Source organism: the organism of the source record quoted next, unplaced genomic scaffold (assembly GCF_019419815.1).
Source record: "Pyrus x bretschneideri cultivar Hongxiangsu unplaced genomic scaffold, Pyrus_bretschneideri_v1 Contig19, whole genome shotgun sequence".
Taxonomy (NCBI): Eukaryota; Viridiplantae; Streptophyta; class Magnoliopsida; order Rosales; family Rosaceae; genus Pyrus; species Pyrus x bretschneideri.
The window spans coordinates 7,248,029-7,308,962 of NW_025999490.1; the positions used below are offsets into that span (position 1 = coordinate 7,248,029).

General features: G+C 38.2%; 5 protein-coding genes and 2 pseudogenes across 16 annotated transcripts; 6 read left to right on the forward strand and 1 right to left on the reverse strand.

Annotated features, from left to right (window-relative positions):
• The first annotated feature begins 13,312 nt into the window (after window positions 1–13,312).
• Window positions 13,313–15,949, forward strand: LOC103952652 (WEB family protein At1g12150-like). The gene is given in 3 exon segments (XM_048582472.1): window positions 13,313–13,996; window positions 14,147–15,020; window positions 15,023–15,949. Coding segments are annotated over 3 exon segments (1,872 nt in total). The 5' UTR covers window positions 13,313–13,705; the 3' UTR covers window positions 15,730–15,949.
• A 133-nt stretch (window positions 15,950–16,082) lies between these two features.
• Window positions 16,083–19,434, reverse strand: LOC103953545 (phosphatidylinositol/phosphatidylcholine transfer protein SFH1). Of its 2 annotated transcripts, none has more exons than XM_048582473.1 (11): window positions 19,275–19,434; window positions 19,128–19,156; window positions 18,568–18,651; window positions 18,394–18,447; window positions 18,192–18,269; window positions 18,002–18,055; window positions 17,804–17,863; window positions 17,640–17,735; window positions 17,262–17,363; window positions 17,031–17,090; window positions 16,083–16,741 (listed from the first exon to the last, which is right to left on the reverse strand). In XM_048582473.1, the coding sequence occupies exons 1-11, from the start codon at window positions 19,327–19,329 to the stop codon at window positions 16,424–16,426; spliced, it is 990 nt and encodes a 329-aa protein (XP_048438430.1). In that variant the 5' UTR covers window positions 19,330–19,434; the 3' UTR covers window positions 16,083–16,423. The 2 variants fall into 2 exon arrangements, with proteins under 2 accessions (XP_048438430.1, XP_009363928.1); XM_009365653.2 differs by having other exon boundaries at window positions 17,031–17,111; window positions 19,275–19,433.
• Window positions 19,435–26,551: 7,117 nt separating this feature from the next.
• On the forward strand, window positions 26,552–33,391 carry LOC103951778 (U-box domain-containing protein 35). 11 transcript variants are annotated; one of them, XM_048582478.1, is made up of 15 exons: window positions 26,552–26,867; window positions 26,983–27,115; window positions 27,463–27,553; window positions 27,646–27,777; window positions 27,950–28,014; window positions 28,255–28,366; window positions 28,997–29,056; window positions 29,722–29,797; window positions 30,268–30,354; window positions 30,750–30,889; window positions 31,029–31,192; window positions 31,289–31,851; window positions 32,392–32,510; window positions 32,643–32,758; window positions 32,858–33,391. In XM_048582478.1, the coding sequence occupies exons 12-15, from the start codon at window positions 31,374–31,376 to the stop codon at window positions 33,144–33,146; spliced, it is 1,002 nt and encodes a 333-aa protein (XP_048438435.1). In that variant the 5' UTR covers window positions 26,552–26,867; window positions 26,983–27,115; window positions 27,463–27,553; window positions 27,646–27,777; window positions 27,950–28,014; window positions 28,255–28,366; window positions 28,997–29,056; window positions 29,722–29,797; window positions 30,268–30,354; window positions 30,750–30,889; window positions 31,029–31,192; window positions 31,289–31,373; the 3' UTR covers window positions 33,147–33,391. The 11 variants fall into 11 exon arrangements, with proteins under 11 accessions (XP_048438435.1, XP_048438434.1, XP_048438432.1 ...); XM_048582477.1 differs by having other exon boundaries at window positions 27,463–27,536; XM_048582475.1 differs by having other exon boundaries at window positions 27,463–27,514.
• A 4,059-nt stretch (window positions 33,392–37,450) lies between these two features.
• LOC103950899 (farnesyl pyrophosphate synthase) lies at window positions 37,451–41,598 on the forward strand. The gene is made up of 12 exons (XM_009362501.3): window positions 37,451–37,733; window positions 38,077–38,101; window positions 38,193–38,308; window positions 38,444–38,530; window positions 38,626–38,742; window positions 38,823–38,911; window positions 39,623–39,674; window positions 40,436–40,531; window positions 40,625–40,669; window positions 40,759–40,848; window positions 41,113–41,184; window positions 41,276–41,598. The coding sequence occupies exons 1-12, from the start codon at window positions 37,623–37,625 to the stop codon at window positions 41,402–41,404; spliced, it is 1,029 nt and encodes a 342-aa protein (XP_009360776.1). The 5' UTR covers window positions 37,451–37,622; the 3' UTR covers window positions 41,405–41,598.
• A 26-nt stretch (window positions 41,599–41,624) lies between these two features.
• LOC103949374 (C2 and GRAM domain-containing protein At1g03370-like) lies at window positions 41,625–49,075 on the forward strand. Its single transcript, XM_009360792.3, has 10 exons — window positions 41,625–41,753; window positions 43,106–43,880; window positions 44,231–45,463; window positions 45,826–46,008; window positions 46,188–46,471; window positions 46,598–46,714; window positions 46,877–47,139; window positions 47,443–47,608; window positions 47,869–48,141; window positions 48,260–49,075. Exons 2-10 carry the CDS (start codon window positions 43,532–43,534, stop codon window positions 48,446–48,448), a joined length of 3,057 nt encoding a protein of 1,018 aa, XP_009359067.1. The 5' UTR covers window positions 41,625–41,753; window positions 43,106–43,531; the 3' UTR covers window positions 48,449–49,075.
• Window positions 48,497–51,480, forward strand: LOC103943776 (annotated as a pseudogene).
• Window positions 51,481–51,649: 169 nt separating this feature from the next.
• LOC103943768 lies at window positions 51,650–53,939 on the forward strand (annotated as a pseudogene).
• Window positions 53,940–60,934: the final 6,995 nt, after the last annotated feature.

Below are 60,934 nucleotides of genomic sequence, written 5' to 3' on the forward strand. Positions count from 1 at the left end.
CTATTTAATTCAAATATCTTTAAATTTAGGTTTTAAATCGTTGATCACAAGTGTTTAAATATGTACGATAATAGATTTTGCATGAAAAAATATATTTTGAAGAATGTGAGTTTGATAGTTTGTTGTTATGGTAAGAGAACTAAAGCAAACATAAGCAAAAAACAAAAAACTAAAAAACTAAAAAGAAAAAATTGAAAAGAGTGGTTCGGTATGAAGCTAGCGATTCATTCTTGCTAACACCCTAGCGACAGTTCTTGCGGACAATCGGTATCAAAGTACTGATCGTATCCTTTCCTAGATTTTGCATGAAAAAATATATTTTGAAGAATATGAGTTTGATAGTTTGTTGTTATGGTAAGAGAACTAAAACAAACATAAGCAAAAAACAAAAGCTAAAAAACTAAAAAGAAAAAATTGAAAAGAATGGTTCGGTATTAAGCTAGCGATTCATTCTCGGAACTGTTGCTAAAACCCTAGCGACATTTTAATGAAAAATCGGTATCAAAGTACCGATCGTATCCATTCCTATTTCATTTATTTATTGGAAGTGTTATTGGCACTCCAAAAATCTCATTTTACACTCCTCACAAGCGTATTTTTCTTTCTAAATATAGAAAGTTTAGATGTAGATTGATAATTCTTTTCCATGAGCATTAACGAAAATTTATAAGGCATTTGGAAGCGGATTTACAATTTATTGAGCAACAAATGTATATTTAGTAGATTATTTGTGTCGAAAATTAAAAAAATAAGTGAAAAATATAGTTGTTAGGCCCACAACATTGTTAAAATTGGGTTCCACCCTCAAGAATACAACAAAAAGAATTACTATAATTTTTAAACATCACGGTGAGGTGAATGTAAAAATAAATAGTTTGAATGACAATTTATGTACAAATTTGTAAAAACTGACCAAAAACAATAAATGTTAACACATATTTTTTGGTCAAAAATGCAAATTTTTTATTTTCTCAAAAAAATTTCCGGGACCATTAAGGAAAATTTTATAAGGCATTTGAAAGCGTATTTACAATTTATTGAGCAACAAATGGATATTTAGTAGACTATTTAAGTCGAAAACTGAAAAAATAAGTGAAAAATATAGTAGCGAGTCCTAAAACATTGTTAAAATGGGGTTCCACCCTCAAGAATATAACAAGAAGTACTACTATAATTTTCAAACTTCACGATTAGGCGAAGGTGAAAATAAATAGTTTGAACGACGATTTATGTACGAATTTGTAAAAATCGACTAAAAACTGTGAGTGTTAACCCATGTTTTTTGTAAAAAAATCAAAATATTTTATTTTTGTGAAATATTTTTCGTGAGCATTAAGGAAAATTTTATAAGGTAGTTGACATCGGATTTATGATTTATTGAGCAACAAATGGATATTTAGTAGACTATTTAAGACAAAAACAAAAAAAATGAATGAAAAATATAGTAGCGATGCCTAAAACATTGTTAAAATTAGGTTCCTCCCTCTAGAATATTAACATAAAGTATTACTTTATTTTTCAAACTTCATAGTGGGGTGAAAGTGAAAATAAATAGTTTGAACGACGATTTATGTACGAATTTGTAAAAATCGACTAAAAACTATGAGTGTTAACCCACCTTTTTTTGTCAAAAATGCAAATTTTTTATTTTTGCAAAATATTTTCTGTGAGCATTAAACAAAATTTATAAGGCATTTGGAAATGGTTTTACGACTTATTGAGCAACAACTGTATATTTAGTAAACTATTTAAATCAAAAACAAAAAAAAAGAGTGAAAAATATAGTAGTAAGGCCCAAAACATTGTTAAAATGGGGTTCCACCATCAAGAATATAACAAAAAGTATTACTATAATTTTCAAATTTCATGGTAAGGCGAAGGTGAAAATAAATAGTACTAAGGACAATTTATGTACGAATTTGTAGAAACTAACTAAAAACCATGAGTATTAGCCCACGTTTTTTTGTCAAAAGCGCAAATTTTTTTTTTGCAAAATATTTTCCGTGAACATTAAGAAAAATTTTATAAGGCATTTGGAAGCGAATTTACGATTTATTGAGCAACAAATGTATATTTAGTAGACTATTTATGTTGAAAACTAAAAAAATAAGTGAAAAATATAGTAGTGAGCCCAAAATATTGTTAAAATGGGGTTCCTGTGACAGCCCGTCCTGGATTTTTCATATCGTATGGGTGAAATGACGGTTTTGCCCTTAGTGATTTTGTTTCGTTGTGTGGTCGTTTTGGGGATTTGGTTGGCTGCATTTGGACCACACACACACCCCCACACTTTCAATCTCATCTTCTGCCTGTCCCGAGTCTCTCTTTCTTTCTCTCTCTTTCTCTCTTTTCTTCACCATACGTACGGACAAGAACAAAGTGCTCGATAACGTGGTAGATCGAGGAAGAAAACTATATATTTGTGCTCGTGAGGTTCTTAGGAGTTTAACCATACCCATTTCAGGTAAGGATACCTTCGTTTTCACGTCGAACTCGAGATCCCCGATTTGGCCACTGTTCATGCACACGTAAATTCATGTGTTTTTGGGAATTTCAGGCTTATAGGAAGCTTGGTGAGGTCCTTAGGAGTCTCGGGGTGGTTCGTTTAAAGGTTTTGGACATCGGGATCGTGAGTTGCAGGTTTGGCCGGATTTGGTGGAGTTTTTCCGGCGAGATTCCGCTGGTTTTAGTGCTTGAAAGTGGTAAGGTTTTGTTCCCTTAGTTGTAAGCTTCATTTTGGAACCAATTTCGTGAAATTTGGGTGAAAAACGAGTGAGATATGAAGTTTGGAAAATTTCCCGGTTTTCCGGCAACGGCGACGGCACCGGAGGTTGGCCGGAGAAGACGACGGAATATTCCATCAGTTTGGACAGAATATTCCTAACGGCGTTAGGTTAACTTTAACGAAATCTGTCAAAGTTAACGGAATATTCTTGACGGCGTTAACTGACGCCGTCAGTGTGCCAGGCACGTGCTTGCACGTGGGCGACGCGTGGGGGCGCGCCTGGCGTTGGAAAATTATTTTAAAAATATGGGGATGTTCGTGAGGTTGAGTAGATCACGTTGGTGTATTCATACACCCCATTTGAGCATTGTATGATAAGTTATTACCTAGTTTGGGTTATGTGCATTAAATTAACGTTTTTATAGTTGTTTCGCATATAGGTGAGACCTATCTTAAGGATGAGCGCAGTCACTCGAGGCAAGGGGGTTACGACCCTTCTACATACTAGTGAGTGGGCTTTTGGTTTTTCGTATATACCTATATACTTGTGATTTTCCCAGAAAACGAAATTAAACGTTTATATGTTTTAAATGCCATGCTTTGCGTTTGCCTAATTAATTATGCATTAGTAGTTGCATATATATACATGTTTGGTGCTGCAGACGCACAGGTAAGTGTCAGGTAAGTTGTAGTTTACGTTTATGTTTAGTAGTGATTTAAGATGCATAGAAAGCTCATAACCTGCACCTCTGGTGTTAGTGCTCCCGCCCAAAGTAGGGCACAGTCCTTTACGTGATATTCACCTCCCGCACCACACGCTCATCTTGGATCCAAGTTAGGTGCACAAGTCCTATCGTACAGACCACTATAGGTGGTTCTGACTCGTAGATGACCCGCGATTATTCGCCCAATCTTCACGTGATCGTAGTACTAAAGCGTACTTATTTACACCCGGTTTTGTCATACAGACCACTTTAGGTGGTTTCGACTCGTGTGCAGGTATAGTTAGTGAGTTGTGGACTTGAGCTCTAGATTCAGCCGTACAGGTCACGTTAGGTGACTTCGGCTGACATATTATATGGCATTGATTAACATTACCTGAGTACTTGCATTTTGTTTAGAGGCATTCGACATGACATATTTCTAAGCATGTTTTATATATATGTGTATATTCTATTTTCTGGGAAACTATACAGGTTTTACGGCGAGGGGTTATAACTTTTGATATTGAAATGATTTTGAAAAACTTTGTTTTTGCCCACTTACACTTTCTGTTTTGCGCCCCTCCAGGTTTTAGTTTGGATAGCTCTGTTGGTGGCTCTCGAGGGATTCACGGCATATTTGACAGATTATCACCAGTGTAGGACCACCTCTGGGTGTGTTTATTTAGTGTTTGTTCTCCCGGACTGCACTAGCTCTTCCGTGCTCTGAATATTGTTTTTCACACTTACGCTTGCACTTGTATGTTATCTACTTAGTGTATAGCTTGGTTTTTATTTATTCGTACTTTTATTATTATTCGAAGCTTCCGCATTGTGCACATGGTTACGTCACCTTCACGTGACGGCCAACATGCCCTGACCTCGGTCGAGGTGTGTCAGTTTGGTATCAGAGCATAGGTTTGGCAATCCTGTACTTTTGTGAGTATTCTAATTGTTTTGGTGTCTTCTATCAGAATTATGCCGCCTCGTAGGGAACCACGTTGCTCTGCTGAGCCTAGTTTCCCCGATGTAGCTCAACTGGGGGAAGTTATCGCCACCGCTATTCAGTCGGCGCTCCGCCCTCCCCAGAGGACTCCTTTGGAGACTATGTACAATCTGAAGCTTGATAAGTTCGAGGGCCACGAGGGTTTTGCGGGAGTGGAGCGGTGGCTAGAACATATTGAAAAGACCTTTTGTGTTCTGCATAATCAGGGGAATCTCCCTGTTGAGAAGTGGGTTGAGACGACATCTTGGTTTTTGGGTAAGGATTCGGCATCCTGGTGGGAGCAGGAGGTTCGTCGTTTGTCCCCAGAGGAGAGGACTGATTGGGAGGTGTTCAGAGAACTGTTCAGGAGAAGGTTTGTGCCTTCCGAGTATATAGACCGCAAAAAGCAGAAATTCACTGAGTTGAGGCAGGGGAAGTTGACGGCAAACGAGTATTATCGGAGGTTTACTGATTTGTCCCGTTATCATCTAGATATTGCTGCCAATCCGGCAGAGATGTTTCGTCGTTTCTGTTTGGGTACTAAGAAGAAGTGGCGTTCTATGGCGACCACTACCCCTTGTGACACCTACCAAAAGTTCTATGAGATTCTGTTGAGGATTCCGAGAACATGCCCAGCGAGAGTAAGGAGGAAGAAAAAGATGGCAACCAGAGGAAAGATGACAAGGGCAAAGGTCAGGCATCTCTCGAACCTTGCAAGACCCAGAGCTTTAAGCTGGGTGGAACCAGTTGTAGTTCTTCTAGCGGTGGTTTTAGTGCCATTGGTCAGGGTCGTGGTGGTAGATTTGCTGGGGGTGTTAAAGGCCAAAGGCAAGGTGATGCTGGTTGAGGAAGAGCTCCAGTTTGCCGCAGATATAATAATCGACATTTTGGAGAGTGTAGGCGAGGCAACGGTGGTTGCTTCAGTTGTGGGCAGATGGGACATCGGGTTGCAAATTGTCCCCAGAGTTAGCAGAGGCCCCAGCAGACTTTCTTGCCACCACCTACACTAATCCAGCAGGTTCCTAGTCCTGGTAGTTATGGGCATACGGGTCGTGGTGGTGCCTATTACTATCAGGGCGATGTTGTTCCTTATGCCTCATGACAGTATCTATATCCCCAGGATCCGTATTCTCAGAGTTGTTATCCCCAGTATTCTGGTGGCTATATGTCGCATCCTCCAGTTCCAGCAGGTGGGTCTCAGTGGTACCAAGAAGGACAGCCTCAGCAGGGGGAGATTGCTGCTAGTAGTGCGGGGTCGTCGAGACAGTCTGGTCAGCCTAGTCAGGGGCGTAATGCACAGAATCGTGGGGGCCAGACGAGTAGATGTCGTGGTGGACGGCAGCAGACCCAGGGGCGTATTCACAATATCTCTCTGCAGGATGCTCAAAATAATCCAGACTTGATCATGGGTACGTTAAATATCCTTGGTTATTTTGCTAGAGTATTAATTGACTGTGGTGCTACACATTCTGTGATTTCTCATACCTTTGCTCAAGTGACGCAACCTCACCCTACACCTCTAGGGTATGATTTAGAGTTTGCTATGCCTAGAGGGGAGAGATGTATTGTTGATTGTGTGTACCCAGGATATCAAGTGATGGTGGAGGATGTTGTTATGCCAGCTGATTTTATCTCGTTGGATATTGTTGACTTTGATGTGATTTTGGGCACGGATTGGTTACATTTCAATCGTGCCACTATTGATTATTACGGGAAAATAGTTACCTTTCATCGTCCTGGATTACCTGTGGTTACTTTTGTGGGCGAGCGGAGTGGGGTGAGACATGGTGTTATTTCTGCCGTGCGAGCGAAAAGGTTGTTATCGAAAGGTTTCCAAGGATACTTAGCTCATGTGGTGTTGAATGATGCTGCTCCTAGTAGTGTGGAGGATGTAAAGGTAGTCAGGCATTTTCCTGATGTTTTCCCTGATGATTTACCTGGTTTGCCGCCAGACCAAGACGTGGAGTTCACCATTGATTTGCTTCTAGGTACTAATCCTATATCCTTTGACTCCTTATCGTATGGCTCCTGCTGAGTTGAGGGAATTGAAAGTTCAGTTGCAGGAATTAGTGGATAAGGGTTTTATTCAGCCTAGTACTTCACCTTGGGGAGCTCCAGTGTTGTTTGTGAGAAAGAAAGATGGAACTTTGAGGCTATGTATTGATTACCGCAATTGAATCGGGTAACAATTAAAAACCATTATCCATTGCCGCGTATTGATGATTTGTTTGATCAGCTTTGAGGTGCTTGTGTATTCTCTAAGATCGACTTGAGGTCTGGATATTATCAGCTGAAGATTAGTAGGGAGGATGTCCCTAAGGCTGTTTTCCTGACTCGTTATAGTCATTACGAGTTTCTGGTTATGCCATTTGGATTGACGAATGCGCCAGTTGCTTTTATGGATTTGATGAACCGAGTATTCCAGCCATATTTGGATAGATATGTTATTGTCTTCATTGACGATATTCTAGTATACTCTAAGTCTAAATCGGAGCATGTTCGACATCTTACTTTGGTGTTGAAAAGGTTGAGGGAACACCAACTGTATGCTAAGTTTAGCAAGTGTTAGTTCTGGTTAGATCAAGTAGCATTTTTGGGGCACGTCATTTCTGCTTAAGGTATTTTGGTGGATCCTCAAAAGGTGGCAGCTGTGCAGAAGTGGGAGCAACCGTTAACCGTCACTGAGGTGAGGAGTTTCCTTGGTTTAGCAGGGTATTATCGACGGTTTGTGAATGATTTTTCTGTGATTGCTTTACGACTGACGAGGTTAACGAGGAAAGATGTTAAATTTGAGTGGGATGATAATTATGAGCAGAGTTTCCAGCAGTTGAAGTATTGTCTCACTCATGCACCTGTTTTGGCACTCCCGGACGATAGTGGTGATTTCGAGGTTTATAGTGATGCTTCCTTGAATGGTCTGGGATGTGTGTTGATGTAGCATGGTAGGGTGATTGCTTACGCTTCACGACAATTAAAGCCTCATGAGTTGAATTACCCTACACATGATTTAGAGTTAGCAGCCATCATATTTGCGTTGAAGTTGTGGAGGCATTATCTTTATGGAGAAAAATGAAAGATTTTTACAGATCATAAGAGTCTTCAGTATCTTTTCACACAGAGGGATCTTAATCTTCGTCAGCGGAGGTGGTTGGAACTACTTAGTGATTATGACTGCACGATTGATTATCACCCTGGTCGTGCAAATGTGGTAGCTGATGCAATTAGCAGGAAGTCTCAGGGCCGTATCAATGCGTTGTATGCTAGTCGCGTTCCTCTTCTGGCAGACTTAAGATCCACGGAGTGAGGTTAGAGACAGAAGATCAAGAGGTGGCTTTACTTGCTAATTTTCAAGTTAGGCCAATTTTAGTTGATCGTGTGCTTGAAGCTCAGATAGCTGATGAGGAGACTCAAGAAATAATCCAAGCAAGGAATCAGGGGAAGAGAAAAGACCTCAAAGTTCGTGAATCGGATGGCATACTTATGCAGGAGGGTAGGATGTTTGTGCCTAATAATTTGGATTTAAAGAAAGCAATTCTCGATGAAGCACATATCTCGGCTCATGCTATGCATCCAGGAGCTACTAAAATGTATCATACCATTCGACCATTTTATTATTGGCCGAGTATAAAGAGGGAGATAGCTGAGTATATGAGTAGGTGTGCTGTTTGCCAGCAAGTTAAAGCTGAAAGGAAGAAGCCGTGTGGGTTGTTGCAGCCACTTCCCGTTCTATAGTGGAAATAGGAAAACATTACTATGGATTTTGTGTACAAGCTTCCGCGTACACATAATGGTTTTGACGGCATTTGGGTGATTGTTGATCGGCTTACTAAGTCAGCACATTTCATTCCAGTGAAGGAAAAGTATTCTTTGGGCCGATTAGCTAAGTTGTTTATCTCAAAGATCGTGAAGTACCATGGTGTTCTTGTGAGTATTGCCTCGGATTGTGACCCAAGATTTACTTCTAAATTTTGGGTGGCTTTTCAGGAAGCTTTGGGTACGAGGTTACTTTATAGTACAACTTATCATCCTCAGACAGACGAACAGTCAGAGAGAACCATTTAGACGTTGGAGGATATGTTAAGATCTTCGGTGCTACAGTTTGGCGATGCTTGGCACAAGCGATTGGATTTAATGGAATTTGCCTATAACAACAACTTTCATTCGAGTATCGGCATGGCACCATTTGAGGCGTTGTATGGTAGATCTTGTCGTACCCCCTTGTGTTGGTCAGAGGTCGGAGAAAGAGTTTTGGTGGGCCCGAAGATTGTTGAGGAGACTACTCAAAATGTTCAGGTAATTAAGTCTAACCTGAAGGCAGCCCAGGATCGATAAAAGAGCTTAGCGGATTGGCATGCTACGGACAGAGTGTATGAGGTTGGCGATTGGGTGTTTCTGAAGCTTTCACCGTGGAGAGGTGTTGTACGGTTTGGAAAGAAAGGTAAACTGAGTCCCAAGTATATCGGACCGTACATGATCACCGAGCGAGTTGGTGAGGTAGCTTACAGGCTTGAGTTGCCTTCTGAGCTGGCAAAAGTGCATAATGTTTTCCACGTGTCTATGCTTCGACATTATGTTGCGGATCCGTCTCATATGATACCTCCTCAACCCTTGGAAATTAATCTAGATTTAACTTATGATAAGGAACCAATGACGATTCTGGATTGGAAGGAAAAGGTTCTGAGGAACAAGACTGTGAATTTGGTGAAAGTTTTGTGGAAGAATCATTCAGCGGAGGAGGCTACTTGGGAGACTGAAGATCGGATGAGAGATTTGTATCCCCGGTTATTCTTTGATTATTAGTGGTTGCTGTGAGGGGTTGTTATGAATTTCGGGACGAAATTTTTTTAAGGTGGGTAGGTTGTGACAACCCGTCCCGGATTTTTCGTACCGTAGGGGTGAAATGACGGTTTTGCCCCTAGTGATTTTGTTTCGTTGTGTGGTCGTTTTGGGGATTTGGTTGGCTGCATTTGGACCACACACACACCCTCACACTTTCAATCTCATCTTCTGTCTATCCTGAGTCTCTCTCTCTCTCTCTTTCTCTCTTCTCTTCACCATACGTACGGACAAGAACAACGTGCTCGATAACGTGGTAGATCGAGGAAGAAAACTATATATTTATGCTCGTGAGGGTTCTTAGGAGTTCAACCATACCCATTTCAGGTAAGGATACCTTCGTTTTCACGTCGAACTCGAGATCCCCGATTTGGCCACTGTTCATGCACACGTAAATTCATGTGTTTTTGGGAATTTCAGGCTTATAGGAAGCTTGGTGAGGTCCTTAGGAGTCTCAGGGTGGTTCGTTTGAAGGTTTTGGACGTCGGGATCGTGAGTTGCAGGTTTGGCCGAATTTGGTGGAGTTTTTCTAGCGAGATTCTGTTAGTTTTAGTGCTTGAAAATGGTAAGGTTTTGTTCCTCTAGTTGTAAGCTTCATTTTGGTACCAATTTCGTGAAATTTGGGTGAAAAACGAGTGAGATATGAAGTTTGAAAAATTTCCCGATTTTCCGGCGACGGCGACGGCGCCGGAGGTTGGCCGGAGAAGACGACGGAATATTCCTAACGGCGTTAGGTTAACTTTAACGGAATTTGTCAAAGTTAATGAAATATTCCTGACGGCATTAACTGACGCCGTTAGTATGCCAGGCACGTGCCTGCGTGTGGGCGGCGCGTGTGGCCGTGCCTTGGTCGGCGCGTGGGGGCGCGTTCGGCGTCGGAAAATTATTTTTAAAATATGGGGATGTTCGTGAGGTTGAGTAGATCATGTTGGTGTATTCATACACCCCATTTGAGCATTGTATGAGAAGTTATTACCTAGTTTGGGTTATGTGCATTAAATTAACGTTTTTATAGTTGTTTCGCATATAGGTGAGACCTATCCCGAGGACGAGCGCAGTCACTCAAGGTAAGGGGGTTACGACCCTTCTACATACCAGTGAGTGGGCTTTTGGTTTTCCGTATATACCTATATACTTGTGATTTTCCCAGAAAATGAAATTACACGTTTATATGTTTTAAATGCCATGCTTTGCGTTTGCCTAATTAATTATGCATTAGTAGTTGCATATTTATACATGTTTGGTGCTGTAGACGCACAGGTAAGTGACAGGTAAGTTGTGGTTTACGTTTATGTTTAGTAGTGATTTAAGATGCATAGCGAGCTCATAACCTGCACCCCTGGTGTTAGTGCTCCCGCCCAAAGTGGGGCACAGTCCTTCACGTGATGTTCACCTCCCGCACCACACGCTCATCTTGGATCCAAGTTAAGTGCACAGTCCTGTCGTACAGACCACTATAGGTGGTTCTGACTCATAGGTGACCCGCGATTATTCGCCCAATCTTCACGTGATCGTAGCACTAAAGCGTACTTATTTACACTCAGTTTTGTCATATAGACCACTTTAGGTGGTTCCGACTCGTGTGCAGGTATAGTTAGTGAGTTGTGGACTTGAGCTCTAGATTCAGTCGTACAGGTAACGTTAGATGACTTCGGCTGACAGATTATATGGCATTGATTAACATTACCTGAGTACTTGCATTTTGTTTAGAGGCATTCGACATGGCATATTTCTGAGCATGTTTTATATATATGTGTATATTCTATTTTCTGGGAAACTATACAGGTTTTATGGCAAAGGGTTAGAACTTTTGATATTGAAATGATTTTGAAAAACTTTGTTTTTGCCCACTCACACTTTCTATTTTGCGCCCCTCCAGGTTCTAGTTTGGATAGCTCTGTTGGTGGCTCTCGAGGGATTCACGGCATATCTGACAGATTATCACCAGTGTAGGACCACCTATGGGTGTGTTTATTTAGTGTTTGTTCTCCCAGATTACACTAGCTATTCCGTGCTCTGAATATTGTTTCTCACACTTACGCTTGCACTTGTATGTTATCTACTTAGTGTATAGCTTGGTTTTTTATTTATTCGTACTTTTATTATTATTCTAAGCTTCCGCACTATGCACATGGTTACGTCACCTTCACGTGACGGCCAGCATGCCCTGACCTCGGTCGGGGTGTGTCAATTCCGCCCTCAACAATATTAACGGAAAGTATTACTTTAATTTCAAACTTCACAGTGAGGCGAAGGTGAAAATAAAGAGTTTGAACGATGATTTATGTACGAATTTGTAAAAACTGACAAAAAAGCATGAGTGTTAACCCACTTTTTTGTTAAAAATGCAAATTTTTTATTTTCATGAAACATTTTCCATGAGCATTAAGAAAAATTATCATAAGGCATTTAGAAGCGGATTTACGATTTATTGTGCATATTTAGTAGACTATTTAAGTCGAAAACTAAAAAAATGAGTGAAAAGTGTAGTAGGGAGGCCCAAAACATTGTTAAAATGGGGTTCCACCCTCAAGAATATAACAAAAAGTATTACTATAATTTTTCAAACTTCACGGTGAGGCGAAGGTGAATAGTCTGAACGACGATTTATGTACAAATTTGTAAAAACCGACAAAAAACTGTGAGTGTTAACCCTTTTTTATGCAAATATTATATTTTCGTGAAACATTTTCCGTGAGCAAATAGATTGAACGGTGATTTATATACGAATTTGCAAACCGATTGAAAACCGAGAGTTACCCACGTTTTTTTGTGAAAATGCAAATTTTTTATTTTCGTGAAATATTTTCCATGGGCATTAAGGAGAACTTTATAAGGTGTTTCAAAATAGTTTTATGATTTATTGATGTACGAATTTGTCAAACCGACTAAAAACCGTGAGTGGTAACCCACGTTTTTTTGTGAAAAATGCAAATGGTTTATTTTTGCGAAATATTTTCCGTGAGCATAAGGGAGAACTTAATATGGTGTTTTGAAGCGGTTTTAATATTTATTGAGCAACACACTTAGTAGAATATTTAAGCCAAAAACTGGAAAAATAAGTTAAAAATACAATAGTGAGGACCAAAACATTGTCAAATGGGATTCCACCCTCAAAAATCCCAACGGAAAGTCTTCCTTTAATTTTCAAAATTTCACAGTGAGGCAAAGGTGAAAATAAATAGGTTGAACGATAATTTATGCATGAATTTGCAAAATTGACTAAAAACCATGAGTTAACTAACTAACACCCACGTTTTTTTTTTTTTATCAAAAATGCAAATTTTTATTTTTGCGAAATATTTTCTGTGAGAATTAAGGAAAACTTTATAAAGTATTTGAAAGTAGATTTACGCTTTATTGACAAAAAAAATGTATATTTAGAAGAATATTTAAGCCGAAAACTCAAGAAATAAGTGAAAAATATAGTAATGAGACCCAAAACATTGTCATATTATAGAACTTTTGAAAGCGGTATTATTATTTTGAAATCTCAATGAACGTACGTATAAAAAACTTTGAATTAAATCATTCGAAAAAAAAAATCTTTGAATTAATAACGATGAGTGGCATAGCTGGATAGTGATCTGGAGTTCCAGATTTATTTTTCGTCGGATTTGGATCCATCCAGATTCAAGTTGTGAGGATCCTCATATTCTAATCGTTTATCGTACATTATGCGATAAAAAATTATTTTGAATCTATTTATTTAAAATTAAACACAATAGTATCGAATGAAAACTGACCTTACGATATAATTATGAACGACCATGATAAGAGGTTCCTTATAATCCCCACAAGAGGATCCGGAGAATATCCTCTTCCATCATTTTTGCCGAAGAAAGAAGGTAAAGCACCGCACGGGCTGGTCAACGGTCAAGTATGTCATCTGCGTGACTAATAACGTTAGCCTGGCAGGTGGCAGGTGGCAGGCAAGGCAATTCTGTAATTCCCAAAATGTTAGCGGTTGGCATTGTCCGTTGAGCTCCGCGTGTTTCGGTTTGGTTCCCGCTAAAATAGCAGAAAAAGTAAATTTGTACAAACGGTAATCAACATATCCATTCCTCCTCCTCTTTCGGCTCTCTTCATCTCTGCGCTTGTTCTGGGTTCCAACGGCCACCGTCTGCCATTTCCTCTTTCCCTTTTCTTTTTCTTTGATAATTATACATTTTGTTTCAAAATTTTATTTTTAATCTCTGGGTTTGCCATTTAACCCATTTGATTTGATTCTTTTTACTTTTGAATTCTTAAGTGACGTCTTGTATTGAATGATCCTCCTCCTCTGACTTCAACTCTTTCCATCTCAATCATCTTTTTTGGTTGCAGGTACGTGCTTTCACGTTTCCAATATTATTATAATTCTATTCAGACGAAATAATTTGTTCAAAATATTTGATATATATATATATATATGTGTGTGTGTGTGTGTGTGTATTGTTGTGACTCGTACATCCATACATGCATGCGTGTTGCGCGCAGAAGAAACCAAAAATGGCGAATGTCCGTATAAAGGATCAGCAGAAGGCTCCCGGCTCCCCGAGGGCGGAGGTGGGAGAGGTTGACACCCGAGCACCCTTCCAATCTGTCAAAGCTGCTGTTAGTTTGTTTGGCCAAGTCGTTTCTAGAGGAGGAAAATCTTCCAATGCCAATGCCAATTCCGATTCCAATTCCAGTGCCAGCCCCAAAGCCAATGCTAATGCCAACGCCAATGCCAATGCCAATGCCGTCAAGAAAAAGCTTTCGCCAGAGGTACAATATTCAATCAATATATCCCTTCAACGCCAATGCCACTGCAAAATGCTAACGTCTTGCGAAGAGAACAGCCTTTCTATTTTTGTATTGCGTATATCATCTCTTCTGAATGATTTGATATTTAACTAGGGATTTCTTGTTTGTCAGACTAATGCACTGGACAAGGAGACGCAACTTCTGTTGGCACAGAAAGAACTAAACAAGATTAAGCAACAATTAGGGAGTGCAGAAACTACCAAAGCTAGAGCACTCTCTGAGCTTGATAAGGCCAAGAGAACACTGCAGGATCTGAACACCAAGCTCAAAACTGTAACAGACTCCAAGCGATCAGCAATTAAAGACGCCGAAGATGTAAAGAATCGGGCTAAGAAACTAGAAGAGGTCAAATCCAGAGAAACCATTGAAGGTAATGCTTGGAAACGGGAATTGGACCACGAAAGAAATGAATACACAGCCACTGTGACCGAACTCGATGCAGCAAAGCAAGAGCTTACCAAAATCCGACAGGACTTTGACGCCGCCTTTGAAGCAAAACTGGCTGCATTCCAACAGGCGGCGGAAGCTCAGCGGTCGGCAAACGTTAACTCAGACAGGGTTAACGAGCTGTCGAAGGAGGTTTCAGCCATGCAGGGATCCATTGAACAGCTCAAACTTGCCGCCCTGCAAGCCCAACAGGAGCAGGCAAAAGCCGTGTCTGAAAAAGAGGCCCACCTTCGATCCTACCGAAGCGCGAAGCAAGAAGCAGAAGACAAATTGCTATCTTTGAAGAATGAGGTTGATCCTGAACTGGCCAAAGAACTAGAGGCAAAGCTTGAAGAAACAACATCAGAGATTGAAATTATACAAGAAGAGATGAAGAAAGCGCACGCGTGCGAAATGGACTCCGTGAGAGTGGTAACTATGGAGCTCAATGAAGCCACAAAGATGCTGCAGGAAGTGGCATACGAAGAGAGCTCTCTCCGAAGCTTTGTGAGTTCCCTTAGGCTGGAATTGGAAGATGTGAAGAGGGAACAGGCTGAATTGAGGACAAAGAAATGGAAATGGAAGCAATCACTACTAAACTAACTGATCAAATACAGAAAACCAAGGACGAGGCAGAGGCACATCGTAATGCACCTCCTAGTCCTCATGAATATGATGCACATCACAGTTCAACTGCTGAGAAGCTTTCATCTGAAACTGAAAGCACTAGGCTGGAAGCAGAAAAGATGAAGGAAAGTGCTAATCAACATAAACGAGAAGGTGAAGATAGCAGAGTTGCAGCAGAGAAAGCAGAAAAGAAATTGAAGATTGCCCTCGAAGAAGCTAAAGATGCACGAGAAGCAGAAAAAAGAGTCCTCGGGGAGCTGAAGTTCTTATCTGGGGGAACACAGGAAGAAGGTACGTCTTCAAACTCAGAGACCGGTGCTGCCAAGATCAGACTATCGGAGGAGGAGTTTGAATCTTTGAGAAGGAAAGTCGAGGAATGTGAAAAATTGACTGAGATGAAAGAGGCAGAAAGCATAAACCAAGTGGAAGCACTCAACGTACGAAAAAGTGAAGTAGATAAAAAGCTGGAGGCCAATTTAAAAGCCATAGAGGAAATCAAGACTGCAACAGACATGGCATTGAACAAAGCAGAGATGGCAGAGTCGGCAAAATCAGCAGTTGAGGGAGAACTTCGCAAGCGGCATCAAGAAGAACAAATGGTGCTAGACGAGTCATCAGTATCGTTCCCCGTTCAGTTCTAGCAGGATTCAAGAGAAGATCACAATGGCAGACAAGTCGGATGGGAATGGGATCTCTCGTAGTCCTCTAGAGAGAAACACCAACTTCCAATCCAACAGGTCCCATTTTGGTGTATTGATTGTATTCAGGAAAACTTGTTTGTAAGTCTCAGTGATTCAAAAACAGGGAAACATGTAAATCTCCCGTTTTCTTATCTCAATACTCAAAACAATATTTTCTGCTTTTACTGGCTCTTCAGGGCAAAATTTAACAAGTCAGCATGCAGACTTTAACCAACTGATCTGCAGACGTGTCGTCGCTACAGAAATAGCACCAGCACCAGAAACTGACATGTCAAAAAAAAATTAGAAATCGCTGAAGGTTAAAACACGTTAATCTGTGCAATTACCATATCGGTTGGAACTGTGCAACTAAAGATGACAATTTTCCTGCTGCACTACTACAACGCATATTAGGCTACTCGTAGGTCTGAACTAATTATCCAGTGGCAGCCCCATATGTCAAATTACATCCACTGTATTAGCTCTGCGATTGTTAAGTTCGCGTAGATAATGTCAGCAGTCACCATTACAACCAATCATTTCACATGATTGCAACTCTAGGATCAGTAATGCAAAGACTCCTTGTCCACCAGCTTTAGAGTGAGCACAAAGCCATAAGATTCATCACAAGTTTGCACGGCACCAAACTCTGGTTTCAGTCGCCATTGATTTTTAGGCCATCTAAAGACTCAGATAGCCCATTCTGATTACCAAACTTGTTAAACTCAGATACAATCGTTTTAGCAATATGAGTTCTTTCTGCAGCCGCCTCAGGTACATCCACATGAAAAGAACCATGTCTGATTGGTTGAACGGATTCCTTCATCAGAGACTGCTGCCTGATGTGGGTGTAGAGTTGTTGATGAAAGTGGTGGTCCAAGGAGAAGCAATTGTCAGCTCCATTCTGTGAATTTCGAGATGATCCTGAACCTTCTCCTTCACAGAAATGTGGAAGGGATGCATAATCCATTATCTAAACAAACATCAAATCCAACTACAAGATTAGTCCATTTAAATACAAGAAGCAAAATTGGCTATATGTCCATCACATGGGTTTGCCTTCGCATCCAGTTTCAACAAGTACATTGACTTACAAAGAGGAAACATGTTCATGCACAGTGAAAATACTAAGGATATTAAATTAACTATTAGAAAGGTAGTTTAACGTGACTGAAAAAAAAAGAGATGATTTTGAGTAATATGAGAAGAACTCATAAGCATTCAAATTTGCAATACATCAAGCATTATAGGGAACACATTACCTCCAACAGTTCATCCCTACCACAACCAGACAACACTTGCACTTTTTTCCTTGTCCTCTCCTGCAAAAGTGGTTTGACAACCTGACAGGCCAAGAATTATACGACTCCAATTCCAAAAGGGCATCTAAAATATATAAAAGGGCTCATGCAACAACCTCAATTGTACTTATGCAGGAAACAAAAGATTTAAGATTACATTATATCACAAAGATTAACAATGTGAAGACTAACCTTCCAACAAGCTGAGAATATATAAGGGGCATTTACAATGTAGTATGTATTTGTCTTCTCCGGGTAGTTCAAATCATCAATGGTTGATATAGTTGTCAGTAACTGCACGGACATGTAAAATATAAGGTAGTGAACTGTAGAACTCATGTAGATGCTTACAAAGTAGAATCGTCGCAGTCATGCATTACAAGAGATTTATAATCATCCTAGTTTATATTTTTTTCACATATTTATAAAAATAATTCCTCGCTAAGGAACATTGGACAAACCTTAAAAAAATAGTGATTTGTACTTGTCATAGGAAAGAACAAGATGAGTTTAAACTGTAATGAAAACAAACAAAAAGAAAGAACATCATTACTATCAAGTTATATGTACCTTTATTTGGCTTAGTGCCGAGAGCTTCAAACCAGTCATATCTAAAACCTTGATGCAAGTGGTAATAGGCTTACCATACTTCTTCGATGCAGAAGGCTACAGCCAAACACACAGGTCAGAAGGATGATTCAAGAAACCTTAGAGATTCAAGATCTGGTACTCACCAAAATTACACGATCTCGATATTCATTAATTTGAATGTGTGACTGCACATAGTAGTGAACCTGTAATCAAGATGAAAAATATTTCTCAAAGATTGTCAAGACTGAAGGACCCTCAGCACCAAGTTAAAATGGCTGAAGTAGGTAACATTGTTGTCAATTGTAGGACAAGATGGTCTTTCATTTTCATCTAATACTTACCGATGCTTTGTCAAATGTACTTAGCCCAACACCAATGGCAAAGACGGGCAAGCCCTGAAGAGCAAAGGAGAATGAATAAACATTTCAAAGGCTTATAGCACACACAAATTACACGAGAAAAACCATTCGTAGAAGAGACATGACAGTGTAAACGCCACAAAAGAGATAAGTTTTAAGAAAGAATGAGCACCTCTCTTGAGTAACCCGAAAGACCTATGAGCTGTGAATCTCGCACTCCTCTGTATAGTTCAGTTGGAACTATGGGCTTCTGCAACAGAGGAATAAGATTCAGGCAATGTCAGCAGCAGTAGGCCACCATGGTTATACATTAGATTGGTAATTTGGCAATCAGTGGCAAACATCAGACAAGTAGGAGCAAAGGATAAACTTACGGCTAATATATTGTCAATATCATTTTGTACCCTCCAGTTTAAACAATCGACCAACTGGAACATCAGAAACATACCATTTGATTTCATCAATAAAAACAAAAGCAAAACAAGTGAGCCGACAATGGATATGACATCATTAGGTGAAATGTGGAGGCGATGGGGATGCAGTGTTACCATTTTATGGGCTTTGGCAACATTGGAATCCCTTGCTTTGAGAAAGCGGCCGAAAGTCTCAACTAGATAGCCTTGATGAACATTCTATAAACCAAGAAACAATTACAACGATCATCCATACAAGACAAGAAATTTATAAAGACTCAAGTGTCTGTCTTGTCCCCTACTTGATGTTCATGTTATTAAAATCAAAGAATTAGATTTTTTCAGTTTAAACTCCAGTAACATGATTTGAGTGGCAGCAAATGCCAAATGGGCAATTGGAAATTGGAAATTACCCAGAAGAAAGAAAGAAAGATGAAAGATTACATTAAGCAATGGGATGATGAGATGGGATTGATTCTAGTAGTGTTGGGTTGATTAATCATCACATGATTCACAAGATGGTAGTGTATACTACTAGTCTACTAGTTCGATTAGCATTAGCATTAGCATTAGCAGCACCCCAAACCCAAAAGGTTTAAAAAGCACGTCAATTAAAATAAAATAAATTAAGTAAAAAGAAAGAAAGTAGAGAAGAGAAGAAGGAGAAGAAAGTTGGGAGCGAGGAAAATGCGAACCTGAAACGTTCTCTTGAGAGGCTCATCAACTGCATTTCCCCAGATTCCACCAATAAAAAAAACAGTAGAAATATCAGAAACAGTGAAAATATAAAATATAAAATGCCAAAAGGTAAGAAATAGGAAAGAGAGAGAGAGGAAGCACACCTTGGTCAATCAGAGCTTGGAACTGCTTGATCGCTTCCTGAGAAACGATCCCCATTTCTCTTCTTCTGCTGCTGCTGCTGCGCCTGTGTCTCTATCTCTAACTCTCTAAGGAGGATCCGAGTGAGCCTCTGTTTTCTTCTGTTGCTGCTGAGTACTGGTTTGGTACTGACATCATTTTATAAAAAATAGATATAAAAAAATTGAGTTTAAAAAGATGTTTGATAAACATTTTAAAATAGTTTATTTTCACAATTTTAGATGAAAAAATACTAAAAAAAATAACAAAAATAAACTTATTCTTACATCACAATAGAAACAGTTTTTTTTCAAAACACAACAATACTAAATCAGCCTTAAATCAAGTTATTGTAACCAAAGGGAAAGACAAAAGAAAAAGAAAAAGAAACCAAAAAGATATTTATTATTATAATTCTAAAATTCATTCTTTAATAATTTTAGGTTAAAAATTTAATCAAAAATGTTGAGTAAAAAACTTATTTTTGAATTAAAACTTAAAACTAAATTTTTTTTTTATGTAGATAATATTATTTCTTAAAAGTAAAAATAAAAAATAAGTTTTAACCTTAAAATTGGAGATAATCTTACTAAAAATATGGTCTAAATGTTGTCTCATCACCTTATTTTAATACAATATCTTCTTCTTATATTTCTATATATATTTAAAGTGCAAAAATAACTTTGTTATAATCGTTAAAGTCACAATAGGTATGTACGAGACTTGGGCCTTCGACGACTATTTGCATGAGCCCAGTGAAGTACGTGTCCAATCCTTAATTACCGTTTTCTTTGAGGAAGCTTCCTGGCACTTTACATTTTACGCGTGAAGTTTAATAATTTTCATGGAAAAAGAAAAGCATGTTTGACTATGGTTAATTAATAACGTTTTAACGAACGACTCATGCAGCCTGCCATATTGAATCAACCCAATGTGGCATAAGTTCATTTTTAAAAAAATTCAATATATAAATACATTAAATCCAACAATTAAGATTAAATATGAACAAATCTAACGATAAAAAAAAAAAAAAAAATTCACAACTCAACTTAAATCCAACTGCTAAACAATTAAAAAAAATCTATTTAAATCAAAATTCAACCAAAAATTCTATAAATGTTTATGTATTTGTCCAAATATCCATACAAAATCACTTTCGTCTAATTCTTCATTTTTTTTTCTTTCTATCCATCTATGTATTTGTGTTTAAGGATGGGGTCGATTGTGAGGTTTTTCATGTTCTTTCATGTGGTGCATATGTGTAAAAATGAGGTAGGTTTAGTGATTTTTCATCACTTATTAGAAATTAAATATTTTAGGTTAAAATGTTTATAAAAATAAATTAAGATAGTCGACATAAATTTTATTTTAAAAAAAATTATCAAAAAAAAGGCTAAAATCATTCTTCAATATTTCAGGCTAAAATTTTCAGCCAAAATCATTTGAGGAGGACAACTGTTACTGGGTTAGAACCTAAGGGGACGTTTGTTTGCCCTCGCTAACTCTCACTGGATTGGACTGGACTAAGGGTTAGTCTAGTCCCTTGTTTGTTACCCACTGGCACTAACATTAATGACACTAACCTTCACTCGCCTCGACTAACCATGGGATTAGCCGGTCTTAGCGAACCCCCTAAAAAACCATGGGATTGCTAGTCCCGTTTCCAGAACTGCATACGATGTCTGCATTGCAAGTTTGCAAGCATGATTATGGGCAACTTTGTTTGCCCACCCATGCCCGGATCTGAAACCCAATCCACCCACAACCTAAATCTCAAAATCCAGCCACCAAAATTCGAAAAAAAAATAAAGCAAGACAATAACAATAGCAATCTTAGTAGAATAATTCTTCCTTATTCCCGAAACTTCCCAGAAATTTCCCAGATAATTTTCTTTTTCCCATAAAATTTCAGAGAAAAATGGATAGAGAAGGGGAGAGAGTAACTTTGGGGATAAAAAGAGATGGAGAGACGGAAAGGGAGGAGAGAGTAGCTTTGCAACGATTTTGTAGGAAAAATGGTTTTGAAGTTTTCTGCAGAAAAAATGGATTTGAACTTTGAAGCATTTTGAAGGAAAAAAGACGGGAGGAAATGAAATAATGGGCGATGAAACCAAAGAGGAGGAAAGTACTCTCTAGAGAGAGGTAGAACCGTAGAAGAGTGTCTAGAATTTTTAGAAGGAAAAGGTTGAATTCATAATAAAATATTATTAGATATATATATTAAATATTATAATATTATAATTTATTAATTATTCTGTTTTTTAGGTCGACAATGCACCAAACGCTTCACTAACTTAGTCTGGCTTAGTCTAATCTAAGCCAGTCCAACTTAGTCTCCGAAGTTAGTCCAGTCCAAGATAGTCCGGTACAACAAATGCACCCAAAATGTTTTGGGTTAAAAATTTTAAGTTTTAACCCCAACCATTGGAGTTGGTCTTAGAATTGTTTTTATTTATATTTATATTTATTTATTTATAAAAAATGCTTTATTTTAAAATTTAAAGTTTAGCAATAAAAAGTGCTTGGTAAAACTAAAATATCTTGCTTATTTTAAAAGCAATAGCCTCCAAACAGTAGCTTTTAAAATCAACCTACAGGTTGCTTTTAAAAGTTACTTTTATAAAAAGCAGAATTGAGCCTTTAATGAATAATTTCAATTCTTTGCAATACACATTTTATGTCTGGGAGAACAAAATGATTGTCACCACCTAATACAACCACCGCTGTTACCACCACCATCGTTGTCAACAACGCCGGAACCACCACAATCGCCACCATACAGATAACCACAACAACAATCTCCACCATCTTCGTTGTTGTCACCACCGTCTCCACAACCACAACTGTCACCATTGTTGTTGCTGCTACTATACCACTATCGTTACATTTGCACCCCGACCACCATATCCTCACGATTGTCATTGCCATCAACGCAACCACCCCTATAGTCATCGTTAGAACCACATACAATTGCAATCATCACCATCATTTTCATTGCCACAGTCACCGATGCTACCACCACCATCAACACAAGCATAATTGCCGCTGCCACCACCACAAGCATAATCGCCACCACTTCCTTTACGAAAACTGCTACCCCCAATCACCATGAGCTTTTTACATTATATCAATTTACACTGTGAGGCTTTTATATCATGTTATTCTGTAAACGAGTCCTATATTTTTTATGTTATCAATTTAATGAAGGACCAAATGGTTATACAACTCAAAGATATTAGTTGATACGATTTTAAAATTGCATGGCACAAAAATGAGAAATTTGAAAGTCCCTAATCTATTTCAAAAATTAATTTAAACTTAGATGATGTAAGCTGTAGCTAATCACTAGAAGGAAAATACAACAGATTTGGCAATCGCAAAGCTGTGACACCTAAACTCTAATATTTGCAGCCGCGAGCATCACAATATCTATCAATGGCGTAGCTAGAAATTATTCGGTGGGTTAGCTAAGTTAAAATTATTACTATGAAATCAAGTTTTTAATCCTATGTTGCCTATATAAAGTGTGACATCCCGTCCCGGAGTTATCGGAACCGTACGCGTGAAATTACCATTTTACCCCTAGTTATTTTGTTATGTTGTTTGGTTGTTTGTGTGGTGTTGGCAAACTTTGGGCCACACACACACACATACTGTCTCACTCACCCTCACCCTCTGTCTCTGTCTCTGTCACTCTCTCCCTCCCGTGTCTCTCTCTTTCCCCTTATTCTTCACCATATACGTACGGACACACACACACACACCCTAAAACGTCACAGATCAAGGGATCCAAGGCTACCATTGAACTCGTGGAACTGAGAGGAGTCTAGTGGTGCCATTTTCAGGTAAGAATCTCGATGTTTTCACGTCGATTTCACAAGGTCCGTTTTGGGTCACTATTCATGCAAACCTAATCTAGTATGTTTTTGGACATTTTAAGCTTGTAGATGTGTTAGTGAGGTTCCCAGGAGCTTGGGAGTGCTTCGTTGGGTGAATTTGGACGTCGGGAAAGCTTGGTTCAAAGTTGGCCGAACTTGGATCGTTGTTGCAGGTGAGATTCTTTGATTTTTAGGCCCTAAAACTAGTCTAACGTGAATCTACTAGTCTTAAGCTTCATTTTGGTATAAAGAACGTGAAAAATGGTTGAAAAACGAGTGAGAAAACAAAGTTGGAAAATTTTGCAGTTTTCCGGCGACGGCGCCGGCGCCGGCGACGGCGGCGGTGGCTCGCCGGAGAAGACAGGGGAATATTCCGTTAAGGCTAACGGAATATTCCTAACAGACAGTAACGGCGTCAGTCAAGGTTAACGGAATATTCCAGGAATATTCCTGACGGCGTCACCTGACGCCGTCAGTGTGCAGGTCACGTGGCCGCGCGTGGGGGCGCGTGGACCCGTGCCTGTGCTGGCGTGTGGGGGCGCGTGACGTGTCCAAAAATTATTTTAAAAATATGGTTGTGATCGTGAGGTTGTGTAGATCACGTTGGTATATTCATTTGTCTATTTTGAGCAATGTATGAGAAGTTATTTTGAACGGACGGTTATGTGCTTTAAAGTTAACGTTTTTGTAGTTAATTCGCATATAGGTGACACGTATCCCGAGGACGAGCGTGCACATTCGAGGCAGGGGGGCTACGACCCTTCTACTTACCAGTGAGTGGGCTTTTATTTTCCGTATATACCTATATACATGTTATTTCCCAGAAATTAGTATAAATGCTTCGTTTTACGCCATTGATTTTATATGTTGAGTATGCATGATTAGCGGCACATGAATTGGTTTATATTTATTATTACATCATTTACATATATGTTGGTGCTGTGGCGGCCTAGGTAAGTGCCAGGTAAGCGTTGTTTTACATTCGCATTAAATAGTGATTCGAAGTGCTTAGAGGGCTCATAACATGCACCCCCGGTGTTAGTGCTCCCGCCTAGTGTAGGGCACAGTCCTTCACGTGTTGTTCACCTCCAGCACCACACGCTCAGCTTGAATCCAAGTTAGGTGCACAGTCCTGTCGTACAGACCACTATAGGTGGTTCCGACTCGTAGGTGATCCGCGATTATTCGCACAGCCTTCACGTGATCGTAGCACTAGAGCGTTTATATGTATTACACCCAGGCTTGTCGTACAGACCACTATAGGTGGTTCCGACTCGTGGGCAGGTTTAAGGATTTAGTTGTGATTTGAGCTCTAGATTCAGCCGTACAGGTCACTTAGGGGACTCCGGCTGCCAGCTTAATTATGCTAATGATGTGATTTACATGTTTGAGCACTTGCATATTATTACGTGGCGTTGAGCATGACGGTATGCAATTGAGTATGTTGGCATATCCTTGAGTATACTCGGTATATTTATACATACGTATATATGTTTATTTCCTGGGAAGTATACAGGTTTTACGGCGAGGGGTTATGTTATGTTTTATGAAATGGTTTTCTAATAGATTTGTTTTGCCCACTCACGCTTTTGTTTTTGCGCCCCTCCAGGTTCTAGTAGCCTAGCGGGTCTGGTGGTTTCTCGGAGGACGTCTCGGCATTCTGACAGATACTCACCTACGTAGGGTCACCTTCGGGTGTACTTTTGTTGTATTGTTTCCTTTGGACTGCTGTAGGCCTTAGGCTCTGAATTCAGTGTCGTATTTAAGCTAGCTCATATTCTATCACTCTATATTTGCTAGTTTTTAAATTATTCGTACTTTTATATTACTGTTTAGCTTCCGCACGGTGCACATGGCTACGTCACTTCCACGTGGCGGCCAGCATACCCTGATCTCGGTCGGGGTGTGTCATAAAGTTATGTAATAGTAAAAACTTGAATGTAGTAATTTGAAGCAAGAATTTTATGCTATGTTTTCTAGGTTTCTAGCCTTCAAAGCTTTAAAGTGAATAAAATAAGGAACCATTTGTGATATGAAAATTTTAATTTATTACTATTAAATTTAATATTGGTTAAAGTGATGAGTTTATTTAACATCTATTAGCTCTTATTATTCTTAAAAACAAGTTTACTAATAAAAAAATTTCATTTCTTATGCGAAATATGACAATGAAAAATCATAAACTAACCTAAAAATTAATTTTTTTAAGCTTGAAGAACCAAACTCTCCCTATGCTATAGCCTAGGAGAGCTTTGTACTTGGCTCCGCTCTTGATATCTATATATATTTTTGAACAAATCTATAATTAAATATTAAACATAAATACATTGATCAATCATTAATCTATAATAATAGTAATGATAATACGTGGTTGTGGTTTGATTGCTGCTTATTATTATTAAAGACTAGTAAGCGGCCGCGATTCTCTTTAATTATACGAATATTCCGTACGCATTACGTATTACAAAATTCAAAGTGTATTTTCAGCATGACATTTTAAACGTACGCTCCTCCTTTGATGCATGTAAATTATGGTAAATGCGGAAGGAAATGACTTCGCCGGAGCCCTATAGATGATGCATGTTGTGCTTGCCCGTCTAAAGGGAGAAAGCTTGGCTGCTGAAAAAATCAACAGTTACTCCTGCTGCTAGTGAATTACCGGTAAACACGTGTTTAATCTGTGATTAAAAAATCAATTACTTGGACATGTATACATCCGTGATTCACTCGCAGCAGAAACTGCTGCTGATTTTTCAGCAGCCAAGATCCATTCCGTCTAAAGACAAACATTGTCCTGCTAAACTACGTAACCAAAAAATACTTACATATAAAATATAAATTTGTTTTATATGATGGAAGAGGATCCTCTCCTAAGCATAGGATGCGGATCCTCCTAACTACGAAATTCGGGCCGTTCAATTTTAATCCAACGGTTACAATTATTATAATCTTTTTGGAGACCCTCTGTTTAGAGCCGTTGGATTAAAATTGAACGGTCTGGATTTCGTGATCAGGAGGATTCTCATCCTGAGCTAATGAGAGGATCCTCTTCCTTGTATGGCATAGTGTGTCACGTGGCATAGCACTACTGGCGCAAACATTCGACATCTACATGTATACTACAGAGGAAAAATGATGGATAGGAGCTGTTGCATTATATCAAGTATTATATTCATACATACACACAAGGGGAGAGGAACGGTCAAACCAAAGCAGGTAGAGAGAATTACAAATGAAGCCCTGCAGGCATCAAAAGTCAACATATCTTTATATACTAAAACTCAGTGAAGTCTACTGTGGATGACCAGTGGGCGGACGATTTTGCCCCTCGCTCTCCCGTTGTGTGGCTTGCTTCGTGCAGTGGAAAGACAGTTTGCCCATTCTTTCCACGCGTCTGTCATCGTGCTTAAGGAACAGTTGCCCGGCTTGCCCACATGTCCATCATCACTGGACCTGCTTTCGGCTTCTTCAGTGCTTTTCGCCTTTCTCTCTCACCATTCTCAGTTTTTGCTATTATGAACCCTGGCTTTCTTTGTCTCGAAAACGGCGGTTTGTCTCGCTCATCAACCTTGCCGTCTCTCTCACAAATTATCAACAACGATGGTCTCTTGCCGGAAAAAGCACTCTGCAGCTAGAACTTTTTTCGATTTTTCATTCGAATCGATTCAATTTTTTACCCAAAAAAGTTAGTGTTTACTGGTGAGTTTTTCCGCCTTTCTCAACGTGGGTGTTTTATTTTTTAATTTTTTTTGGTAGTTTAGGATTTGCAGATGGGTTTTGTGTTTAAGTTTGCTTTTTGTGATTTTGTTTGTAGGCTCGGATCCTTCCTCATCTTCTTCATCCAAACCAGTAGCCCCACCTTCGATTATTACCGACGGAAACATGACATATTAAGGCGCAACAACAATACTGTAACACTTATAAGAAAGAGCTCCAAACCTGCGAAGGTATTCCCTTTTTTTTTTTTTTTTTTTTTTTTTTTTGTTCTGGGCTTTGAGCTGTTTAGATGTTGAGAATAAGTTTTTAATTTTTTTTTTCATTACTTTGTTTATGGGTTCGCTCCAATTAAGACAATTAGGGAATGGGTTTAGTGTGAATTTAAATTATGGGAAATCCCTTGAGGAAAATCTTAGAATTTTTTAATTTTTGTGAATATATTTGTATTGAATCACTGACCTCTTTTTTATTTAGTAGGGAAAAAGGGAATGATGCGATTGAATAAGGCAATATGGATGAATTTCTTTAGTTCTTGCCATGATAATCTATTATTTTACTCTTTCACTTTATTTTACAGATTCGTTCGAACACCTGCAGGAAGAAATAATAAGGCCGTTGAAGCGTAGAACGTAGGTTTACTTTGATGCCAAGGTTATGAAAAAAGAGTGGTTTGTACATTAGCTAAGTACATATAAGTATATATCTCTGTGTATGTGTTTGTATCATTTGTTTTGATTGCGATTCTTGGTTTTGCGATTAGGATTTTTGGAAGGAGGCTTCGATTCAATTATTGGAACAGATAATATTTATCGAAAAATTCAATGGGTCAGTAGAAGCTGGCTGCTTGCAAAGACAAGAACATCAGTATATATGCATTGGAATTTGTTGCGCTGTAAGTAGCTTTATAGGCATTGTATGCCATTGCCAATACATCAGCTTATATAGCAGCAAAATTGTTTTGTATTAACTACTTTTTTTGTCCTTTTTTTAGCTGAGGCTTTGTATCGTGTGGACTTCAATTGGTGAGTATCACTTCGATGTTGATATAGTTTATTTTGTTGTAGAGGATATGAAGAAAGTGGAAAGGTACCTGGTGGAATGTGAGTTTTGCTGCTTAAGACACAGAATGGTAACTTAGTTATTTCATTTGCTTTTTGGCTATTTCATTTGCTCTGTACAATGCGTTTTAGTTTTGTTCAACTCATAGATAGTTTAACCCATGATATGTCTTCTCATCGTTCTTGGATATCATTAACTACTCCTTGCAAAAGGTGAAACTGAATATATACAAAATTTTATATTTGTGGATCAATAGATTACTATGACTAATTTAAAGAAATTGTTCCAATTTGGTATCAATTGTGTTCAGTTGTTTGGAAGCATAACTATGTCTGCAAGAGATTTACTGAGGATCCGGATTGCATCATGTTCTGAATGAGCTTGAAAGAGGAGTTGCTCTTCATCTGACAATTGCATCGCATGTGAGTAATGTCTTCTGTTTTCATGTCTAAATTATTGAGAATTAACTTATACAGATGGGGATTAAGTGATTTAAAGACATTGCATTTTAGAATAGGTTTTGTTAATCTACCTATGGTGGAACCCAGCTGTTGAGAGGCTACCATAAGATAGAATCCACCAGATAGGGCAGTACAAACCGATCAGGCACACATTTTTCTCCAGTTCTGTAAGGTGTTCCCAACTATTCAAACCAAAAAATCTATGTTAATATCTCTAATATTTTCTTCTCCATTGCAGAATTATTAGATTGTTTTGGAATTTGATTAGTTCAATTTGTTTTTCAATTTTTTATTAATGTTGGATTGTTGGCTTATAAATTTAGAGTGGGTTGCTTTAGATTTTACTTGGAGTAGCTTGCGAATTGATTGCTGGGTTTTAATTTAGAGCACTATCTAATCAAATGAAGGGCCAAGAGTTTCTATTTGAATGATGGTCCCAGATCATTTCATTCGTTCCAGAAATGTTTCTGAATTTGAGGACTTAAAATCCAGACTAAAGAGTAGCATTATCTTGGATTGCCTATCTTAGCATGATGATTTTAAATTACAACAACTTTAAATTTTACATTTGGAGTGTATTTTCATGTACAGGACAAGGTGTGGATTGGATAGCAGGATCTGGTTGGAAGACAAGATTTTGTGAAAGAAAGGGTAAGAAAATGCTGATGAATTTTCGTTGTTGATCTGTGCATGTAAGAGCTCTTACTGATTGTTTTGTTTTCTTTTGGCCATGTAAAAGCTCTGTACATAGAGTTCACAATACATGCATAGTTTTTCATTGTTCTAAAAATTCTAAGTTCCTATAAATCTTTTCCTGCATTTATGAATTCTAAATAAATGCAAATCATAAAAATAATCAGAGTGGATAAAATTATTGGCTTATGTGCACTAATGAAATATGGCAGCCTTTCAGCTCCCACCCAAGGGTTTTTTAAAGAATGATGTAATTAAAGCAATTACATGCTCTGTTATGTTTTATATATAGTTGTGGTAGTTGTAAGGGAATGAAATATTTATGCAGATAATTGGTAGTTTAAATATATAAAAATGGAGAATAATTATAAATGGAACACCTAGGATATATAACATTGTTTTGTTTTGCATGTTTTCTCATGTTAGCACAGCTTTTGTTTATGCATTTTATTCAAGTGCTATTTTTTATTAGTGTTAATTTCGGGTTGTACATCTAAAAATTTAGTTTTTTTGTTGCCATTGTACATCTAACAATTAATTATTCGTTTGGAATTTGGTTGTTTGTTAATTTTTGATTACTACCTATTCTATCAACTTCATCTAAACTGTTTTGCATGTATAAGATTTGTGTTCGTGCAAGTGATTTCAGACAGATTTCAAGCTGGGGTGTAGAGTTTTGATTCAAATTGGTGGATTTGGGTAAGAAACTAAGAAACCATGATATTTTCTTTTGGTTGTAAGATTTGAAATGGACATGCATGTGCTTTTCTTTGTGAGATATAAGAAATTGAGAAATTTTTTTGTTTATTGTTTTGGGGTGGGAGGGGTATTGACAGATATAAGAGCATTAGTAATTTTAATCAATTTGATAAATTAAGAATAGCGAGTTAGCGATATACACAAAAAATTTGTTAATAAATTGGTTAATAGGTTTTCATTTCCATTTTATTATTAGCTCTAATGCTTTTGCTTGACTTATGTGTATGATACAATTGATATGTTCTGTGTATATGAGCTTGCTTGAAATATAGCTAGGAAACATCTTTCCTTTTTTTATTTGGGCAAACATTTATTTCCTACACTGTTAACTTTCTTTAATGCTTGCTCTAGATTTTACAGGTTCTTTTTAAAGTTTGGCACTAAATTGCTTTTCTTTTCTTGGGTGCAAGGAAAATGAAGGAAGAGAAAGAATTAAATTCTGGATTTATCAAACACTTTGTAGATATTCCATGCATTTTTGCAGCTGGAATCTTTTGGTAAATACTTAACCTTTTATCAAAGCCTATGTATGCCAATTGGTTTTGTAGTAGCATCAAATAATTAATTGCTTTTTTATTGGTAAGTGCCTAAATGTTTACACTTCAGTTTAACAGAAAATGAGAAATTGAGACAAAGTTGGAACCTAAATTACCTAATAAATCAATATTAGCAAACCCATGAACTTATTTCGTGATTATCACGATATTGTTTCAATATCCTACTTTTGCTTGCAATTCTGTTCTCTCCAAGACATTAAGGTGCATTTTTGGTTTTTAAGTTTCACCGCCAGATAACTGTTTGATTGTGATCTCTCTATGAGATTGGATATATGATTTAAAATTTTTGTTAACAAATGTTAATTGTGATTCAATTGTTTTTTCAATCATGTAAGGAGATGCAATCTAACTGATTGTAAAAGATGTCGACTATGTTGAACAAAAAATAGAAACTGCATGTCTGTATTATGAGAGGAAATGGAGAGCAATCTGTCTCAGTTTTGGAATGTGCTAGAATCAAAGAAGCTAACTCAAGGTGTTAACTTTGAATTTCCCCGAAATATCCTTTTTTATTAATTATTTAGACGTAGAAATTCTCTTTGTTATTTTTATTAATTATTTATTTGGGAGTTAAGTGAAAATCAGTAAATGCGGATTTGTGTTTGTTTGCCCAGCTGCTATTTCAAAGCTGGAGGAGGCATTGTTGATTAATCCTAGGAAATATGATGCTCTGTGGTGCTGGGAAATGCTTAAATTGCTTGCGCATTATGCACTCTGGACCAGAATGAAGCAAAGGTTCCAAAAGGTGTTGTACTGCTTCCAGAAGGCTTTCAACGAGGTACTTCCACTTACAAATTTGTTATTCTTGGAATTTGTAATCCCGCAGCAACGCGCGGGCATTACTAGCTAGTTATAACTAGTCGTCCTTGGACAGCTAGCTATATATACTTAGCGGTTTAGCACCGAATAGTATTGAAAGATTAGCAACAACTAGTGGCTGAAAAAGCAGTGATATCAAAATGTCGTTGACGTCCAAAGCAGATCGCGAATGGGGTAGTACCAGTACTAGTGGCGCCGGAAGTACTAGTAGCGGGTACCGCGATGATCCGCAGCCACAGCATGATGAAGATGACGACGACGATGATGATGAGTACAGAAATTACTACATGAAGTGCAACATATCAAGCAGTAGCATATCCGAGATTGAGGAAGAGGAAGGTGATGATATCGATGACGAGAAGAAGGGTAAGATTAAAATACCAAGTGAGATCAAAGAGCTTTTCGGATTCAAGGGGTACCTGCCGCCGATGCCCTCCATCAAGGAAGATGTCGATTATCATAGCAGCCACGATGAGAGCGTTTATGTGGGAGTAGGGAAGGGCGAGTCCAGCATGGACGCGCTGACGTGGGCGTTAAAGCACGCGGTTGATCCATCGTCGTCAACCACCGTGTATCTCATACATGTTTTTCCGGGGGTCACCTACATTCCCAGTCCATGTGAGCTCTCTCACTCTGAAAAATCATTCCCTGATCAGTGATCATATGTTTTCCCTTAATTACCTAATCTTACATATATGTGTGATAAGATTTTTCCCCCTTTTATTCTCTTTTTAATTTAATCTAGCTAATTAAGCTATCAGACAACTTAATTACCAAGTTGAAATAAATCCTATTATTTGTCTCATCGATCAAGTTCGCATAAATCACGGAGGAAAATTTAAGGCAACCTAGGCTACCCAGTCCATGTTCATGATGATTTATTTATTCTTAACAAGTATATGCTCTGCTGCAGCCTTATATAGAATTAAGATGGTGCTATTTACACACTTATTTTTATCTCCTACAAACCTATTTTTACCTCGCATGCACTCTTGTTAATTTTTTGTCATTGTTCTTCTTTAATTCTTTGTGGCCGGAATAAAAAGGGTACATAAGAAGTGAAAATAACATTACCCTAAAATTATTGCATCTGTATGTATTTTGTGCGAGTGATCGGATCCCTTGAGTTTGGAATTAAATTGGATTTGATAAGTGTAGTGGGAAAGCTTCCAAAAAACCAAGTGAGCTCACAACAGGTAGAAACTTATATGGCCGAAGAAAGAGGCAAGAGGAGAGTGCTCCTTCACAAGTTCATTGATAAATGCTCGGTTGCAAAGGTACAATAATGTTTCATTAATGCCATTACTTAATACTGCAAATTAAACGAGACACACCAAATTGTTATATATACTACATTGAACTGCATCATCATCTCCCTTTATTACATTAATACAAGTGTATGCGCGCAGGTTAAGGTAGATACAATACTGATTGAAAGTGATATGATCGGAAGGGCTATTTTGGACCTCATCCCTATTCTCAACATAACAAAGCTTGTCATTGGAACTAACAAATCTAATCTAAGGTAATTAACCAATATATTTATTATAATAAGCTAAACAAATTTCTCAATCGGTCATAATTTATTGGTGAGTTATATATCCGGAAATGCATTGGTGCGTAGGAAAGTTATGGCTAAGAAAGGCAGCGGGATTGGTGCTCAGATACTTCAAAGTGCACCCGAAGGCTGTGACGTAGACATCATATGCCAAGGAAACCAAGTGACAAAGACGATGATGGATCAGCCTCAGCCACCGACTGAGTCGTCGTTCTCCCCACCTCCCAAGGACGGTACGACGACGATTACTAGTACTACTAATGGAACCACCAACTCTATGCAATTGCAAGGAGACCAACATCAGAGGACTGAAAAGCCGGCTTCTTCATTCTTCTGTTTTAAACCCAAGTCTTAATATATAAACTCAGCAACCGTAGCGGGGATAAAGCCCTATGGGCAATGGCCATACCCTTACTTTGCCTTTTTGGTGAACACCCTTTACTCGACTTTCCCAAGCGTTCAAAATCATCATTGTAACAATTATACATTTTGTTAAGATATTTACTTGAATGGTCATCATCTCTGTAACAAATTACATGCATGTGTTTTATCTGAATTTCAAGAAACCGGATTGCAATACAAGTTCTATTTCTATCTGAATTTCATATCGTTTGTATTTTCAATTGTTAAGTTTTAAATCGTTATGCACGAATAAGTTGACAGCTGTAAATCGGAGATATTTTGCAAATCTCATAGGGTACGGACAGTACAGCAGATGAAGAATAAGAGGGCTTATACCGATCTTTTTCTCAGGGGAGGTTGTTGGGTACGAAACCCCTAATCCGGATGGTTGGGGGGGGGGTGGATTTGGATTCTCTCCGGATCCCTCCCTGGGAATCCCGGGAATCAAGGCACAAGGACCGTTCATCAAAGATTGTGCGGCCATAATTAAATAGTTTTTACACAAAACGAGATTGCTTTACTTTTAAAAATATAAAAAACATTTAATTGTGGCCGCACGATGTTTGATGAACGGTTCTTGTGCCTTGATCCCCGGGATCCCCAGGGAGGGGATCCGGAGAGGATCCAAATCCGGTGGGGGGAGGGTTTAGGGTCAAAACATGCATGATGTAGTGGTGGGCCAAGGGAAATTTTATGAGTATTTTTTTAGTACATCGATATTTTTATATTAGAAGATGAAAAGTTCAGCTAAACTACGTAATAAGCATCTTAATTTGATATAGAATGAGGTGGACTACCCTCCGATGCTAAACACTCTCTCCTTTATCATAGTTAAATCCCGTGACAGTGTATATCTGGTACGCAACAATTTGCATTACAAGAAGAAAGGAGGAAATAATTGTGCAATAAAATTTTCCAACTGTCAACAACAAAGATACAGTTTCTCATAATCCACCAAGAAAAACTAACTTCACCCGCACTTCTAACCGTCCCTGAACCTGAATTGTCCCAAAGCTTCTTTCCATCCAATAGAAACCATTTGCAGTCGATTGATATACAACTATTGCTAAGCGAAATCAAACTCAAGATAATTATCGGAACACTTTTGATCGGGAGCTGCGATTGTGGCCGGGGTAGGAGGAGCCTTCTCCTTCGCGCTTGACGATGCTGTTGGGGCGGGTATCCGCTCAATCTCGACAGGCTTTGGGATATCTGGTGGGGTAGCAGTAGCACAACGTATCAATGCCTTAATCTCAGTTGCCCCTCGTTTAATGGAAGAGAGAGAGAGAGAATGCCTTTGATCGAAGGAAGTGGAGTGTCTGAGGGACGCCATCGATGAGCTTATCGCCCTTCCAAATGACACCTGCAGACCTGCTCAGTGCAATTATCATAAATATGAAATGCTCAAACAAAAATTATAATAAATAAATAAATTAAAATGGATGCCTCGTGACCCAAACGACGTCGACCATTTGCGTGCGTGCGTGCGTGTTGACAATTTTTGAGCGAGACCGTCAGTTTGCGATAAAATTTAGGTCCGGTGCAGGACTTGCTTGGCATTTGATTTCTTAAATGTTTATCCACAATTTCTTCGGCCTTCGTCTTAATGCACGAAATATACATTGGACCTTCACCTTCTCAAGCAAGCCAATTTTCTTCATGCAAAACTGGTTTGTTCCTGACTCTAGAAAAACTAATGGAAGTGGTTTATGCATGGTGGTCTACTCCAAAGGATACTATTTGCATCATTTTTGAAGGGATGAGCTTATAATTATCTCGCATGCAAATAATATATATTTATCGTAGAAAGTTTATAATGGAAACTGTTTCAGTTTCATCATCCACATTAAATACTTCTATAAGAAATCATTTGAATAAGAGATTATTTAGTCATTAAAATGTATAGAACAACTCAACAGTATAAGTACCAAATAATATATTCATAAATATGAACTACTCATTTATTTGATACTTTGAATTATTATATAATTAATTTTCGATTCAAATAATTTTTCGTAAAAATGATCCTCAAATGATGATTAATAAATTGAATGGTTATGATCGTTGAATTTATATGCTCAAGATACGTTATTCATAAATTGAGGGATATATGCATAATATTATCCTGTCTGAAATCCTATTAAGTTTCAAAGCTGGTGCTAAAAAAAACACGTGGTAAATCAAATCTTCCATTTATAAGATAATAATTGGCAAGTTATATTGAAAAAATTTACTACTAATTATAATAATGTCTAATGTAATAAAATTCTACATTATTAACTTGTGCATATGAATAACAGCAGTATTATTCAAATGTGTTGGCGCATTATCTACAAAAACTTGTTATACTCAATGTGTCAATTTCAACCTTACTTTTACAAGGGAAATGCAACACGAATAAAGTAAATTATAATAGTGTGTGTTAGAGAGAGTGCGAAGCTGAATTCCAATACGGCGGCTGTACTGTGTAGGCTCTAGTTAATTAAAGCCGTCGATACGGTTGAAAACTTATATAGGTGGGTGAGCCATGTGGCAACTCAACGAAACTTAAGGTAATATGTTCAATATTGATGGCCGGCTTGCTCACTCCATACTCGGTGTATTTTTGTTCACCATCATAATTATGATGTATATTTATTATATGCTTAATTATTTGACACATGTTTTTTTATTTAACTCTAGTTAACTTTAACATTAATATGAAATTTTAAATTTTGAAAAAAAAGTAACCATAATTAAGTGAAATAACACGTGTTAGATGATTAGGTGTATGATGCACATACACCATACACCAAAATTTAAGGTGGTGAGTAAAGAAGCTCCCCTCCATACTCCATAGTCCATGCCGGAGGCACAAATGATGTACGTAACGGTAGTTCTCATCATTTAATTAGAAAATATTTTTAGTTAGAGTCTTACATATTTACGTGAAGTTAGACACTTAATTAAAGTTAACAAGTTTATAATTGTTTAACTTTGTTATAGTTTGCATTAAAGTTTTTATTGTAAAATATGTTGGTAAATATCCGTCAAAAAAAAAAAAAAGAACAAACGAAGGCGAGTGGGGGATCATGCACAATTAAAACGAGTACGGGATCATTCACAATTAAAACGAGTACGGGATCATTCACAATTAAAACGAGTACGGGATCAGTCACGGTTCAATATTGAAATGTGGTGGACACCCTGGCTCGAGTGAATACTGCTGTGCTGCCTGCCCGCCTGGCTGACGTGTAAGGCATTATGTTTGTGTCTGAGTGTGACTGTGAATTATGATGAGAGAGAGGAAAATTAGCAGAAGCACTCCACAGTCAAACAAACAAGCAACGAGTCGCCAATGGGGTGCTGCCCCTGTGTCCCTCGATTACTTGGGGTTTTGAACTTTGTACGTCTTTGTATCTTATGACCCTCAGCCTGTGTGCTAACTACGATTGTGCCATTGTCCTTGTCGTGGCTGGTAGGACGAAATTGCCTGAAGCCAAACCGGTAGAATATTACTAATGACAACCATGCATGCATTTTCGTTTTTGCTAAAAATAGCGTCTTTATAACCACTTAAATATCATATATAGCTCATGCATCACATGGACGTATTTTTCACCACTTGTTTTTCGCTTGTCACAATTTTTTTTATTTATTTATAGTTATCTCTCTTTACTTTTAAGTAATAAGTCTTAAGTTAAAATATTGAAAATAATAATATTTTCAACTGGTTTATTTTGCAATCTTCTTAGTATAAATATATCATGTATCAAAAGAAAAGAAAAACGTGACCAAGTACATTTTCATTTGACCATCATACTGTAAAGGCAAGTGTGTTCATTATCAAAATATTTTGGATCATGTTGTAAACGGTCGGACATGCATGATGTGTAGATATTATGATGAATTATTGCAAATAATATCAATTCCTGAACGGACCTAGCTTCTAAATTGGGAAGAATTCATGTCATCAACTGTTATATTAAAATCAGCAATTAATTATTCATAAGTTTTACTTTTTATGAGAGTAAAAAAACATTAACATTAAAGAAAACCTTACACATGATAATGTATTATTAGATCGATACACCAATCGTTTAATGTATATCATTCTCTTCTTGTTTTTAAGAAAGTTTCAGTAGATTACTTCCAAGTAGTAAGAAACAGAAGAAAGAAAAAAATTGTGAAGTGAGAAAATAAAGAATGGCAACAAGTGCAAATTGTGAGAGAATTGGTACCCAAATGATTGAGTTTAAAAGCTGAAAGTCAGTGACTCATTTATTTAACTTCCCTTCCCTCTGTATACCCAACCAGTCCTGTTGTCTATACAAAGAAAAGCACACATCTCTCTCTCTGTCTTTGAGTCTGCGAGTCACTAATCGTATCTGGGAAGGCCTCTGAGAGTAGTAGTGTCTGTCTGGTGGAAGATTAGATTGGCAAATTGTCAATGGCAGATCTCAAGTCAAAGTTTCTGAAGGCGTACTCCGTTCTGAAATCGGAGCTGTTGGAAGACCCTACTTTCGACTTCACCAATGACTCTCGCCAGTGGGTTGAGCGGGTATTGATCTCTTCATTTTTCACTTTTACCATCACCAATACAATTCAATCCGATGAATTCGTTTGGTATCGCTGTCTATTTTCTCTTATTTTTATTGGAAGCAAAATTGGAACTCCATAACCATAATCCATCAACTGTTTCCTTCCTTTGTTTATGAAGTCAAAACAACACCTTTTATTTAATTTCGGTGATCTAATTCTAATCTGTCGTCGTTGGGATTTTACATACATCATTAGCCCCATCACTTGCAATAATTGAAGCCCACCTGCATTTAGACGATTGGGATTCTCTCCTGAGTCCTGAGTCCTGTACTGACTGCCCAATTTTCTTTTTTCTGTTACAGATGCTGGACTACAATGTGCCTGGAGGCGAGACTTCAGTTTCAGTTCAACTTTTTAATTAAGCAATGTCCTTCAAGTATGCCTGTCAAAGGATTCTGACTCTTATCCTGTCCTTCAGGGAAGCTTAATCGGGGATTGTCTGTTGTCGACAGCTATCAGTTGTTGCAACAAGGAAGGGAATTAACCGAAGATGAAATCTTCCTGGCCAGCGCTCTCGGTTGGTGCATCGAATGGGTATGGAAACTAAACCACTTCCATTCTCTTTTGAGCCTCACAGTTACTTTCTACATATTATTGTTTAGCTTGTTTCAGCATTACTCTAGTGCATTGCACGAGAAGCTTACAATTTTATGGTTATACTACTTTCAGCTTCAAGCATTCTTTCTGGTCCATGATGACCTCATGGACGGCTCTCACACACGGCGTGGTCAACCTTGCTGGTTCAGATTGCCCAAGGTTTGTAGGAAGAGCAACCATATGTACGTTTATTTATTCATTTTTGTGTTGTCTTTGTAATTAAATCAATTGACTTGGGAAGCTGTATCATGTAGGTTGGTATGATTGCAGTAAACGATGGTGTTGTGCTTCGAAACCATATCCCAAGGATTCTCCGAAAGCATTTCAGAGAAAAGCCATATTATGTGGATCTTCTTGATTTGTTCAACGAGGTAGTGGACTTGCAAATTGTTGGCCGGATAATTTCTCTTTCATAGAGAGCTAAACGCTAACTTATGTCATGTTTCCGCAGGTGGAATTTCAAACTGCCTCAGGTCAGATGATAGATTTGATCACTACTATCGAAGGAGAAAAAGACCTATCCAAATATTCATTGTCAATGTGAGTGAAAAATCGTACAAGATCATTGCCATTTGCCCCTAATAAAATGCTTGTAGGCATGCTAAGATTCAAACCCATATGCTATTGCCTATTATGAACTCAATGCACCATGCTGTAGAAAAGAATGCAAGAGTTTCCATGCAATTCACAGATGCACGTTGAGAAATGAATCTCGTTACAGAGACCTATCCTATGCCTTATTTTGTTTGGTGTATTCATAAGCTATCACTATTGGAACAATTTTCCATCTTCATAATATGTAATGCTTAATTCCTTGTGCATCCTGTCAGCTATGGGTTATCAAAGTCCAAACGGTCTAAACATCCTGCGTTTGTGACCACTTATTGGATTCCTTTCAGTAGGCTATGAAGTTTTGCCATGTATGCTGGCCAGTGGAGTTAAATCTCACCGTCTGATTGAATGTTTCTCTGTTAAATTTTTCTGACAACTCTCATTGCTTAGGAATAGAAATATTCATTTGGGGTGCTGGGTATGTTAAAAATTGGAACCTCTTGAGACCTTTTAGTAGGCTATTAGTATGGTGAGCATAGTGACCTTAGACAACTCTCACAATGTGACTATATGGATTTTCTTTTGGTTATTTATTCAAATAATGAGCATATTAGTTTTCTATTTCTGTCCAGCTATGATATGGTACTTTTCGATTTTCTGTGCATTTGATAACATACAAATGGTTTGGATCTTTTGCAGTCACCGGCGTATTGTTCAGTACAAGACTGCCTATTACTCATTTTACCTTTCAGTAAGTACATACTTTAGCACTTCAAAGCAATAAATACTTGAATTGAGTGTTCCTTAATTCTGTTTCAGTGTTTGTGCGGGAATGCTATTTTAAACCAGCATGTTTATCCTGTGTATTCTATGCCGAGTCTGTGAAATTTGTTGTAACTTAATACATACGTGTTCCCGGTATATAAAGTTCTTTGGTCTTTGTTGTCCCATCCTCTCATGCGTGTTCGGTTTTCTCACATTTATCGCGAAGGAAATCAGGTGGTAGATTGTTTGGCAAAATGATGGTGTTGATCATGTTGGGATTCATTGGTGGATTCTTGTCCGCGTGCAGTTGTGGCTTTTGCTCATAATCTTTTGGGGCTTCCAAATTTTCGTTTCTCTTAGAAGTTCTCTTAATTGATTTTTGTTTCTAATAATTTTCTACTTCTTGTTAGGGTTTGGCTTCATGTCCTCTCTAACTTATTGTATCTTTACTTTTTTTTCTTCAATATATATTCACAATAATATCTATTTTCCATGATAGCAAATGCTGGAGTGGATGTGACATTATTGTTTTAATTTTTTCTTTATAAAAAAAAAAAAAAAAAAACTCAACTTTCTTATAAATAAAAAATAAAAAAAATCTGAGAAATAACAAGACATTTTGGTTCCTTTTTCTCTATTCATATCATAAGATATGCACATCCACATTGTATGGCATGTCCTCTTATTTTGTTCAGGTGTTTTACAATGAAAGATTTGGCTAACCCTAACCGTTTGCTATCTACTCAGGTTGCATGTGCATTGCTTATGTCAGGTGAGGAACTGGAAAAACATATTGACGTAAAAAACATTCTAGTTGAGATGGGGATCTACTTTCAAGTACAGGTAATTTTTTGTTGAATACACAGAAACAGAATCCCTATTGGAACTCTTCTACTGCTTTCGTTAACTCTTTTTTTTTTCCTTTATTTTAAATAGGATGATTATTTGGATTGCTTTGGTGATCCGGAAACGATTGGTAAGGTGAGATTCAGGGAGATGGCTCTTAAATATTTCTCTTTTGTTTCTTGTTTGATGGGAGTTGAGTTGTAATAAGTAGTTTGGGATATCAGATAGGAACAGATATTGAAGATTTCAAGTGCTCTTGGCTGGTGGTGAAAGCTTTGGAACTCTGCAACGAGGAACAAAAGAAAGTACTACATGTAAGAATCAGATGTGGCTCCTTTGGCTTTCATATATGGAACTGTTATTAACACTCTAAAAATCTCATTCTACACTCCTCACAAGTGTATTTTTCTTTCTAATTATAGAAAGTTTGAAGTGCAAAATGAATTTTTTGGAGTGTCAATAACAATTCCCTATATATATATATATATGTATATCTTGTCTGCTGTTTTCAAATCAGCTTTAGATTTTCTCACTCTCTAAGTCACCAATGACTATGATTTCTGTACGTGTTTGCGCAGGAGAATTATGGGAAACCAGACCCAGAAAATGTGGCAAAAGTAAAGGCCCTCTACAAAGAACTCGATATTGAGGTTTGAACTTAATTGATTGTGTATGATGAATTGTAACAGTATAAGATGACTGGTAGATGCTGAATTGAGATTGTGATTGTGATTGTGGTAGGGTGTATTTGCGGATTATGAGAGCAAAAGCTACAAGAAACTGACGAGTTGGATTGAAGGGCACCCAAGCAAAGCGGTGCAAGCAGTGTTGAAGTCCTTCTTGGGCAAGATTTACAAGAGGCAGAAATAGAAATCTCAAATCTGGATTCAGTTCAGCCCCTCCTATTTGTATTTGGTGCATTTGTAATAAAACATGCAGTTGCATTTGGATTGCGTCAGTCAGAGTCAGGTTTGCTTCACTTAGTTATAAGTTAAGTCATCAGTGTTGAATGCAGACAGACAATAAGCATCCACGTTAATTAATACAAAGTTTCTCAGTTTCCAGTTGAGAATATTAAACAACCTGATTAGTGATTACCTCCTCCAGCCTCCTGCGCTGAGAATCAGATTGATGCCAAATGTTGACTCCATCTCCATCTCCATCTCCATCGCCATCTTAATTGATCTGTTTAGCAGATACCGATCACGAGAGCCTCGAGGTACTCCTCCATTTCACACTTGATCCTAGTCGATTTCACTTCCAATCTGATACAGAAAATGTAGGCAATGCTATTAGAAGATGGCCACCAACTAATAAATAATTAATGGGGCTTTTAGATCCAGATCCAAAAACATAGATGGTTTTTAGGAGTGAGTCAAATTACCTAATTATATGTATTTATTTTTTTAATGCTCATTTTATATTTTCTAAAAATATTAAAAATCAATTAAAATCTTCTAATATTATGAATTTTCAACCCCAAAAAATATAACTAATATCTTATAACAAAAATAATAATATATTGACATAAATCTATCTGCAAATCATTCTACTCTAACTCAAGTAACAAATATATGAATGTATATCATACCTATAAGTAAGATATGAAACTTAAATAAAAGGTAGAAAAAACATAATATATCTACAAGCAAGACACATGAATCTTACTTGATTATAAAAAAAAATCTGTCATATAGGTTAATAAATATAATTAACCTTGTGATATAAGTTGATTATAAAAATAAAAACTAAAATCTATAAATGGGGTTTAAAACGGGATAAAGAACAAGAAAGAACAAATTAAATAAATAATCAAAGAGATAATTAGAAAGAAATTTGATTTTTATAATAAATCTCATCATTTAAGAGATAATTATTGATAATAAAATAATAAGATTTAAGGAATTTGACTTATTTTAATAAATTGAACTATTTCTACTATTGGCTTAAAAAATTAGACCTATATCAAGTTTTCCTATAATTTAATTAATACAAGGACAATACCCAATCTATTCTTTTCTCTTTCATTTTATTTTTATTTTTTTAATTTATATTTAAAATGTGATTTGAAAAACTCAAAAGAAAAATGTCAGCAAAACTATTTCTAGTTCCATACGTGGAGAAAAAGAAAAACAGAGGGATAAAACATCTTTTTCAAAAGTTTTAAGAAGTAAAGAGCATTTTTGGCATATTGAAGGCTCGCCATTTTAAGAGTTATGACTATTATTACGAATAATAGAAAGTCAAAAAGTCAAATATTTTAGGCTCAATAGGAAATTAAAAAAAAAGAAAAGAAACGAATAAACCAAAAGTCTCTCAGCTTTCAAAGTTCAACTTCTAATTGAAAAATCTCCCCATCCATCCCTTCCCTTTCCATTTTTAATCATCCCTTCGTTTTATCCAAAAAAAAGAAAAGAAAAACACTCTCTTTGTTCCTTGTTCTGAAAAAAGTAATATATTTGTTCCAAAAGAGGGGTTTGGCCGTTGGGTTCCTAACTTCCTGTCTCGTCGCCATCTCCTCTTTCGTTCGTTCATTCATTCAATCTGTTTTCTTTTGTTATGACTTGTCAGCTTTGAGTTTGCGTATTAGTCACAAAGAAACCCAGATCAGATAAGGCGAGTGATTCTTCCCGCATTACCATTACGTGACAACTCCTCGTCGCCGTCGCCGTCGGAGCTTTTCCTCCGCAAATTTATTTTCCCTGTTAATCTTTAATCTTATTCGTATAATTTACAATTCCCTTTTGATTACAACAATCAATTTTGACTGATGGATTTGTTTTGTTGATAAATTGTAAATGGTGATCATACCAATGTACAATCCAATCCAATAAATACAAAACAAAAGAAGCAAGGGAGGAGGGATTTTGTTGTCTGTTGGTGGGTTGTGGTTTTGCTGCATGCATTGAATTGAATTGAATTGTGGTGGTTAGACAGATTAGACAGAATTAGAATATCATTCACCATTGATCATCATCAGAAGAAACAAAAGAAAAGATGAAGCTGGTGGTTCAAGTATTGGGGGCTCGGGATCTACCAGCGATGGATCTCAACGGCTTCAGTGATCCGTACGTGAAGGTGAAGCTCGGGAAGCACAAGCTCAGGACCAAAGTGGTCAAGAAGACCTTAAACCCCTATTGGGGGGAAGAGTTCGCCTTCAGGGTCGACGACCTCAACGGCGAGCTCGTCTTCTCTGTCCTCGACGAAGACAAGTACTTCAACGACGACTTCGTTGGCTGCGTCCGCATCCCTGTTTCCCAAGTCTTCGATGCCCGCAACAAGTCCCTTGAAACTGCTTGGTACCCTCTCCACCCCAAGAGTAAAAAATCCAAGAACAAGGATTGCGGTACTACTTTTACCTTCTTGTGCTAAATTAAATATGCCTACTCGCCCTTTCTTTTTCTTGTTAAAATTTCTCATGCTACCTGGTGCACTAGTCTCCATATCCAAATGCTTACGTTTCATGCTTTCCAAGTACAAAACTTGGGATTCTTGTCCCACATTTAGATATGAATTCTTTTATTTATTTTTATTTTTTTCAAAAAAGAAAAAGAAAAAGAACATTGCTTACTGGCAGGCAATACCAAATTACCGGTACCCCATTTGTGAATTCTAGCTAAATGTAATAATGTGGTTGGATTTGTCTCCAAGTTAGTTAATTTAAAATATTTCTCTGTCCGATTGTCTTCCTGACAGGCGAGATTCTTCTTGCATTACATTTTTCCTCAAACAATTCATTTGCGGACTCGGCTTCTGAGGGTGGTGACATTGGAATTGAATCACCTTCAAGGTCTCTCAGTTGTGTTTCAGAATCAGCTTCTCCTGTGAGAGTGAGACCAGATGAAACTGCATCTTTTAAGGACTTTAAGGAAGAAAAGCTTTGTTCTCAGAAGACCTTTGCTGGTCGCATAGCTCAAATATTCAATAAAAATCCAGATTTACTTTCAGCCTCCTCTAGCAGAGTGGACTTATCCGAGCTTTCTGAAACTGCTAAACCCGAAGTTTGTGAGAGCAGCTCTGAGGATCAGTCCTCTTCCGCTACATTTGAAGAATTGATGAAAACAATACTCTCACGAGATCAAGAGAGTGAAACCCCAACCAACTTGCCAGGAGGAGTGCTTCTAGATCAACTCTATGTCACTCCACCCCAAGACCTAAACACGTTGCTATTTTCAACAGATTCAGGTTTTCATAAAGAAGTGGCAGATGTGCATGGAACTACAGAATTGGATCTAGGACAATGGAAATTAGATAACAGCACCGAGAGCGTCAAAAGAGTGGTGACATATATTAAGTCTGCAACTAAGTTGATAAAGGCTGTCAAAGGAACTGAGGACCAAACGTATCTCAAAGCTGATGGGAAGGTTTTTGCAGTTTTAGCAAGCGTAAGCACTCCTGATGTTCCCTATGGGCGCACTTTTAAGACGGAGTTGCTCTACTGCATTACACCTGGCCCCGAGCTGCCATCAGGAGAACAATCTTCACGTCTGGTAATATCCTGGCGGATGAATTTTCTGCAGAGCACCATGATGAAGGGAATGATAGAAAATGGAGCTCGACAAGGTTTAAAGGACAGTTTTGACCACTTTGCTACTTTATTGTCTCAGAATGTTAAGCCAGTCGATTCAAAGGATCTTGGATCCAACAAGGATCAGGTTTTGGCATCACTGCAAGCCGAACCCCAGTCTGATTGGAAGCTGGCAGTACAATATTTTGCCAATTTCTCTGTGATCTCCACATTGTTTATTGGATTGTATATGCTTGTACACATCTGGCTTACCCAACCCAGCACTATTCAAGGGCTGGAGTTTGTTGGGCTTGACTTGCCAGACTCAATTGGTGAATTCATCGTCTGTGGTGTCTTGGTTCTTCAAGGAGAAAGGGTGCTGGGGTTGATCTCACGCTTCATGCAGGCTAGAGCACAAAACGGTAACATCGCTTTTTGTGGTTGCTTTTGCTTTAATAACAGACTCTTAGCCTCTGCCTTTCTCTAGTTGACAGTGTGATCCTTTTTCATCAAACGAGTAATTCCATTTGTGTCATTATCACTATCACTATACCTGTCAGGTTTTATCTACTCCATAAACTCAACGTTTAAGAATACTACATTTTTTACTGATGCTTCTTGCTCAACAATTATTTTTCTCTTCTATAGAACACAGTGATGTGCATTTTTCAAACTGTTTCTAAGCTGTTCAAAATCCTAATTTTCTTGATGTCCGTATGTTTATCTTGTTATATTTTTTGTTTTAAATGCGATTTATGAGTTATCATCTTTGTGTGTCTTATAGGCAGTGATCACGGAGTCAAAGCCCAAGGAGATGGTTGGTTGCTAACTGTTGCCTTGATTGAAGGAAGTAACATAGCAGCTGTCGATTCAAGTGGGTTTTCTGATCCATACGTGGTGTTCACTTGCAATGGGAAAACTAGAACCAGCTCAATCAAGTTCCAGAAATGCAATCCTACATGGAACGGTGATTTTCCTTTTACCTGATTTTTTAGTTCGTTTGCATTTGCATTTATACTTCTTCCAATGACATTTGTCAATGCATATTTGAACAATAATGTCAATCTACAGTTCAGAATATGTCTAGATTGTGCAACTTATATGAACTAAATCTTGGTCTGATTGATGTCTTGTTGGTCTCCGCAGAAATATTTGAGTTTGATGCAATGGATGAACCTCCTTCTGTGTTGGATGTGGAAGTTTATGATTTTGATGGACCTTTTGATGAAGCTACCTCACTGGGTCATGCTGAAATCAATTTTGTAAAAACTAATATATCAGATTTAGCTGACTTGTGGGTTCCTCTTCAAGGAAAGTTAGCTCAGGCATGCCAGTCAAAACTCCACCTGAGAATTTTCTTAAACAATACAAGAGGTGGCAACGTAGCAAATCATTTTTTGACTAAGATGGAGAAGGAGGTGGGAAAGAAGGTATAGTGGTCCATTAATTTCGAAATTCACATTACTGGTGTTCTTTTGCTTATATTCCCTTTTTAGTCGTGTTCTACATTCCTTTCATATATTATTACTCATGATTATTAGTGAAAACTATTCTAGATAACTGTGCGGTCTCCTCAAACAAATTCAGCATTCCAAAAACTGTTTGGGCTTCCACCGGAGGAATTTCTCATCAACGACTTTACCTGTCACTTGAAACGAAAAATGCCCCTGCAGGTGCTCTTAATATGGTTATACACCCTGTTGAAATTTTCCTATTGACATTAAACTTTCTATTTGATTCTTGGAGCCATACCTGTTGAGCATGCAACCTTCTCTTGCTCCTCATTTTCTGTTATATTTTAGTTATATTCTTATCTTATAGTTCTTCCCGTGCAGGGCCGCCTATTTCTTTCTGCAAGAATAATTGGTTTCCATGCAAATTTATTTGGTCACAAGACAAAGTTCTTTTTCCTGTGGGAGGATATAGAGGATATTCAAGTTGTACCTCCAACTCTGTCATCTATGGGCAGTCCAATTGTAGTCATGACTCTGCGGCAGGGTAGAGGTATGGATGCAAGGCATGGTGCAAAGACACAAGATGAGGAAGGCAGGCTGAAGTTCCATTTCCAGTCCTTTGTATCTTTCAATGTAGCTAACAGGTACTCGAAGAACTTCGTAGAATAGCATGGCATTCACTTCAACAAAGTAGAAACCTTTCATTAATTTTTGTGATCTTCTTCTCTCTTTAATTATTAGATATCATTTATTCGGCGTATGTTGGGTCTGCCCTTGCCTTCTTTTGACTTAGTTTAGATCTCTGCTGTTCCTTGCTCTTTTCTTTTGCTTGGTGGTGGTTGTGCATGGGTACCCCATCTCAACACTGACTTTACACCATTTTCTGAACAATTGATGCTTGCTTGGACATAAAGATTTGACTCACAACATCTGATGTTTCTGAATAGGACAATTATGGCTCTTTGGAAGGCTAGGTCTTTGAGTCCTGAGCAGAAGGTGCAAATAGTTGAAGAAGAATCCGATGTCAAGATCCAAGCTGAAGAAAGCGGGTCTTTCTTGGGCCTTGATGATGTCAACATGTCTGAGGTTTATTCTGCAGCTCATTCCGTTCCTGTGAGCTCTCTCTCTCTCTCTCTCTCTCTCTCTCTCTCTCTCTCTCTCTCATAGTGTATCTTTGTTAAAACTAAAATTTCGTTTGCAAGACTGCAACTCGCTTGTCCCCTTCTGCTTAAGCTGTCTCATGGAATCAGAATAGCATAGCTTTCATCTAGATTATTTTCTGTGTGTGGTACTCATGACTATACACATCTTAGTTCTAGTTATCTTAGTTTCTTCTCGATTGACCATCATATTTGTCTTGTTGGCAACAATAGACAAATTTCTTCACAGAGCTATTTGGCGGAGGTGAATTGGACCGTAGAGTTATGGAGAAAGCTGGTTGTCTTAACTACTCTTACACCCCATGGGAATCAGAGAAGGGCGATGTCTGTGTGAGGCAAATATATTACAGATTTGATAAACGTGTGTCCCAATATAGAGGAGAGGTGACTAGTACTCAGCAAAAATCCCGCCTCTCTGATAGAAATGGTTGGCTTGTACAAGAGGTCTCGACCCTCCATGCAGTACCGCTTGGCGACTATTTCAATGTATGGATGACATTGAACTTTGCCGAATTCTGTTTAAATAATCCTTTTTCGTAAGTGTGTTCCCCTTGAGTCACTTGTTTCACTACATGATTTACTAGTCCCTTTTCATAATTTGCAGCTTCACGTTCGATACCAAATCGAGGATTTGCCCTCAACACCAAAGGGATGCCAGGTAAAAGTATACTTTGGGGTTGAGTGGCTCAAAAGCACTCGGCATCAGAAAAGAATTACAAAAAACGTACTAAAGAATCTGCAAGATCGCCTGAAGGACACCTTCAGTGTAGTTGAGAAGGAATTCACAAGATAGTGGGTGGATTTGGTGCATTCCTGGGATTGTAGACATTTGACAAGACATATGGCAGCTTGGATTGAGCTGGACTGGGTGATATGCCAGCTTGGAGACAATGAAAAAGTGTCTTTAAGCTTTGGCTTGCAGAGGTGTGGCAATAACATATGTATGATGGATGTGGTGGATATGAAGGTGGAAGCGTGTCTGTTGATGCTCTAGTGAGCACCATGGTCCTGGACGAAACAGTGCTTAGTTAGTGTTTCTGGGACAGAATCTGGACTAGTTTATGGGGGGAGGAGGAGGAGGAAGAGGAGGAGGAGTATTTGGTAGTTGCTGGTTGTGAATAACGGGTGCAGATTATGCAATAAGCTTCTAGTGTATATGGAAGTGGCAGGTCTAGTTTTTGTGGTCTTGCCGTTTCTGGCCGAACAGCAGCTGTACCTCGCTGTTGGTGGTGGCGGCCCGGGTGGTGCTTATTCTTCTAGAATAGCTCAAACTTGTACCGATTTTATTTATATTTCCTTGCTTGAATTATGAATAGCAATACGAAATTGTTAAATGTGAAGTGTCCATATGTATATGGCAGTTTGAAACTTGTACAAGAACCATTTGTATAATTTGAAACTTCCTTCCTTCCGGTGTCAATTGTTAACTTGCGATCATAAATTATAATTTATTGCTCCTTAATTTTTTTTTCAATTTAATCTGTTATTAGTGATAAAAAAATTAGACCAAGCACAGCACCAACCGCATAGGAGGTAGTACACATCACTTGTCGTGGAGTAATATTGCAATATATTAAGGGTAGCACACATCACATGTTATGAACAGGAGAGATCTGCGTGGGATTATAAGGAGTTGGACTAGTTTGAGAGCAGATTAACGCCCCCTGACTGGGCAATCGACCCTCGTCCCGGTGTCTATTCTCTCGAGGTTCTCAAGGATAGTCAGGTTCTTGATCGCATTGCCCTTGATAGGCGTCGCAACATCTTTGGCCGCCAATCTCAAACTTGTGACTTTGTGCTTGATCATCAGTCCGTTTCCCGCCAGCATGCTGTTGTTGTTCCTCACAAGAATTGGAAGGTTAGCCGCACTTTCTCTCACTTTTCCTTTCTTTCTATTTACTTCAAGTGCATGCCATATATCATTATTCTAACTGGATTGTTAGTGTAATTGGTTTGTACTTTAAGTCCATCTCGATTGTTCATATCTGTATCCTGTCCTGTGCTTGCTGTTGGTTTTGTTGACCAAGTAAAGTTTTGTTCTCGTTTGGGTTTGCCACTCTTCAAAACTTGTAAAGAAAAGGGTAACAGAACAAATATTCTACTAACTTTATCGTCCCATCCAGATTAGAGAGCTGGATTGTTTACTATTTCTGTGGTTTTAGATTTAAATAAGAGGGTGGTATCTTTGGACAATGCCTGAGTAGCCCTACAACCTGATCCGTCAATCAAATGATTCAATTGATCATTAGGAGCTTCATGGATTCACCTAATTCACCGTACTTCATGGCCGTGGCCGTGTTCTCTCATCCTCATGACATTGTGGGGGTGATTGCTGTTTATTTCCCATGCGTTAAGTAGTTGTATGATGTTGGTTTCTTTGTTTACTTTGGTGATCCGAAACCATTTAAAAGCTTTATCCCTTCTGCAGCATATATGTAATTGATTTGGGATCTGCACATGGTACTTTTGTTGCAAATGAAAAAGTGACTAAAGATACCCCTGTTGAGCTTGAAGTGGGCCAGTCCTTGAGATTTGCTGCATCAACTAGAATTTATTTCTTGAGAAAGAATGACGCAGCTCTTTTTCCTCGTCCTCCAGCACCTGCAGAGGTTAATCTGCCACCACCTCCCGATCCGTCTGATGAAGACGCTGTTGTGGCTTATAATACGCTTCTAAATCGTAATGGTCTGACCACGCCTGACGTAGTCCCTAAGTCCCGCAAGCCTAGTGACTCAGCAGGCGCAAAAGGAGACAACCAGCAGCCAGAGAGGCCCTCTAAGAGAATTAGGAAGGCAAGAGTATCACTCAGGGATCAAGTTGGAGGAGAGCTGGTTGAAGTAGTTGGGATTTCAGATGGTGTGGACGTAGATACTGAACCTGGTCCAGTAGGTGTAAAAGAAGGTAGTCTTGTCGGGAAATATGAATCCCTTGTGCAGATTACAGTAATCCCCAAAGGGGAGGAACAATTATATGTCAAGGAAGGCAATTCTTCCCAAAAAGGCATGACTGAAAAATTACAGGAGGTCTTAAATAGAGTCAAAACTGCTCCAAAGGGTGGGATTTATGATGACCTTTATGGAGAATCTTTTTTCTGGCAAAGTGGGTTCGTCATGGGCATATCCTTCTTCTGTGGACTCGAGTGGTGGACGAGCCTCTCCAAGTAGAGATACTGACGGGAAGGCATTAAGTGTAAACCATGGAACTAACTCAAGTCACGTTGACGATGACGAAGATGATTTGTTTGGTGATTGATTTAAGCAAGCACTCAGTGGATGGATTTCTTGTTCTCTTTTGGGGTTTGAAAATGCTTTTGAAGGTGGAAAAGCTTTGGTGAAAATTATATGGTCTTGCTTCCTTCTGAACGGGAGTATAGTTATAGTTAATCAACAAATTCTTAGCATTGGCATGGCCTGACTCATAATCTCCGAGTCAGTTAATGTTAGTGGGGGAATGGTTGAGAATATGTTTGTTGGTGCTAGGTAGGTCATTTATTCGATCCCTGCTCAATCTGACGTGAAGTGGTTTATGCTTTTATATTATTATTAACCTGACAGGAAGTCTTTTGTGAGATGCTGATGTGGGTTGGCTGGTGGGGAGGGAGGGAGTCACGTATTTTTGTAGTAAGACGACTGTTGATATCTCCTCGCAATGTAGCCCTGCTAACTCGGAAACTGGTTGAGGATTGCTGCACATTTTAATGCATTAGGCTGTAACACAGAAGGTGGAGTCGGCTTATAATTTGCATGTAAACTCTGTTTTTTTAATTCACGAATTGTGTACTCTTATAATTGAACTACCAAAGAATCATTTGCAATATGATTAATAGACCCGAATTCTTTTTAGCTTTTCGCACACCTTTTTTTATTTCTGGTTATCAAATTCAATAAATCAAGTAGAAACAACGGAAAAGATTAAATAGGGGATGTGAGAGGAGAAAAAAAGTATTTATTGTTTCCCTTAACAGTATCAATGTTCAATGTGTGTAGAGGAAAAAATGACTAGTGCTAGACTTATCATCTCTCTAATAGAGGTAGGGTTTATCGACATATGTATGTCTAATCTCTATTAAGGAGATGAGATCGACAAATGATGAAACAAATAGATAGTAAGAATAGCATTTTTGGAGAAAAAATTGGAAGTTGACAAACAACTGAAATCCCAATTGAAGGAAATTAGGATTCATGAATGCGAGAAATGGCCCTTTATAGTGGGACACTCGTTTACAATAGTGCTATTTGGGGCTTGGAGTAACAACATGGTTTGGGTTTAGGGGCCCCGAGGCATAGGATCCGAATCCGTGTGCGTTTCAAAGGCTTTTGACCGACCATGACATCGATGAGAACCTTGAGGAGGAGAAACTTGGAGGGACTGTTTTTCCCTGTTCGAAACCATTGCAGACATTTGTCAGCCATTGCCAATGGACCCCAACAGTCCCCTGTAACTGTTGGGGCGGAGGACGCGAGGAACGTGTGCACCCCTCTTGTTCATGAAATCCTACAAATTTGTGCAGGAACAGGTGCACCAGCGGAAGGGAAGGCCTGCCATGCACAGATCATACGTGCCGGATTAGTAGCAGACACTTTAACCTCTAATATGCTCATCAACATGTGCTACAAATGTGGTTTACTTGATTGTGCCGGCAAGGTATTCGATGAAATGCCTGAAAGGAGCTTAGTTTCATGGTATACAATGATTGGATCACTTTCGCGGAATGGGGAGGAACAAGAAGCTCTTGATCTTTTCTTGCAAATGCAAAGGCAAGGAAACCCTTTCAGTGAATTCACTGTTTCAAGTGTTCTTTGCGCTTGTGCTGCCAAATGCGCTGTGTTTGCGTGTAAACAACTGCATGCTTTTGCTGTTAAGTTAGCAATGAATTTAAATGTCTATGTGGGAATCGCGTTGCTTGACGTTTATGCAAAGTCTGGTTTGATAAAGGATGCAAGCTCTGTTTTTGAGCCTTTGCCAGAGAGGAGTGATGTTACGTGGAGTTCGATGGTTGCCGGGTATGAGCAAAATGAGCTTTATGAAGAGGGTGTTGTTCCATAGAGCTAAAAGCATATGGTTAGAACAGAACCAGTTTACAGTTTCTTCTGCTATTTGTGCTTGTGCAGGTCTGGCTGCTCTCATTGAAGGAAAGCAGTTGCATGCTCTGTTATCTACAACTGGCTTTGGTTTGAACGTATTTACTGTTTCCTCTCTTATAGACATGTATGCAAAATGTGGTAGCATTAGAGAAGCGTACAGTGTTTTTCAAGGTATGAACGAGAGGAACATTGTTTTATGGAAAGCCATGATTTCAGGGTTCGCTAGACATGCTTGCTCCCTAGAGGTGATGGTCTTATTGGAGAAAATGCAGCAGATAGGTATGTTCCCGGGTGAGGTAACCTATGTTTCGGTATTAACTGCCTGTAGTCATATGGGACTAGTTGAAAGTGGAAAGAAATATTTCAACCTCATGATAACAGAGCACAATGTGTCACCAAATGTTGTTCACTATTCATGCATGGTTAATATTTTAGGTCGTCAGGGTTGATTCTTGAAGCCTATGACTTGATACAGAAAATTCCGTTTGGTGCTACTGCTTCTATGTGGGGTTCTCTGTTGGCTTCTTGTAGGATCCATGGAAATATTGACTTGGCCGAGGTCGCAACAAAGCATTTGTCTGAGATAGAACCTAATAATGCAGGAAACCATATATTGCTGTCAAATGTTTATGCAGCAAATAACAAGTGGGGGGAAGTTGCGAGAAGGAGGGAGATTCTTATAGAAAGCGAGTTGAAGAAAGAGAGAGAGGGAAGAGTTGGATTGAAATAAAGGACACAGTGCACTCATTAATGGTCGGATAGAGGAAACATACTAGAATTGATGAGATATATTCAAAGTTGGACGATTTGGTCACAGAATTGAAGACAATGGGCTACAAGGCTGAGACTGAACACGACCTTTCATTACGTGGGTGAGAGCAGAAAGCATGAACTTTTGAGGCAACCACAGTGAGAAAGTTGCTCTTACTTTTGGGTTGATGTGCTTACCTTCCAATGTTCCTATCGGGATCATGAAGAATCTTAGGATTTGTGTTGACTGCCATGCTTTTATGAAGGTCGGTTGAAGTTGTAGGGGAAGGGAAATCATCGTTAGGGATACAAACAGGTTTCACCATTTCAAGAATGGTTATCGTTCTTGTGGGGAATTTTGGTGACATACTTTTTTCAGATATTCTCCATTACAGTAATAAGTAATTGGTTGTAAACAATGTGAAGTGATTAAATATTAAATTGTGAGGACTGAGGCGGCCATGCATTAACATGGTAATTAGATAATTAAACAAGAAACAGATTAGTTTCGGATAACTTAGGTAATTATAACAATATCTAATCAATCAAAAGAAGAGTATGGAAAGTAATTTACGTACCTTAATCCTCCTATCTTTAACTTTACCGAGGATATCATGACCATTCTATCACATATATACTAAGCTTAGCCTCCTCGTCATAACATAATTGGTGGGTCTTTGACGAATAATTAGCAGTTAGCTCATCCATCTTCATTTCAAATGAAGAGATTTTAGGGATATATGGTTGGGCCCTGCGCTGTCTAATCTACTTGCATGATATTGCCTAGCTAAATAATATTTTGCACTCTTAAATTTGAGTGCAATTGTAATTTCATACTTATCTTTTAAAATATTATAATATCATAAACAAACTTATATTTAATTTTGTCATACATTCGTTAATTAATTCATCAATTTAACCGTTAAAATTGCTTGTGCGGCAACTACAAGTCTAATTATATTATTTTTTTAATGTGGCCGTCAATAATCTACGGGCCCCACTCCCCACCACTATTGACTATTCTCATCTTCAACTCCATTCTCCTTTCTCCACCAACCCTTCCCCACCCCAACCTCCCCACCCACCCCCCAGCTGCAGCCATACCTCCTTCAGATCCTTCTCACTCCAAAGATATTACTCTCAACCCCATCACTTTTCTTTATTAAGTCACGGTGGAGTCTTAGAGCACTTCCAGCGTGTGCTCTCCCCCGAGGGACAGGCTCGTGAACAGTGGCAGAGAGCCCAAGCAACCAAGTCCAGCATGTGCTGGCAATGGAGCCTGAGCGGGCCCGAGGGAGAGGCCCGGCACAAGTTGCCAGCCCGAGAGCCCAAAGGCAACATGACGTGGGAACCATAATATAAAATTAATAAAAATATAAAATAATAATAAAATAAAAGTAAAATTAAAAAAATTAAAAAATTGTAAAACCCAGGCTTTGAACTCAATGGCTCTTGCCGGAGTTCGTTGCCGAGGTTGATGAACACCCACAGACAAATGGCAGAGATCTTCCTTCGCCGCAACTTCCGTCGCACTCCACACCGCCTTCGCCCCCACGCACTCGCGATCCTCCTCCTTCCATTGGCGCGCCCAGATCGCACGATTTGTGATTTGTTTTCTGGGGAAAGAGGAGAGAGAGAGAGAGAGAAAGAGAGTTTGGTTAGGGAGCGGGGAAGATCAGAACCGTTGATGGAGGCTGAGGTGGGTGGGATGGTGAAGATGGAGGAAGAGATGAGGAGGGTTTGGGTGCGTTGGGGGGTTGGGAGGGGGACATGGGTTGAAAAGAAAATGTTTGGGCTTTTGGAATGGTGCCAACGCACCATGTGAAAGAGTAGAAGAAAAAAAATAATAATAATAATAAAAAAGGTTTTGGATTGGGATCACCATGTGAAAAGAAAAAAACTAAAAAAATAAAAAAAAAATTTAATAGAAAGTGGTACAACGAGACCGATTAAAAATCATATCCGAAATTACAAATAAAATTATTTTGTATTATGAAAAAAAAAAAAAACTAATATTTTATTGCCTATTGCCAGTGCTATTCAAGTGTAACGGTGGAGATGCAAAAGATAGTTACTGTTCATTAAGGGCAGTTACTGTTCACTAGGTGGATTAAATAGTGAATAGCCTGGGGGAGGGTTTCCCACGGTGGAAGTGCTCTTAGAGTACGTTACATATTCCAACGACCCCACTCCCCATCGGCGTCGGCAAGACCTTCACTTTCTCTCTCTCTTTTTTTTTTTTTTTTTTTTTGCAACAAATCCAGTTAAAAGAAACTCACTTCCGCCAAAAATATAGATCTATCTTCATCCTCACAGTATAATTTGTTGGACGTTGGATCATAATCCAACGATTAATAGATCTACACAGTTAATTTAAGGATTGCTTGGAATATAAATAAGATTAAGATTTAGTTAATAGCTATAGCTTGTATCCCAAGTAAAGTTAATATATTCCGAATTTCCTTGGAGAATAAGGGCTCTAATTCTATCCTATTTGGAATGAGATTTGGTGTATCAGTTATCCTTGGATTGCAAGGATTCCTAATGACATTATTTTGGGAAGATTCATTAGGGTTAAGTCCATATAAATACAAGGATAAGGTCCCTGCTCACAACACACAGAAACTCATATGAACGTTCCATTAGTTCGAGTATAAAGGAGTATTGAGTGTGCAAAAGACTTTGGTCAACTAACATATTATTCCGCAGGATTCCAATACGATTTCCACCGAAGGAGAAGTCCATGGTTGAGTCTATTCCGCACGGTATCGTCAAAGATGGTTCATCTTTCCTAGATGCCATGTTGACTTCGAATACTTTATCAATTGAGCATAATTTATGGATTCTTTCAGGTTAGTGCTTTTAGTTGTTTATGAACTATATAAAGTCTAACAGTTGGTATCAGAGTAGGTCATAATACAATCAAAGACCTACTCGGTAAACCCTAAAAATTGATGTCTTGAATCGATGACATGTTTTAAGTTTTGCTCAATTTCTATACTCATGTTTCACGGCAAAAGGAAATTGGTTTTCTATGTGAATTGTGTTTTAACCTAAATTTCATATTGAAATTTGAGATAGCTATATATTAAAACTTGTTCTTTAACCTGAAGGAATATTGCAGACTATTAATTGATGTTGCACCTATTTTGATTTCATTGACCTATTAGGTTTATATATGTTTATTAGTTTTATCACAACTACCTTAATCAAGTCTTGACACACCCTGACCCGAAATGTCCACTAGGACTCCGAATCAAGCTGTGATGGCCGACACCTGGAAGGTGACAAAGCCATAAAGTGGGATAATGTGTAAACTATGAATAAATTTGAACCTAGAAGTGCCTAAATACACGAGTGCGCGGTGAGCGGGTATGGACTCATACACACGTGATACAGAGCATAAGTAGAGTACAGCAAGGTAAGATAACGATTATATCATCATAAGAAGCCACCTGTACTGGGAAGTGCCACGAATCTTCGTCGATACAGAAACTTTACTACTAGAACCTGGAGAGGTGCAAAAATAGAAAATGTGAGTGGGCGAAAACAAAGCTTTTCAAAAAATATTCACTAATTAAAAGTAATAACCCCTCACTGTAACACCTGTATAATTTCCCAGAAAATCATACTACGTATAAGGATGAAGTCAATTGTATACTATCAGTAAATCCATAAGTATACCACGACACAACATCTCATCAACAATATAAATAATCAGGTGCTTAATAATCCATGCTAGCACGTAAGTCGGAGTCAACTATAGTGACCTGTACGACTCACCCATATCTCATCAATCAATGCTAGCACGTAAGTTGGAGTCAGAGTCACCTATAGTGACTTATACGACTAAACTTATAGCTTATCAAATATCCCTGCACACAAGTCGGAACCACCTTTAGTGGTCTGTACGACAGGACTAGGTGTAAATAAGTATGCTCAAGTGCTACAATCACGTGAAGATTGTGCGAATAATCGCAGGTCACCTACGAGTCAGAACCACCTAATGTGGTCTGTACGACAGGCCTGTGTACCTACCTTGGATTCAAGGTGAGCGTAAGGTGCGGGAGGTGAACATCACGTGAAGCACTGTGCCCTGGCCACGGGCGGGAGCACTAACACCAGGGTGCAGGTTTATGAGCTCTAAATGCATCTAATATGGCATGTACGACTCACAAGCAACCTGTACGACAATGTCGAAGTTGCCTATCATTGCAACCTGTATGACAAGGTTGGAGTTGCTTAAAACATAAATATAGTCATCCCATAACTCAATCATTTCAAATAAAATGTAATCATAACCATGCATCTCACATTTCACAACATATACTCTCCTGAACTTACTTGTGCGTCCTGCATTCACCCTCGTACTTCAAAGCATTCACAATAATTATGCGCAATAATATACCTATGGATATGCCATGATGCAATCCAAAACTTAACCATATCGTGGTGCTTTCAAATATATAAATATGTACATATAATGTGGCGTAAAATGCACAATCTATAACGCCCTACTCCCAAACTATTTATTTTCGGGAATAATTATCGGTGACAAGCCCAACTAAATACTAGCTTAACTAACTATCAATACTTACGATTACTTACTTCAATTTCTCTATTCCTCACACACTGTTTTATGACCACATTTAACCAACAAATCATAAAGTTAAAACTCACATTTTCACCAATTCCTTCGCATTGCTTAATTTCCCAAACAAGGCTTTTGTCTCAAATATTGTATGGCTGCATCTAACGTTTTGTTAAAATACCTATGTACCCTAAACAGAGATCCAGCCATTAGTAGTTCACCTTTCAAAAGTTCAAACCAAATCCAATTATATTCATTTAATCCAACGTATACAACAATCACACTAATATTCGAACCACAACAATTAGGTCTCAAAGGCATAATTAGAATAACAAAATTCGCATAAAAACACAAAGTCGGCTCCCTGGCCGTGCGCCGTCGTAACAGCCACCACGGGTGGCGGTCAGCTGCCCCTGTTCGCCGGAAAACTCATTTATTTCTAAAAATTCTAAAAATTTACAGAAGTGAAGTCCTCAAAGAGTAAGGCAAACTTTATACCTGCGGCCAAGGCCAATTTGGCTGGAAAACACCTGAAATTACCCACGAACTGTCAGAACCCTAGAATTGGGTGTGATTTAATTCGACCTTCAAACTTGCTCCGACGCCTCCACCACTGCTTGGGCTTTGCTCCTGGGTTCTAAGGAGTTCTAGGGAGGTGTTTTGGTAGTGGTAATTGAAGGAGATGATTTCACAATTGGTAGATCACAAACAAGGGCTCCCACAGCACCCACGGTGCGAATTTCCCAATTTCAAGGCCAAATTCTCTCCAATTAGGGGTGGAATAGGTACAGGGAAGAATTCTAGGATGATTCCAAGTGATGAGGGGTCCTAATTTTCTAGAGAACCACTTGGAAAATGCACCAAAATTGATGGTGCCGCCGGGTCGGCCCGAAATGGAAAAACCAGGTAGAGGGATCCGATGTATCCCTCTCCTTCATTTCCCCTCATGTTTCCCTCTTTTGGCTGGTCACTCACCTTCCTCTCTCCACTCCTCATTCGGCCACTCTCTCTCCGGATTCTTGGGAGTACTCTCTTTCTTTCCTCTCCTTCACTGCCATCAGGCAGCCTTCCTCTTTTTTTTTTCTTCTCCCCATTTTAAAATAACTAAAAATATTAATACAAAGATTATAAAAATATAAATAGTAACCAATACAAAAGTACTTCTCTGGTTCGCAACTCAACAAAACTTTAACTGTAACTATACCATTATAATCCAGACTCGTGGCTTTCGCCTATGCGTTCGTAGTTTCGAGATCTATCCAAATATGTTGAGAAACTTAAACAAAATATACAAGAATCACATGCATCCTCGAAAAATCACGCTTTGCCCCAAGGACATTCCCGTAATTTCACGTAACAAATTTATAAAAATCATGCTTTTTAGGGATGGGCTATCACAAGTCTCCTATGTGGTTGTGCACATATAATTTGAGATGTTAAAATAAAAAAAATAAAAAAATCTGAAAAAGGCATTAAGTATATATAATTGTCATGAACTATAACTTCTTGAGGTTGGCATATGTATATATATAGCATGATGACAAATCCTTTTTTGCCACATACATATTTCGGCAAAAGGGGTAAACATGGTTTTTAACCTATTAATTTTCCTTTTTTAATTTTTGTTGACATGGAGAATTTTGGGAATGTAAATAGGCATATATATGTGTGTGTTTTGGCTTTGACTTTCAGTTCTTAGTTTGAATGTTGATAAAATTCTTGGGAATGGCATATGGCATAGTCGCATAAATACTACACAATATGATGGACTAATATTTATTTTATCATGCTTGTATTCCTGGAAAAAGGAAAAGTACATGGCCTTATTAGTTTTATCATTATTCAAGGTTATTGCATAATTTTTTAGCAACATGAAGAAATTAAGGATGTTAATAAGCATCAAGAATATATGTGGCAACCACAACTTATTTTAAAATATGGTTTTGACTTGAGTTCCTTATTCAAGTATTGATGAATTACTTGCTGGGACGGTAGTACTAATGTACTTTGTTGCATGTTCTTGGATAATTCACATATGTTGTAAGTCTTGACATGTGTATAAATATATGAAAAATCAGATAGCATGAAAGTAGTAATTTAAAGTGACTTTGATTACGCTTTATTAAATTCATTAAGTTTACATGTTATATGCATATCAGTGGTACTTGCAATCTTGCAATTCATATGTACATATGTAAATCTCATGTTTCTTTCAATGATATACATTATTTTTTAGGGAGTTTTAACGAAAAGCCCGCAGTACTGTTCACTTTAACGAAAAACCACATTTTTACACCAAAAAATCAAATCTGGTACTATTCACTTTACCCTTTATTTTGTCCTTATAGTTAAAAGAAAAAGTTTTCAAACCTTTTTCATTAGTTTTTCTTATTTTTTAGGCATGATAAGTCCGGATTGCATTCGGTGAGGTATGCATATGTTTAATCCATGTCTATTTCAATGGATTTTAATTTAAAGGTCATATCCACGTATGTGCAATGACTTAGTTTTCAGATTTAACTAATGATACTTTATGACCTTGAATATGTATATTGCTTATGCTATAGCCCATGCTTTGGTATTATGAGATTAATTAACTATTGTGACAATAGTTTGCATACTATATTATTGATTGAATACCATGGACATGTATTGCTGTTGAAATTGGCTAAAAGAGGGAACAACCTCATTAAGAACATTAGAGGACACCTTTGATCATAAAGCCTGCAGGATTGTGTATGTCACATATGTGATAAACTTGAAGCAGTGTATGAGACAACTATTGTCACAAAGCATGTGAATTCGTAAGTTTTAAATGTAAGTACATCCCTAAAACATGTCTAAATCACATTTG

Bases quoted from the DNA above. Each gene is read 5' to 3' on its own strand.
- LOC103953545 (XM_009365653.2), bottom strand. From the start codon at position 19,329: ATGGGGATCGTTTCTCAGGAAGCGATCAAGCAGTTCCAAGCTCTGATT. The intron at 19,157-19,274 runs GTGTGCTTCCTC...GGGGAAATGCAG, and splicing joins CCAAGCTCTGATTGACCAAG to TTGATGAGCCTCTCAAGAGA. The intron at 17,112-17,261 runs GTTAGTCTTCAC...TTGGCCTGTCAG, and splicing joins TATTCTCAGCTTGTTGGAAG to GTTGTCAAACCACTTTTGCA.
- LOC103951778 (XM_048582476.1), top strand. From the start codon at position 31,374: ATGTCGTTGACGTCCAAAGCAGATCGCGAATGGGGTAGTACCAGTACT. The intron at 31,852-32,391 runs GTGAGCTCTCTC...TGATAAGTGTAG, and splicing joins CACCTACATTCCCAGTCCAT to TGGGAAAGCTTCCAAAAAAC. The intron at 32,759-32,857 runs GTAATTAACCAA...ATTGGTGCGTAG, and splicing joins ACTAACAAATCTAATCTAAG to GAAAGTTATGGCTAAGAAAG.
- LOC103950899 (XM_009362501.3), top strand. From the start codon at position 37,623: ATGGCAGATCTCAAGTCAAAGTTTCTGAAGGCGTACTCCGTTCTGAAA. The intron at 38,912-39,622 runs GTGAGTGAAAAA...GATCTTTTGCAG, and splicing joins TCCAAATATTCATTGTCAAT to TCACCGGCGTATTGTTCAGT. The intron at 40,670-40,758 runs GTGAGATTCAGG...TTGGGATATCAG, and splicing joins ATCCGGAAACGATTGGTAAG to ATAGGAACAGATATTGAAGA.
- LOC103949374 (XM_009360792.3), top strand. From the start codon at position 43,532: ATGAAGCTGGTGGTTCAAGTATTGGGGGCTCGGGATCTACCAGCGATG. The intron at 46,472-46,597 runs GTATAGTGGTCC...AAACTATTCTAG, and splicing joins AGAAGGAGGTGGGAAAGAAG to ATAACTGTGCGGTCTCCTCA. The intron at 47,609-47,868 runs GTGAGCTCTCTC...TGGCAACAATAG, and splicing joins CTGCAGCTCATTCCGTTCCT to ACAAATTTCTTCACAGAGCT.